This window comes from Callorhinus ursinus, unplaced genomic scaffold (genome assembly GCF_003265705.2).
Source record: "Callorhinus ursinus isolate GAN/ISIS: 27379988/994484 unplaced genomic scaffold, GSC_fseal_2.0 scaffold77, whole genome shotgun sequence".
NCBI classification, from domain to species: Eukaryota; Metazoa; Chordata; class Mammalia; order Carnivora; family Otariidae; genus Callorhinus; species Callorhinus ursinus.
Genome location: NW_027397139.1, coordinates 4427707 through 4495028, shown reverse-complemented (window position 1 = coordinate 4495028; position 67322 = coordinate 4427707). Strand labels below are relative to the sequence as shown.

The 67322-nt window shown below is 63.1% G+C and overlaps 4 protein-coding genes across 11 annotated transcripts in view; 2 read left to right on the top strand and 2 right to left on the bottom strand.

Moving 5' to 3' along the window:
• ARHGAP45 (Rho GTPase activating protein 45) overlaps window positions 1-5046 on the top strand; it is an 11389-nt gene extending 6343 nt beyond the window's left edge. For 2 of the 6 annotated variants that reach the window (XM_025861134.2, XM_025861132.2), the window contains exons 11-23: window positions 132-314; window positions 490-627; window positions 717-907; window positions 1002-1123; window positions 1212-1295; window positions 1462-1566; window positions 1673-1845; window positions 2140-2328; window positions 2406-2543; window positions 2640-2866; window positions 3017-3227; window positions 3864-3972; window positions 4327-5046. In XM_025861134.2, coding sequence (XP_025716919.1) covers window positions 132-314; window positions 490-627; window positions 717-907; window positions 1002-1123; window positions 1212-1295; window positions 1462-1566; window positions 1673-1845; window positions 2140-2328; window positions 2406-2543; window positions 2640-2866; window positions 3017-3227; window positions 3864-3972; window positions 4327-4664 — 2208 coding nt within the window. In that variant the 3' untranslated portion in view covers window positions 4665-5046. Of the gene's footprint in view, window positions 1-131; window positions 315-489; window positions 628-716; window positions 908-1001; window positions 1124-1211; window positions 1296-1446; window positions 1567-1672; window positions 1846-2139; window positions 2329-2405; window positions 2544-2639; window positions 2867-3016; window positions 3228-3863; window positions 3973-4326 lie in introns of all 6 variants that reach the window. The other 4 variants (XM_025861131.2, XM_025861130.2, XM_025861135.2 and 1 more) reach the window with 3 other exon arrangements.
• A 1329-nt stretch (window positions 5047-6375) lies between these two features.
• Window positions 6376-15193, bottom strand: POLR2E (RNA polymerase II, I and III subunit E). Its single transcript, XM_025861263.2, is given in 10 exon segments — window positions 6376-8531; window positions 8648-8727; window positions 8847-8925; window positions 9034-9092; window positions 9574-9654; window positions 10287-10402; window positions 12157-12331; window positions 13268-13460; window positions 13462-13693; window positions 13696-15193. Coding segments are annotated over 9 exon segments (1035 nt in total). The 5' UTR covers window positions 13730-15193; the 3' UTR covers window positions 6376-8531; window positions 8648-8661.
• Window positions 15194-17363: 2170 nt separating this feature from the next.
• On the top strand, window positions 17364-19732 carry GPX4 (glutathione peroxidase 4). 2 transcript variants are annotated; one of them, XM_025861250.2, is made up of 7 exons: window positions 17364-17521; window positions 18380-18474; window positions 18558-18702; window positions 18805-18956; window positions 19087-19111; window positions 19347-19406; window positions 19485-19732. In XM_025861250.2, exons 1-7 carry the CDS (start codon window positions 17438-17440, stop codon window positions 19515-19517), a joined length of 594 nt encoding a protein of 197 aa, XP_025717035.1. In that variant the 5' UTR covers window positions 17364-17437; the 3' UTR covers window positions 19518-19732. The 2 variants fall into 2 exon arrangements, with proteins under 2 accessions (XP_025717035.1, XP_025717033.1); XM_025861248.1 differs by lacking the exon at window positions 17364-17521 and adding an exon at window positions 17894-18124.
• Window positions 19733-21137: 1405 nt separating this feature from the next.
• Window positions 21138-57665, bottom strand: SBNO2 (strawberry notch homolog 2). 2 transcript variants are annotated; one of them, XM_025861120.2, is made up of 31 exons: window positions 57474-57665; window positions 51354-51427; window positions 50683-50794; window positions 37675-37836; window positions 35543-35626; window positions 35192-35288; window positions 34633-34787; window positions 34396-34529; window positions 34225-34315; window positions 34000-34143; window positions 31932-32049; window positions 31715-31820; window positions 31204-31357; window positions 30127-30303; window positions 29474-29571; window positions 28700-28782; window positions 27435-27626; window positions 27034-27203; window positions 26299-26430; window positions 25610-25745; window positions 25417-25529; window positions 25247-25318; window positions 25042-25150; window positions 24760-24834; window positions 24516-24659; window positions 23456-23550; window positions 23276-23368; window positions 23017-23148; window positions 22768-22844; window positions 22412-22602; window positions 21138-22331 (listed from the first exon to the last, which is right to left on the bottom strand). In XM_025861120.2, the coding sequence occupies exons 1-31, from the start codon at window positions 57591-57593 to the stop codon at window positions 21850-21852; spliced, it is 4122 nt and encodes a 1373-aa protein (XP_025716905.1). In that variant the 5' UTR covers window positions 57594-57665; the 3' UTR covers window positions 21138-21849. The 2 variants fall into 2 exon arrangements, with proteins under 2 accessions (XP_025716905.1, XP_025716906.1); XM_025861121.2 differs by lacking the exons at window positions 50683-50794; window positions 51354-51427; window positions 57474-57665 and adding an exon at window positions 41559-41719.
• Window positions 57666-67322: the final 9657 nt, after the last annotated feature.

The following is a 67322-nucleotide window of genomic DNA, read 5'->3' as shown; positions in this document are numbered from 1 at the left end:
GCTGTAGGCACGTGTGGGCGGCTGAGGGGCCTGACTCAGCCTCTGGCTGAGGGTCGGGGGGGGGGAAGCCGGGGGACCGGGCCCAGCTGGACGATGGCTCTGGACCGGCGTCCTCACCCCCGTGCCTGCAGCAAGAGGCGGAGTCCAACCTGCGCAAGGCCAAGCAGGGCTACTCGCAGCGCTGTGAGGACCACAGCAAGGCTCGCTTCCTGGCGGCCAAGGCCGAGGAGGAGCAGGCGGTCACTGGGCCCGGGGCCGCCGCCTCCAAGACCCTGGACAAGCGGCGGCGCCTGGAGGAGGAGGCTAAGAACAAGGTGAGCATGGCCGGGGAGGGGCCGTGGAGGGCAGACCCCCACACCCGGCAGAGGCGCGTCCTGCAGGTGGGCCTCCCTCCCCCCCCTCTGCGGCCCGGGCTCCCGCGGCGGGCCTGGCGGCGCCCGAGGCCTGTACCCGGCTGAGGGTTCTGTGTGCCCCCCGGCCCCCGTCTAGGCAGAGGAAGCCATGGCCACCTACCGGACGTGTGTGGCCGACGCCAAGACGCAGAAGCAGGAACTGGAGGACACCAAGGTGACGGTGCTGCGGCAGATCCAGGAGGTCATCCGGCAGAGTGACCAGACCATCAAGTCGGTGCGTGCCCGGAGTCCCTGCGCTCCGGCGGGGCGGGGTCAGCTGCGCGTCTGGTGTGGCTCACGCGCGCACGCCCGCCCCGCCTGTAGGCCACCATCTCCTACTACCAGATGTTGCACATGCAGACGGCCTCGCTGCCTGTGCACTTCCAGATGCTTTGCGAAAGCAGCAAACTGTATGACCCGGGGCAGCAGTACGCGTCGTACGTAAGCCAGCTGCAGAGGGACGAGGAGCCCGACGTACGCTACGACTTTGAGCCCCATGTCTCCACCAACGCCTGGTACGGCCCCCTGCGCGTGCCCGGGGCGCGGGGCCTCCCCCGCCGTGGGGCTGGCCATGCCGATGCTTCCGTGACCCCCGCCCTGTCCCTCCAGGTCCCCGGTCATGCGCCCCCGGAAGGGAAGCCTCGTCAGTGACGCCACGGGGGTAGAGGCCACCGGCAGCCCTGAGGAGGAAGGTGGGCCCAGCGATGGCGCACTTGCCAAGGAGCGCAGGGGTGAGTGCGGGGCGGGGGTGCAGGGGTGCAGGGTGGGCGTGGCCTCCCCTGGCCCCTCCGCCCCCATGGGACATGCCTCCTTCTGCAGGTGGGCGTGGACACCAGGTGCACAAGTCGTGGCCAACAACCATGTCAGACTCGGACGGCAGCCTGGACCCCAGCCCTGGCTCAGGTGAAGGCACCTGTCAGCCCGGTGGCTGGCGGCTGGGTGGGGGGGGACTCATCGTGCGGCCAGGGCCATGGAGGGTGTACCCGCTGTGAGCCAGCTCTGGGGAGGGTCCGGCTGACCCGTGGTCTGGGCCTGTGGGCTTGGTGCCTGACAGCCGCCTCCTGCTCAGGGGACTTTAAGAAGTTGGAGCGGATGTCGTCCAGCGGCACCATGTCGTCCAGCGAGGAGCTGGTGGACCAGGAGGGCAGCGCAGGGGTGTCAGCCTTCGAGCAGGGTGAGGGGCCCCTGAGCGGGACATCCAGGGGAGGGGTTCTGGACTCGGCCAGTGGGCCTGGCCCTGACCTGCCTTGCTGAGGCTGACCGCCTGCCCCACCCCCCAGCTGACCTCAATGGCATGGCCCCCGAGCTGCCAGTGCCCATGCCCAGTGGGCCCTTCCGCAACGTGGGGCTGTCCAAGGCCGCCCGCACACACCGGCTGAGGAAACTGCGCACACCGGCCAAGTGCAGGGAGTGTAACAGCTATGTCTACTTCCAGGGTGCCGAGTGTGAGGAGGTGAGTGGGGCTCCGACGGCCGGGCACGCGTGCTCAGCAAGCTCCCTTCAGCTGGGAGCCGGGGGGAGCATGTGGAGACCCCAAGGGCCCTGGAGGGAGAGACAGCGGGCAGAGGTCAGCACTGGTGCCAAGGCCTGGAGCGGGGGCCGGCCGGGCGGTCAGAGGACCCAGGCCCGGGTGGCAGGCAGGGGTGCGGCACCCATGGAGAGGGGAGGGTCAGGAGGGCTTCAGAGAGGAGGCGGCGGGGGCTGGGGGCTGGGGGCTGACTCGCTCGGCACCTGCCCGCCCACACAGTGCTGCCTGGCCTGCCACAAGAAGTGTCTGGAGACGCTGGCCATCCAGTGCGGCCACAAGAAACTCCAGGGCCGCCTGCAGCTCTTTGGCCAGGACTTCTCCCAGGCGGCCCAGAGCACGACCGACGGCGTGCCCTTCATCATCAAGAAGTGCGTCTGCGAGATCGAGCAGCGGGCGCTGCACACCAAGGTGACTGCCCCGGGGGCGGCAGTGGGGGCTCCGTCCTGGGGGTGGGCGTGGGCCCGGGCTGACGGCGGCCCCCACAGGGCATCTACCGCGTCAACGGGGTGAAGACGCGCGTGGAGAAGTTGTGCCAGGCGTTTGAGAACGGCAAGGAGCTGGTGGAACTGTCACAGGCCTCACCCCACGACATCAGCAACGTCCTCAAACTCTACCTGCGGCAGGTGGGGCGGGGGGCCGGGGCTGAATGCACACCAGCCAGGGCAGGGGTGGGGATGCCGGGCCGGGGCCACGGACCCCACCGACCTGTCCCCCCGCAGCTGCCCGAACCTATCCTCTCCTTCCGCCTCTACCACGAGCTCGTGGGTCTGGCCAAGGACAACCTGAAGGCGGAGGCAGAGGCCAAGGCGGCGTCGCGGGGTCGGGCAGATGCGGTCGAGAGCGAGGCCGCGGCCACCGCCATGGCGGGCCGGCTGCGGGAGCTCCTGCAGGCCCTGCCTCCCGAGAACCGGGCCACACTGCAGTACTTGCTACGGCACCTGCGCAGGTGAGGGCCCAGGTGGGCAGGGGCCCGGGGGGGGGGCCAGCCGGGTAGGGGCCCAGGTGGGCAGGGGCCTGCGCAGGTGAGGGCCCAGGTGGGCAGGGGCCCGGGGGGGGGGTCTGCTCATGCCTGCTCCTGAGTCCACGTGACCCCCAGGATCGTGGAGGTCGAGCAGGACAACAAGATGACTCCGGGGAACCTGGGCATTGTGTTTGGACCCACGCTGCTGCGGCCAAAGCCCACCGAGGCCACCGTGTCCCTGTCCTCCCTGGTCGACTACCCCCACCAGGCCCGCGTCGTGGAGACCCTCATTGCCCACTACGGCCTGATCTTCAAGGAGGAGCCCGAGGAGGTGCCTGGGGGCCAGGTGAGGGTGGTGGCGGGGCCCAGGGCTGCCCACTCTGAGCAGGGGGGCCGGGACCAAGAGCCCTGGTTTCAGCAGGGTGGTCAGGAGGGGCCTCGGAGGCATTTTTAAGCAAAGAACCGATGCGGGGGGCTCAACTCTGGGAGAGATTCACTGCTGGTGCAAAGGCCCCGTGGCCGCACCTCCTCCACCTGCCTCTGGAGCCCAGCCCTGTCTGGCTCCATCTCTGCGCCGCCTCCAGCACGTCCTCAGGCTTGGGCTTGCGTGCTGCCCCGCCGGGTCCACCTGCCACTTACCTGGCTGCTGGGCCACCGGTTCTCACTTCCACAAGCTCTGCGTGCTTGGTTTCCCAGCACCTCACTCTCGTGCTCCGGTCCCCGTGGAGGGTCTGTCATCCCTCTCCAGGGGCCTGTGGGTGTGCAGGGGCGACAGGACACGCTGGTGTCCACGCGGGACCTCAGCCTGCTGCCCCAGTGCGACAAGTGCAGCCCATGTGCGACACGGGATTCAGTGTCATCACATGTACAGTTGCACAGGGTGCTAACAAGTTTTAGGCTTTTTTAATTTTTAGTCAATTTACAACACAGAACAGAGCTGGGGATGGGCCGGAATCCCTGAGCCCTGTTCTGCCATCTGTAGGACAGCACGTATGTGCAGAGGGCTGAGGCCATGGTGCAGGTGCCGTACCCAGAGGCGAGTGCGGGGGCCGCCTTCCTCCTGCAGGAGGAGGCTGCAGACGGGGGCCCAGGTAAGCGGTGGGGACAGCCAGGCAGGCTGCTGGGCGATGTGCCTGGGCGCTGCGCGGCTCTGGGTTTGTCTCCCACGGAGAGCTTTTCTGACCTGTCGCAAATACCAGCCAAGAGATGCCTTTCTGAGGTGTTGTGTAGACACCGGAGGGGGTACCCTGTGCATGGCCCCGTGCGCCCTGTGCGCAGAGCCTGCCCCTTTGGCTGTGGGTGGGCGGTCCCGGGGTAGGGAGTCGGGCCTGGTGAGGGTGACAGCATGTCAGGCAGTGGGCCCCAGAGCCCCTCCTGGTCACGACGTCTGTCTGTCCTGTCTCCCCTGCCCCTGCCCGCGCCCCCCGCCTTTCCTGACCTCCCAGAATCCCAGGTGGCCTCCAATGACTCTGACTCTGAGGTGGAGGAGGCCTCAGACCTGCTGTCCCCAGCGGACAGGGGTGCTGTGCACCGCCTCAGTTTCCTGGAGAAGCCGGGCAGCGAGGCCAGCGCCGAAGAGGGCCAGGGCAGCCGCAGCGGCAGTGAGGAGCAGCTGGGAGCCGCGGCTGCAGCCGGGGACGGGGAGGGCCTGGCCCAGCAGCTTTCCGAGTACAACGCCAACCAGTGCAACAACGTAGCCGAGGTCCAGCTGCCCGCCATGAGGCTCCGCAGTGGGCGGGTCGAAGCAGGCTCAGGCCAGGAGAGGCAGCCGGAGTTTGTCTAGCTGGGGCACTGCATGTCCAGTCCCTGTGGATGTCCAGGCCCTGCAAGGCCCGCTCCAAGCCCAATGCACCAAGGACATTGCTGCCCTTTCCAGAAGCTTCTGGGAGCAGGGCTGGGTGAGGCCTGCCCTGTGTTCGCCTGCGTGCTGGGGCTCGTGTGGATGGAGAGGCCACGTACACCCCTGCTGAGTGGCCCTGCCCTTGGGGCCAGCCACCCCACGGGCCACTGGGCCACCACGGAGGCTACACTGGAAGCCAGATGGCAGGGGCCAGGAGGCAGCGTCGGGCCCCGGGGGTGTAGGCACGCGGTGAGGTCGGTCCTGGGTCACGACGTAGATCTTCAAATGCACATTTATTTTGCTTAAAATAAAGTTTTAGATCTGAGCCCATCTTGTCTGGCGGTGTGGGAGGGGGCCACAGTCGACTTAGCATCTCCTTGGTGCCTTGCTGGCGACGACTCGCAGGAAGAGAAATTCCAGTAAAATAGCCCAGTTAGGGACCTTCAAGGCTGGCCGTGCACACACAGCGTCAAATAAGCACTTCCTAGAAGCTTCTGGCCCAGCACTGCTTGGTGGAACCTTCCAGAAATGCTGTCCATTCAGGCTGTCGGGCTGGCCGCCACCGGCCTCATGTGGCTACTAAGCCCTGGAATGCGGCCGGGCCGAGCACCTGCAGTGCAAATCTCCTTTACACTGAGCAGCCTCAGAGCTGTGGCCACCTTGTGGGGAAGCACAGCGAACCCTCAGCCGGCAGCAGCCGTGGACCCTCCCCAATTCCTCTTACTGACCCCTCACCCCGGCTGTGCTGATCTTGGGAGGGTCAAGGTCAGCTCAGTAGCGGGAAGACCCAACCTTTCATTTGCTGCAAAAAACCAGATGGAATTCACACCCATCAGGACATAAACGGCTGGGGGGAGGGGCTGGCCCCCAGAAACCTGCAGCCCACCCCGCAGCTCAGGTGAGCAGCATCAGTGCCAGACAGAACGCTCTGCAGCAGCTCATAAAGATCTGGAAAAGGAGGTCACCGAGCCAGCAAACAGTGGCCCAACGCTGGCTAACAGCACACGGCCATGCCCACACGTTTATGCCCTGCCTGTGGCTACTGCTGCCCAAAGTACAACAGGGACCATCTGGCCCAGAACTGGAAATACCGATTTCTGGCCCTTCAAAGAAAAAAAGTGGCCGACCCAATACACATCTCAAAAAGGGTCACAAGAATTAACAGATAAAACTCTTTTAACTGTATCCAGTGTTCAGGCTGACAGCAGCTTTCCATTTACGGCGGTTAATCAAATAGCACACGTCACGGAAAGCACCCCCCGAAGCCTGGCCAGGCTTGTCACTAAGGGCTCTGGGGCCATGTGAATAGGCCGAGAAGAGTCGAGTCACTGTGTCGTGCACTGGAGACTCCTTGCACGGCTCGACTTCCGTAGTCAGACACGTTCTCTCATGGCTTTGCACGTTTATTTAAAAAAACACAAAGAACAGGGGCGCCTGGGTGGCTCAGTTGGTTAAGCAACTGCCTTCGGCTCAGGTCATGATCCTGGAGTCCCGGGATCGAGTCTCACATCGGGCTCCCTGCTCAGCGGGGAGTCTGCTTCTCCCTCTGACCCTCCCCGCCTCATGCTCTCTATCTCATTCTCTCTCTCAAATAAAAAAAACAAAAAAACAAAAAAACACAAAGAACAATTAAAACCCCACCGTGAGGTGTAAAGACCAATAACCAAGTTTTTTTTTTTTTTTACTGTGGTTAGAATACACAGAATATTTGTCATTTCTAAGCACAAAGCTCCGCAGCGTGAAGCCCACTCACTCGGCCCTGCAGCCACCCCCACCCTCCGTCTCCAGAACGTTCCGTCTCCCCACACGGAGACTCTGTCCCCACCCCCTGCCCCCGCCCCGGCTCCCACCCTCTCCTCTCTGTCTGTGTGGACGGGACTCCTCTGGGGACCTCCTGGGAGTGGGGTCCTGCGGGATGTGTCCTTCTGGGTCTGGCTTACTTTGGACAAGCTGACCTTGGAAAACAGTGCATGTGTATTCGGAGCGGGAGGGGACAAGCTCTACCCTTTAACAGGCGGATGGATCCATGGGAGAGGACCTGTACGCATGCACAGGAGGACCCACTGGCCATTCTACAAAGTATCGAGACCCCAGGCTGTCCAAGGGGAAAGCGCATCCCTGTGTCACACTGGGCCCAGGAGTCAATCGCAGAATTTAAGGCCACGTGTAAACACACCAAACTTATGAACAGATATCTGAGAAATCTAAATCACAGAACACACCTCCGCCAAGTGTGTATGTGCTAAGAGACCCACATGCAATACCCATGGCTGCGTGCCGGGAGCGACAGGGACACGCGCGGCCCAACTCCACGGCACGCAAGGGGCCGCGCAGACCTTCCTCCACAGATGACATGCACGTGACCTCTAAGCCAAGAGAACAGCTCACATGGTTAGTCATCAGGGAGAAGGAACCACATGCACAGCCACACCCCACCCCACAGGGCGGCCAGCAGCCAGCACCGACAAGGCCTTGCGGGTCTGACACGGGCCACCAAACAGCCTGGCGGTTTCTCCACCGGGTAACCCGCTCCCGCGCGACCCAGCAATTCTACGGCTAGATGCGCACCCAGAAAAAATGAAACCACACGTCGAGACAAATGTGTACACGAACACCCACGGCAACATTATTCACAAATCACTGCCAAAAATGGATGAACCCAGTGTCTGTGGAGGGTAAATGGGTAAGTAGAATGTGTGTCCCTGCAGCTGGACAGGTAACACACAGCGTGTCCCCCACGTACGGGAGCGTCCCTCAGCCGTGAGCCGGAGCGAGGCGCCCACACGCGCGGCCCCGGGGACGGACCCCGAGCCCACGACGCTCAGGGAGGGAGCCAGACACAGAAGGCCACACGGGGTGTGAGTCCACGTGAGTGACACGTCCGGAACAGGCTCATCCGCGGACGGGAAGGGGGCTCGTGGGGGTCCGGGGGCCGGGGAGGGGGTGACGGCTGATGGGGACGGGGTTTCTTTTGGGGTGATGACAAGGTCTAAAATTCATGGTACTTAACCGAGCGGTGTGCTGCAAATGCATACGCTGTGGCATGTGAACGAGGTCCCAATAAAGCCGCTATTAAAACAAAAAGAAAAGCAAACCTTTTAACCCAAACCAGGAAGGCCTTCTGAAACTAGACACTATGGGGAAACTGGATAACCTGACCACAAACTTTGACGCAAGAAAAACACCAGGAATAGAGCCAAGAGCGAGCCCAGCAGCACTGCCGTGCCCCACACTGCCCACCCCCACCACAGACTCTGGACAGGGACGTGCCTGGACGTGGCCACCCTGGGGGGAGGGGAGCAGACCCAGCGTCCAGAGCCTCGAGCAAGGCCACTCGCTGCAGACCTGTCATTCTGCTTTGCTTCTCCAGATACGCCACTTTATTTACACAAATACTTTTAATTTTTAAAAACACCCAGCGTCAAATAGCAGCTTGCTCCCTGCTGCCCCGGGTGTGCTCGGGTGGCCCAGTGACAGCACAGTGGTGGGGGCTGGCCAGAGACTTGAGCCAGGGCTGCCGTGGGTCACCAGCTGCTGCAGGCCTCCCTGAGGCGTCCTGTCTCCTGTCCCCTCCGGAGGCACACACTCACGCAGGGTCCAGGGTGGGGCTCAGCATCCAGGTGAGGTCGCCCCGGGGTCCAGAGCAGCAGTGGTGAGGCTCCTGGGGGGCGGTGGCCACAGCCTCATCCAGGCCGCAGCATGGGAGAGAGAAGGACGGACGACCACGTGTTACGTCTGCTGTGTGAGGTGAGACCAGCCGAGCAGGAGGTGGGGCCGCCTCCGAGGACCTCCAGGAGGTGACACAGAGGGCTGGGGGCGGGGGGGAATGGGAAGACAGGGCTCACTCCTGGATGGGCCCTTCCTGCACCCCAAAAGGGAGAGGCCCACCCCCCGCAGTCCCGTCGGACCCCGTGGCCACACCTCACCTGGGAGCCGGGCGCTACTGCACCAGCCGGTAGGTGATGTACCTCCCTGCGGTCTCACTTGGCCGGATGATCTTTACCACCTGGGGACGCATGAAAGCAGGGGCTGGGGCGGGGCTTCACCGAGGACCCTGGGCCTGGGTGAGGAGCCGGCACGCCCGAGGGCCCTGGCTCTAAAGGGGGCTGGGGTGGAACGTCTCACCTGCCCTCGCTTTATCCCGAAGTAGCGGGCCACCGGGTCTCCGGCCTGGATCCTGGGCAGCTGGTTCTCTCGGAGTTTACTGAGAAGCTCAGTCAGGGAAAAACCCAGGCTCCACTGGCTGGGGTGGGAGTGGGGCGTGCGGGTGGGAGGGGAGGAGAGGGGCCCAGGGCAGAGGCCGAAAGGATACTACCGGGCCAGGAGCTCGGTCACCTCCTCCTTGGTCATCACGACGTGCTCTGGGACCAGCTGCCAAGAGAAGCAGCTGAGTCTCCAGGGGTGCGAGAGCCCCCACTGTGCCCCCACACAGAAAAGGGCAGCAGGGCGGGCCGCAGGCTGTTTCCTTGGTGTGAACCACCCTCCCAAGGCGCTCAGGGACGTCACAGAGGCCCTGGCTGCAATCCCACCCTGCTCCTGATTCCACACGTGGATGGGGGGCTAGAGCCTGCAGCTCACGCAGACGGGCCGTGGGGCACAATCTGGGGACCCCTGGGGCAGAAGATTCCACCCCCCCCGTCCCCCAGCTTCCTGACTCGTGGCAGGTTCGCAGGTGATGCTGCTGCTTCCCACCCAGGGCCACACTTGAAGACCCCTGCTCTACTTCCTTTGGCAGATCTTCACCCCCAAACAGGGAGCGCTGCTGCCCGGACACATCCCCATCCGCCTCCTATGATCTGGCGGGGGCCACATCTCTGCCGTCCCCCAGCAGCTCCCGTGCTCAGGCCCCTACCTCGTGCTCTGTGATGTTGATGAGCAGCTCCTGCTGCAGAAACTGCTCCAGGATGTACTTGGGGGCCATGTCTACCAGGGACTGGAAGAGAGGCCGACCCTCATGCACAGCCAAGGGCCAACACGACGCCACCCCATTTCTTCCCCAGAGGCTGATGGCGGGCTGGCAGCCAAAGGGGGCTTACTTCCACGCGTCATAAATGAGGAAATCCCACCGCTGGTCAGCGAGACTCCTCGAGGAGGAAGAGCCCGCCCCCCCCCCGACATGTTTCCAAGGCCTCAGCCTGGTGTCACAAACAGTGACATCTGACAAAACGCTCCCACGGTTGTCCCTGTGCTGGTGGGACTGCGAGAACTCTGCACAGGGACGAGACCACTTGCTCGCCCACCATCCCAAACACCAGCCTCCCCTCGGGCCTGTCCAGCCCACACTCAGGGATGCGGGCACCCACACGGGCCACCTCACCGCTCTGGCTTCTCCCAGCAGGCATCGGCTGCCACAGCACTGGGCCTGCTTTGGGAGGCCTATGTGGGAGAGCCGCTCCTTCTCGGATGCCAAGCTACCGAGGCCCCATCAGGACATGGGGCCGACACCCCCAGGGACCAGCAGGCAGCATGCCAACCCTGGGGGAAGACTGTACGCAGGGCCCGGGGAGGGGGAACGTGAGGCGCACGGGCTCCCACCTGGGGGGGGGGGACCACATGCACGCCCACCTGCTTGGCGGAGGGGGTCATGCCCTGCTGCACCACGATGAGGGCCCGGGTGATGTTCTCCTCCTGCATCCGCTGGCAATACACCTTGATGGTCTTGATTCCCACTTTAGGCTCCTCTGGGGACAGGACACATGGTGGACTGACTCTTCCCTGGGGGGCCCTGATCCTAGCTCTGCCTCTCACCAAGGCGTCCCAGCGCCACTCGGGAAGAGGCTCTTCTCTCTGGGGCCTCAGTTTCCCCACGAGCCCAATGGGAACCAGGGTGCTGGTTCTCCTCCACATCTCCTGGGGAGCTGAAAGGTACCCTGCCTCTCCCCACCTAATGGATCCTCTCTGGAACTAGGATCTGTGAACCTGTTTGGTCTGGTGCCTCAATGGTTCCAAGGTCTGCAAACCCCCAGATGAAGCAGTTCGCTTGGTCTAGGTGCCGCCGAGGCGGCTGCATGTTCGGAAGGGACGTGAAGTCAGCTGACCTGAGGGACCACGGTCCCATCCCTGCACGGCCAGACCCACTGGACCCTGAGCCTAGCAGAAGGTCAGCAACTGGCTGCCAGCTCCAGGATGTGTGCGGGGCTCCCAGCCAGGCCTTCATGTGCGTGCAGCACATCTCCTCAGACCCTCACTCGCCTGACGGGCAGTGTCAGGGGCTGAGCTGTCCCCCAAAATCCTATTGTTAAGAGTCTTAGCCCCCAGTACCTCGAATATGACTGTACTTGGGAACAAAGTCTTTAAAGAGACGGTTAAATCTAGACAAGGTCGTCAGAGTAGGCCTTACTCAGACAAGACTGGCGGCCTTCTAAGATGTGAGAACAGAGACCCAGGGGGACGATCCCGTGAGGGCCAGGGACAGAGGCCTCAGGAGGACCCAGCCCTGCCGACACCCTGGTCTCAGCGTCATGCCTCCAGCGCCGGGAGGGGACCAGTGTGACGTCAAAGCCGCCGCTCCGTGGGGCTCTGTTACAGCAGTCCAGGCTGCAACCTCAGTCCTGTCCTGGGGCCCATCTGAGAACACGACGTGCCCCTGTCCAACTCGAGGGAGGACCCTGCCACCAGGCAGATTCTGAGGAGGCCGAGACAGCTCCACGGGGAGGCACGTGATTAGGCACCAAGGCTTCCAATAAATACGCCTGACACAGGCCAGGTCCGTCCTGCAGATGTTTTCTACCCCCTTGATTCTAGGCAGAGGGCTGGGCCCCCGGAGTGCTCACTACACACCCGGCCTCCGAGCCTCTATGGGCTTTACAATCAGGCCGCCTCAGTGCAGGAGGGGCCAAGACAGAGGAACACAGGGGTCCCGGGACAGCCTGTGGTGGGCTCTCTGCTTGACCTGCAGCTTAAAGGAGTTCCCTGAGGAGGAGGCACCGGAACTCGGGTCTCCGAGGACGACAGATGGACACTGAGCAGGCAGAGCAAGGAGGAAAGGGTGTGGTGAGGGGGCGGACCGGGCCCAGGACAGGGTGAAAACCCTGCAGCAGCACAGGAAGGAGCTTCGGGGGATGAGAAGCACGGAGTGGAAGACGTGCTGACGGGTGGGGTCAGAGGGGACACAGGTGAGTCTGACATCAGGAGGGGGCCGGGGGCCCACCGGGGAGGCCTGTGATAATCCTGCTGGACAGAGAAAACGGTCAAGGAAGAAACAGCGGAGACCTGGACAAAGCGCTCAGAGAAGTTCAGAGGTCAAGCACATCATCCCCAGTGGGGAGGAGGAGCTCCCTTCCCAGAACGGGCAGAATAAAAGGGTCGGTGTAGACACTGGGTCACTCAGCAGGCAGCTGCCAGGAGCTGACCCCTGAGTAGACCCTTGGATGGCTCTACTAGAACTGTGACCCCTAGGAGACACACAGCCACCCAGGACCAGCAAGGCCCTCACCTGGGAAGAAGACGAACATCTGGTCAGTGGGGTCGTCATTGTGGGCTACCAGCACCGTGAGGTCTGTGCGCCGTGGCCGCCCCTCACTCGGCTTGTCGCCAAACTGGGCCTTGAACTCTTCCAGTGTCTGGTCCAGCTCATCCTGGGTCACCAGGTAGCCACGGTCATGGCACAGCTGCAGAGAGCACCAGCCACGTGAGCTCGGGGCAGAGGAGGGGTGGCGGGAAGAGCCGGGGCCGGACGAGGCCCCCCTGCAGAGAACGCCAGGGGCTTTGGGGGCCTGGTGCGACAGGTGCACGTAGAGCTCGCAGAGGAAGGGGAAGGTGGGGACAAAGACCAGGACACACCCCGAGAGAGCGCCTGCACAGAGCCAGCTGCCACACAGCTGGTCATCCTATCCCGAGCCTCGGGGACAGGCTGTGACCGGGAAGCAGGGCAGCGCTATGGCCAGGGGCCTGCGGCACACGGAGGCAGAGGGTGGGAGGCGCGCCGCAGGGCAGACTGGTTGGGAAAGGGCACAGAGGCTGAGGGCCAGTCCTCAGAAGTCAGGGCCCTCTGAGCGCGCGGCCTGAAGAGGACCCAGACGGAGAAAGGGAAGCTCAGAGCTGCCGCTCAGCCCCGCGCCCACCGCCCCCTTCCCCCAGGAGACCCCCGGCCCGATTCTCGGCGCAGAGCCCCCGGGACCCCCGGCGCTGTCCGCCGCTCTTGGTGCCCCTTTTAGAGCAGCTCTGCCAAGGGCACGCTGCAGGCGGCTGCCCGGGTTTAGTCCCGGGGCGGCTGAGCCGCGGGCACGCACGGACGCTCGGCCAGCTTGCTGCGGCCATCAGTCGTCCTGATCAGCCCGGGAAACTCGAAGCCGGCGGCCGAGACCGAGGCGCAGCCGCCGGGCGGAAACAGCCCTGGGCGGCAGGTCAGGCCGGCCGACCCGCAGGGCTCCTCCCACGCCCCCCGGCTCTGGGGCTCCGCGTCAGGCCCCCCGGGAGCACGCGCGAGCGGAGGAGCGCGGGTCGGCCGCAGCCCCGCGGGGTCCCCTCCCCGGCCCTCCGCTCCCGCCGCCCTCCCGGGGCGCCGCGTGGCCGGCCCCCCCCCCGCGTTAGCCGCGCAGGCGCACCTGCATGATAGTCTTGCGGATCTTCCACAGCCGGTACGTCTCCTCCTCGTCGTCCATGGCCGCCGCCGCTCGCCCTCAACGCGCCTGAGCCCGCGGAAGAACCCGCGCTGACTGCGCCTGCGCCGAGCCGCGGCCAAGCCCCCGCACCGCGCCGTGCAGGGCTGTCGACAGCGAACGCCTGACTCCAGAGGCCTTCGGGAGCGGCAGCGCCGAGGGCAGCCCGGGCCTTGCGAGGGCGCCGGTGGGCGGTGCGAGAGCCGAGCAAACGGAACCGCCCACTCTCGCCTCGGCAGTTCTCGCGTGGCCTTGGCCGCGGGGCCTCTCGGGAGTTGTGGTTTCGGCTCAGCGCCCGTCTGGGTAGGGAGTTTGGAATCGGGAGAGGCCCAAGCGAGGTGCGGGCGGGGTCTGCGGTCGGCTCGCCTGCCTCCCAGAGGCGGCCGGGCAACGTCGCAGGTCCTCCATAAATATGCATCCGTCTGCTGTGGGCCGCGTCCAACTTCATGCCCATGAGCTTCAGTTTTCCCTTCTGTGTAATGGAAATAAAGTGTCCCCGTTTCAGAGAGTTAGCTGAGAATCTAAAGGGACGGAGCTTGGCACAGCCCCTGGGCTTAGGAAGTGCTCCCCGCTCTGTCTGCGCCCTGTCCTTCCCCTGCGCCCCAGCGGGCCTCTGCCTGCATATCCACAGCCCCAGCCCCCGACTGCGCGTCCGCCCTTCTCCCGGCTCAGTGCTCGCCCCATTGGAGGCCACCAGGAACTTCTCTTCCAGCGATACGTTCCCAGGGACGGTGAGCAAAACAGGCCAAGGCCCCCTTACATCCCAGGGAGACAAAATAGAAACCTCGACCACAACAAGAGCATTAGAAGGTGACAGTGCAATGGAATACGGGAGCTAAGGCAGATGGGAGATTTTCAGTTTCCAGCGGGGAGGTCAGGGAAGGCACGGAGCAAGAGAGAGTCTGGCAAAAGGCCGAAGGAGAGGGAGGAAGCTGTGTGAATGTCTGAAGAAAGGTGTTTGGGTCAGAGGGTGCAGTGTGCAAAGGCTCTGAGGCTTCACTTGGCAGCAAGGAGGCCTGTGGGGGGAGGCGGAGGAGAGGTTAGAGGGTGTAGTGGCGGTGACCCTGGGAGGCCTTGTTGGTTGGGTTGAAGAGCTTGGGTTTTCTTTTTCAGCCACTGTCAGCATTTCAGCAGAGAGACCAGGGAGAGGACAGGGGAGGGCCACCTGGCCACAGATGGGGGCTCCAACCGGGGTAGGGGTGAGCCGTGGGCGGGCTCCTGGTGTTCTGAAGGTGGACCCCACAGGATCTGCCGATGGACAGGATTCGGAGAAGAGACAGAGAGGGAGGAGGAAGAGAGCCGGGACCAGGGCGGACAGACCAGGGGGAAACAGGTGTAGGCGGCAGATAAGAAGGGGGCTCGGCGGGCAGAGGGTGCGGCGGGGCGGGGGTGGGGTGGGGGGTGGAGCCTGGTTGGTTAGGCTTCTGATTTGATTTCAGCTCGAGTCATGGTCTCAGGGTCATGGGATTGAGCCCCGAGTTGGGCTCCCGGCTCAGTGGAGAGTCGGCTTGGGGTTCTCTCTCCCCCTCCCTCTGCGCCTCCCCCACTCGTTCATGTACTCTCTCTCTCTAATAAGGAATTGAAAAAAAAATAAAAGAATGGGGCTCCAGGAACACCTGGCTGGCTCAGCGATGGAGCATGAGTTCCAGCCCCACACTGGCATAGATTAAAAATAAATTAAAATTAAAATTGAAAGAAAGAGGGCGCCTGGGTGGCTCAGATGGTTAAGCGTCTGCCTTTTCGGCTCAGGTCACGATCCCAGGGGCCTGGGATGGAGCCCTGCATCCGGTTCCCTGCTCAGTGGGGAGCCTGCTTCTTCCTCTCCCGCTGCCATTCCCTCCACTTGTGCTCTCTGGCTCTAACTCTCTGCCAAATAAGTAAAAAAAAAAAAAAAAAAAATTGAAAGAAAGAGAGAAAGAAGGAGGTTCCTGTTGACCCAAGGAGAGATGTCAAGGAGACAATGGGGTATGAGTCTGGAATCCAGGGCAAGGTCCAAGTGGAGACAGGCATGTGGGAGTCATTGGAGACTGGAGCCTGGGTGAGGTCACCAAACAGATCCGACACATTGCCAGCATTCAGAGGCCAAGAGGAGGGGAGGGCAGAGACCCTGAAGCAGCGGCCAGTCCTGGCTCCGTGAACCGAGGCACATTACTCAACCCTTTTCTGCCTAAGTGCCTCCCTTCCCCCTGCCTTGTGGGACAGGAATGAGAACAACACCCACTTCACAGGGGACCTGGCTACTGGTTGCCAGCAGTGTTACGTGAACCCTCTGAAGCGGAATAAAGAGGTTGCCAGGTGCCCTCCAACGCGGTGAAGAAGGTGTGTCTGGAGGAGGGAAAGTAATCCACAAGGCCACCCAACAGCGAGTCTGAGCACACCTGAAGGTTAGGCGGGGGGTTAGCCAAGCAGACATTATTGGTGACCCTGACGGGGGCAGATGAGGCGGCGGCCCGGCCGGGGTGGGATTTGTGGGAGTAAAGGAGTTGGGAGATGTGGACGTAGGTGCCGAGGGGAGAGGGGGCCAAAGGTGGACAGGAAGAGGGCTAGGAGCGGACTTAAGATGGGAGAAATGGTGTCTGTCTAGGTTGCTGGAGTGATGGGCAAATCTGAGTAAAGGGGTTGGGCAGGATTGTTGGAACCTGGGGCTGGGGGCGGCTGGGCCCAAGGAGGGCTGGCCTCGATGGTCCCCTGGGAGGGCCCAGGTATGGGTGGCAGGTGGAGACAGCAACAGGACTGTGGACGTTCGGGAGAGGGAGGAGAAAGGGCTCATGGGAGCAGGTGGGCCTCGGGGGACCGCAGAGACGCTGGCAAGGCCTGAGCATAGTTCCAATGAGTCAGACCAATGTGGCCATACCGCCGTCGTTCCAAGGAGGCAGAAGTAGAGGGGGACTAGGTGCTTTTTGAGAAACGAGGCTGCCCAGCAGAGACAATGGGGGCTCCCCTCCAAGAGGTGCCGCTGACGATTGGGCCCCTGGTAGCCAGGCAGAAGGTAGGAAGCCTGAGACGGTTGTGCAAGACAAGGAATGGGGAGGCGGTCCCTGGAATGGATTTCCCCATTCCGCTGCCTTTACCACCAAACTTGGCCAGCACTTGGGCAGGCCTGGGTGGGAGGCCGACAAGGGGGGTCTCACTGGCTCCCCCAAGTGAACCAAGCCCAGAGAGTCCTGCCCCTGTAGCCTCTGCAGCCATGCTCCCCAGAGGGTCGGAGAGGGGGCAAGATGCTGATTGCAGCACAGGTCAAAGTCCAGTCACGGCTGGGCGCGGGGGCGGCCGGGCCCGCTGAGGAATTCCTTGTCTCAGGTCCCAAGAGTGGGCGGGTCTGTTTTCTGTACCCTGGCCAAATGCCAGAACCTGGAGTGAAAACAACTCATAAGCCCAGAGGTCAAGCACGGCGGCCCCGTGTGCAGACGGCCGTGCACCGTGGGGCGCGCAGACGGCTCTCTCCGGTGTGTGCCGCTCCTGTCCGGCACACACCCGCCAGGCACACACCCGCGCGTCCTCGTGGCCGCCGGGGCCCGCTAACGGTCACCTGCTTAGTGCCCCCCCGCTCACGTGCCCATTCTAACGGCGGGCGCTCGCCGCTGGGTGGCCTCGGGCCTCCTCTGGGCCCACGGGCGAGACGCCCTCGCAGCGACCCCGCAGTCGCGAGTGAGCCGGAGTCCGACCCCGTGTGACTTTATTACCTTTTAAAAGAAAACCTCCAGTGTTCAAAGAACTGGGGCGGTTTTCCTGCGAGTTCGAGCCCCCCACCACGGGTTTCCAATAATATCTCAAGTTGTCAGGCATCCCGCGGTGCTGAGGTCAACCACCCGGATAATTGTCCTCAACCTATCAACGCGCGCCGCCTGCGTGGACCCGGCAGGCCACCCGCCGGCGAGCATGCGCCGTCGCCCACGGCAGCGAGGCCGCAGCCTGGCCCCGACCCCGACCCCGCCCGCCCATCGCCCCGGCCTCCCATTGGCTGGCGTCACCATGGGTCCGCCCCGCCCGCGAGTCCGACCAATGAGGGCGCCGGTGGGCGTGGTCTAGGGCGCGGAGGAGAGGCCCGCCGGCGCGCGTCCATTGGTCGGCTCGGCGAGGGGAGGAGCCGCTGCCTCCGGCGCCCCCGCCGCCGCGATGAACCTCAGCCGCCTGTGCCGCTTGCTGAAGCCTGCGCTGCTGTGCGGGGCCTTGGCAGCGCCCGGTCTGGCCAGCACCATGGTGAGCGCGGCGCCGGCGGCGGGCCGACGGGCCGTTGGGCGGGCGCGCGGGGCCGCGGTGGGCTCGGCGGGGGCCGTTCGGGAGCAGGGCGTGGGCGGCCGGCACCCCCGTTGGGCGCCTGCGGGCCGCGCGAGGCCGGCGGCGTCGAGGCCGCGGGGGGCTGGGCGCCCTCGGTCGCTGGCGTCCCCGGCCGGGCCCGGCGAGCGGAGGGCGCCCGGTGGGCTGGAAACCCCGGGTCACGCACCGCGGGGCGTCCCCGCCCTGCGCGGCCCTGGGGCCCTGCTTGGTGGCGTCACAGACGGGCGGACGGGCGCCCTGGTTACCGGCCCTTTTTGTCCCCCGGGCGCGGCCCTCGGTGGGCACAGGCGCGGCCGGAGGCGGTCGGGCATGGGCCGCGCGGCCGCCGGCTCCCCGGGTCGCCGCGGGCAGCGGCGCCGGTTGCGGGGCAGGAGGCGGCGGCGCCGAGTCCCCCGGCGGCGGAAGGCGGGGACTTGCGGGCGCAAGAGGGCGCTCCCTCGGCGGGAGGAGCCCTGTCTCGAGAGGCCAGGGCAGGCGGAGCTCGCGACCCGGGATAGCGGCTGTAGCGCCGAGTGCCCAGACCCGGTGCGCGCGGGGCCCCGGCCCTCCCTGGGCGTCGGTGTCTTCTCTCAAATGTGCACTGTTGCGCAAAGGGGTGCGCCCTTGAGGAGGAGGAGTCCTCAGTTTTTCCTTGCCCCGGGGAGTTGGTTTTCTCGGCGCGGATCCGCCTGGGAGCCCTTCCTCCGGGGACCCCGGGCCGGGCGAGTGGGCCAGGTGGCAGTGGGCTCCGGGCTCGGCGCCCCGAAGTCCCCACGCCGCTCATGCGCCCTTGCCTTGCAGTGCGCGTCCCGAGACGACTGGCGCTGTGCTCAGTCTATGCACGAGTTCTCCGCCAAGGACATCGATGGACGCATGGTTAACCTGGACAAGTACCGGTGGGTACCTAAGTGCCCGGTGGGAGAGGCAGGGGAAAGGCTGGTGGCGCCGACCTGGCCTGACTGGGCCATCTCACCTCCAGGGGCTTCGTGTGCATCGTCACCAACGTGGCCTCGCAGTGAGGCAAAACAGACGTAAACTATACTCAGCTTGTCGACCTGCACGCCCGATACGCTGAGGGCGGTTTACGGATCCTGGCCTTCCCTTGCAACCAGTTCGGGAGGCAGGTGCGTGGCTGGCTGTGTCCCCGGGTGTCCCGGTGTGGGGAGAGGGGACCAGCGGGAGCGCAGGCTCCTCCTCACTCACCCCCACACCCCTGCTTGCCACAGGAGCCAGGGAGTAACGCGGAGATCAAAGAGTTCGCTGCTGGCTATAACGTCAAATTCGATATGTACAGCAAGATCTGTGTGAACGGGGACGACGCTCACCCGCTGTGGAAGTGGATGAAAGTCCAGCCCAAGGGGAGGGGCATCCTGGGAAAGTGAGTGGGAGGATGGGGGAGGGGAGGGGAGAGGGAAGGGCAGTTTCCCCTGCTGGGGCTGGAGGTGGGGGCGTGTGTGGGAGGGTCGCCTTTGCCACCGGTTCCTCATGACTTCACATTGCTTTTGTAGTGCCATCAAATGGAATTTCACCAAGGTAAGAGGAGACTGGGAGTTGGGGGGGACGGGACTGTGTCCAGGGCTGGCTCCTGCCCCCCGGGGCCCCTGTCTGCTCAGCCATAGCTCAGTGCCCGGCTCCAAAGTGCTCCAGCCCTGGGCCCAAATGGGGCAGCAGGTGGGGGGCTGCTTGCTTGCCCCCCGCCCCCCCGGGACCCCCCCCCCCCCCCCCCGACTGCTGGCTTCCCCCATTTTGACGTGGCCTCTCTCGGCAGTTCCTCATTGACAAGAACGGCTGTGTGGTGAAGCGGTATGGTCCCATGGAAGAGCCCCTGGTAGGTGTCTTTCCACTGAGCCTTCTGGGGTGGGGGCCAAGGGGAGAGGCCACCCCTGACCCCCCCTTTTCCCCACAGGTAATAGAGAAGGACTTGCCCTGCTACCTCTAGCTCCACAAGTATGCGCCCCCCCCCCCACGGCCCCTGCCCCTCGGAGCCTTCTACCCGGCACCTATGACGGTCTGCCTGAAAACCAGCCCGCTGGTGGGGCAGACCCGAGAACTCGGCGTGCACCCCCCGCCGGAGGAAGGTTCCTCGGCCCGGCTCGAGGCTTGGCGCCCCCCCCCATCCCTGGTTATCTTGTGGGAATAAAACATACAAATTGACCTGCTGCGTGCTCCTACCTCCCTGGGGTGGGGTTGGGGGGCAGGTGGGGGAGGCTTTTGTCCCGGGCCCCTTTTGGTTCAGGGGCAGGTCCTGGCAACTCCCCGGGCTTCCCCGAGTTCTGAGCGCTCTGGGCTCCTAGGGCTGTGTCTGTCCTGAGGCCCCACTGCTGATCTCAGCAGCCCCACCCATTGAGGGCAGGCAGAGCAGATCCTGGAGGAGGTAATAGGATTTACTGGCTTTTACTCCTGGCCCAGGGTGTTAACCTGCGAGGAGACAGCTGTTCAGGGCCTGCTTGGGGCTAGTCTTCCCCAGTGCCTAGAGGGGAAGGTCAGGGGGCCTGGGCCTTGTGGCTCTGCCTACTGGGGGAGCCAGGCACCTGGGGCTGAGCATCAGGCCAAGCTGGTCTGGGCATAGAGCCGTGCCGGGCACACTGGCCTCATTGTTGGACATTGAGTCAGGGCACTCAGGCCCGCCCACGGGGCCTCATCTGGCAGAAGGAGGGGAGTGTTGTCTACACCCCCTCGCCCCAGGAGGGGTGGGGAATGGCCTGAGGCCAGGAGGGTCCTTCGGATGGGCCCCTGTCCCTGTTCTGGGGGGCCTGGGAGGCTGTGGGCCTCCTGGCGAGGGGGTGGGGAAATGGCATGGCTGGAGACTGACTGAGCCTGCCCTGCCTACGCACCCACCCCCCAATTTCCAGTACCTCCAGTAAAGGTCAGTAGCACAGGGGCGGGGCTGGAAAATTGGAATAACCAGGTTGAGAGCAACCCCAGCCACCCTAAGCTGCTTCCCCTAGGGTCTCCTGGCTCCTCACTTGTCCACGTTCTGGCGGGTGACAGACCCTTCTAACTTCAGGGCCAGACCCAAGTATGCTCCCTGTGGCTTCCAGGAAGGGTCCAGCTCCCGGGCCCTCCTGCACCTGGGCTACCCCACCTGCCTGAGGCAACCTTGGGAAAAAAACCAAAACGGGGACCACAGCTGGGCACACCAGCGATGGGAGGAACTGGTCTCAGCGCACCACCAGGAGCGTCCCAGGGTGGGGTCTGTGTCTCTAGCAGGCAGGAGGCGACCAGCGTCCGGTCCAAGCCACCGTAGCCTGGCATGGCTAGTCTGGAAGCAGCCAGCCTGCCACGCTGGTGACAGGATGACAGCAGACAGTGGCCCCTGGGGGACCTGCCTCCTCCAGCCTGGCCCTCGTCCTTAGCACAGGCCTTGGCCTCACATGGGTCTGGGAGAGGAGTGGGCTGGTCTCACCCACCCTGGCTGCCCTCCACAGGCGACAGCCACCTCATCCGCCCCTGACCGGGGTCGCTGCGGGCATCGGCTATGCTCCTGGAGGAGGCATGCCGCGGCCCCCCTCCCCTCCCCGCTGTCTCTGCAGGCTGGAAAAGCAGACAATCTGGGAAGTAGTGAAAAGGCACATATATTTTAAAAAAAGATCTCTTTACATATGTACACTTGAATTCATTATAAATACACATAGAAACCAGGGGGCCCGTCCACACCGCCAGCTCCACGGCAGATTCTGGGGCCTGGGAGAGGTGGCCGGGCAATAATTTAGGGAGCAAACAGAGTGGGAAAGAATTGCATATATTAATGGGGGGAGGGGTCTGTCCCATGGAGCCCCCCAGAGAAGGCAGGGCCCTGAGCACCTGGGGTTTCCTGAGTTTCCAGCTCTTGGGGCCACCCAGTTTTGTGGATTTCAGGGGTTCCGGTCAGACCAGGCCCTGTAAGGTGGGTGGGGTGAGGTGGGCTGGGGAGCCCCTGCCTAGGCCTGGGGGGGCAGGAGAGGACAGAGGCACAGGGAGGGTGGGCCCCCCATCCCCAGGCCCTGCCCAAGCCTAGACCCCGAGTCATCCTGAGTGGGACCTGCACTGCCTCGGAGAGCCCGGAAGGGCGGGCAGCATCTTGAGGGGTCTGCCCAGCCGCCGGCAGGGAAGGCACTGCAGAGGAGGCCTCCGGAACTGGAGGAGGGGCACCGCAGCCCCCCTCTCTGGTAGTCAGCGGGGAGCCTGGCCCCGCTACCACCCACGTGGGTAGGAGAGTCCCTGTGGACGTGGTGCGTATTGCAGATAACTAAGCTTCCTCTTGGACACCGGCTGCCGGTCGCTTGCCGGCCCTAGGAGTTTGGAAAGGGGGGGCCGAACTGGATGACGCTCTGCCGCTCAGGGCCCCCGCCCCCACTGGGCGCCCCTGCTGCCCCTGCGCCCGGCCCAGGGGGAACGGTGGGCGGCCCAGCGTTGAGGGAGCGCAGCATGTCCTCCAACACCTCCTTGAAGTTGATGTCGCGGCCCTGGTGCGCCAGGGCCGCGGGGTCCGCTGCAGTGTCCGGGGCGCCCAGCGGCAGGCCACTCGGGGCAGGCGCGGGGTCCGGGGGCGGGGGCGGGAAGGCAAAGGGCGAGGGCGGCGGGAAGGCCTGGGCCGGCGGGCTGTAAGTGAGGTCCAGGACCTCGCCGGGGCCGCAGGGCAGCGCGAGCGGGCGCAGGGCGGGCAGGGGCGCGGGGAAGACCTGGCACCGCGCGTTCTTGCGCTTGACGTCCGCATCCATGAGCTGCAGCTCCTGCAGCACACGGCGCACGCAGCCCTCGGGGATCTTGATGCCTGGGGGCCGGGACGGACGGTCAGGGGCCCCGCGGCGGTGCCCACCGCCCCCACCCCCGTCGGCGTGCCCGCGCGCTCACCGACTTGCTTCTTCTTGTCCTTGGTCTTGAGGCGCACGATCTGCAGGTAGCTGCTGCTGGTGACGTCGGCCATGACGGCGGCGATGCGGCCCCACACGCGCAGCAGGGCCCCGCACAGCATGTAGTGGTGGCGCAGCCGTAGGCCCTGCGCGCAGTCCTTGCCCTCCTGCACCAGCCGGCAGTGGCGGTTCCTGCGCCGCGCGCGGGGAGGCCAGGCTCAGACCGGAAGCGCCGCCGCGCCCCGCCGCGCTCCTCGCGGGAGTCCCGGACACGCCCCCTCCTGCGCCCCCCCCCGCCCCCCGCGTACAGCTGCTCTGTGGGGAGGGCACCCCGCCCGGTCCCACCCTGGCCCTCACCACGCAGTGTGGCTGCAGTGCGTCAGCGACAAGGCGTAGCTGTTTTCCCAGTGCTCCCTGGCCTCCTCCGCCGTCACCTGGGGACACGCAGCCACGTGACCACCTGCCCCCGCCGGCCGCCACGCCCCCCAGTGCTCGGCGCCCCCGGCTGCCAGGGGACCCGCACACGGAGGGCCCGCCAGGGGCACCCGGAGAGCAAGAGGCGCCCTGCGCCACGGCCGCACCCAGACCCCTCAGCCCCACGCGTACCCGGCGGAACTTCCGGCACAGGCTGTCGAAAGTCTCCAGCTGGCTCTGCCGACCCACGTTAGGCTTGTACACGGTGAAGTGCTTGCCGCGGTTCTGCTCGGCCAGGAGGCAGCTCAGCTTGTTGCCCCGAACCTGGGAAGGCATTCGCATGAGGCGGGGAGGTGGGGGCTGCTGCCCTCCTCCCCCTGCCCCTCCCCTGCCCGCTCCCCTCCGCCGGGGTCTTGCCCCTGGGGCCCCGGGCGGCCACGCAGCCGCCCACCTTTAAGGAGAGGTAGAAGCCATCGTTGGTGCCCGTCAGCTCCAGCGACCTGGCATAAGCCTCGTCCCACTTCAGGCCGCGGTCCACACTGATCTGCAAGAGCAGGAGGGCTTAGAGCAGCCGAGGGGCCCGGCGGTGGGGCCCGGCCTGCATGCGCTGGGCGGGCCTGTGTCTCCTCACCTTGTAGAAGACCACCTGCCCATCCTGTGGATGCCCGGGGGCCAGGAAAACCCGCTGGCTCTCCTCATAGATCTCGTCGATGCCTGGAGCCAGGTCTGTGGAGGACATGGGAAGGACATGCAGGGGTGAGACCCTCCCGCCTGCCCCCCGCCCCGCCCCCCGGGGCCTGGCTCGGTGGGTCTCAGCAGGCCCTGAGGCCCTGTGTGGCTCAGCAGGCTCCAGGCTCTGGGCTTTGGGGGCTGGCAATCCCAAGTTCTCGGGTACACCCGGAGATGCCCACCGGGGAGCACAGTGGAGGGTTCCCCCAGCAGAGAGGCCTGGACCCAACCCTACCCGGCATCCTGGATGGCAAGCGGCCCCTCCAGTGGTAGCCTGGGGTCCAACACCCCCTTCCCCCAGCACCTGCTGGATACTCACACTCGGTGTAACTACAGACAACATACAGTCTGCTCTGCATGGCTGTTGTGGGGTGGTTACGTGAGAGCCAGCAAACTCTACCCGCCACTGATTTTATGAATAAAGTTTTATTGGCACATGGCCCCAGCCATTCATTTTCCAATAGTGTGTGCTTTCACACAAGTTGAACACTCAAGAGACTGGGCCCCAAAGCTGAAAATACTGACTCTGGCCTCTCAGGAGAGTTTGAAGCCTCTGGGCCCCTGCTGTTCTTGGCGAGGACGTGGCTTGTGGGGCAATGAGAGCAAACGTGTCAGGCTTACCACCATCACACGAAGCATGCCAATACATGCCTCCCATCTAAATAACACTCTCCAGTCCTTGGGGGACACCCAAGAAGGGGGCCCTGTGGTCCCCCAGCACAGGACAGCACTCGGCTGCAGTAGCACCCCCTATCCCTGGAATATTCATGACACCCCAAGTCCTGTACCTCCAAGGCCCTCTGGGTGGTGTATGGAGCTGGGACTGCCCTGCACGGCCTCAGTCTCTCCATCTGGTAGGAGGGTGGCGCTGGGACAGGCGCAATACTACCAGGGCCACTCCCTGCTCTGCCTGGGGCGGGGGCGGGGGGTGGGGTAGATGCGGCCCCCACTGTGGCCCTCACCCAGGATGCCCATGTCGTATTTGCCCTCCTTCTTGTCCATCTCGATGAGGTGGTCAAAGGTGTCCGAGAAGTACTGGAACAGCGCGTTCTGCTTGTGCACCTCTAGCCCCAGAATGCGGTTCAGGAACTTGGTGATGGAGCAATCTGGTGGGCAGGTGGGGAGGGGGCTCAGGCTGTGTCAGGAGGGGGCCTTGCCTGGGAGGTGTGGGGGCCTTCCCGCTGGGGGGCTGCCTACAGGACTCACCCTTCTCCACATCCAGACAGCCAGACCTGGACTCGCGCCCACCAATGCCAACGGACAGCAGGCCCTGCTTCATGTCTGTGGAAGGGAGGGCCTCAAATGTGTGCTACTCGCCCACCTCCCTCCCCAGCCAGCCCGGGGTCCTCCTTGCCACGGAGGCCCCCTTGGTAAATGTGTGCGGGAGGAGTCTTTGGACACAAATCCAGTCTGCCAATTCCAGTGCTCCAAAGAGCTCAGGGCCAAGCTGCCCCACACCCCAGAGACCCTCACTTGCCCCCAGCTCACCCCGGAAGAAGGCGGCATCTCCTCCGGGGTAGCCCTGGGGCAGTGGCACCTTGTTCTCAGTCTGGCTCAGGATGGTGGTGAGGACACTGCTGAGGGCCCGGGCGCCGTACTGAGTGGAGGGGTGAGGGGGGTCAGGAGGGCCCGAGTCAGAGGCTGGCCTGGGCGTGGGACATGTCCCCTGCTGCCCCCGGCCCTCCCCAGGTACCTTGTTCTCAAAGTTGTACTTGCTCAGGTCACGGGACTCAGTAGCGCGGCGGTCCCCATGGGTCAGAGCCCCCTGCTCGGGGTGGGGGTGGGGAAGGCTGTCACGAGCTGCCCCTGCCCCTCCCGCTGTCCCGCCGCAGCCCTCCCTCTGGGAGTCGCCCACCCACTCACCAGGCTCTCCAGCCGTTTCGCAACAATGGAGGCAAACCTGCGCTCCCCAGCCAGCTCGGAGATGAGGAAGACGTATTCGGGGGCAGAGACCTGGTTGGACCTGTGGGTCCGGCCTAAAGGCAGAGAGGGCTCTCAGGGACCAGCGGCACAGGGCGGGGAGGCCCGGGGCAGGGCGGCCTGGGCTGGGGCTCACCAAACTGCTGGATGGCACGGTCAGCGCTCCAGGGCAGCTCGAGCGTCATATGGACCCGGCGCCGCTGGTTCTGGACGCGGCGGTCAGCTTGGAGGGAGATGCCGGAGCTGGAGGCCTCGGAGATGATCGCCACGAGCTGGGGGGATGCGGACGGGACAGTCTGTGCCCTGCAGACCTCGCCTGGACCACCGGGGCTCGTTCAGGGCAACCCACACAGAGGCTGACGTGTGTGCCCATGGGGGAGCCCATGTGGGCTGAGAATGGAGTCTGGGCCACTCCCGGCCGCCCCTGGACGGAGCAGAGCAGCCTGCCCTGCCCACTGCAGCTTTCCCAGGAGTTTCAAGTGGGGGTCTCAGAGAAGCCACCGGGCAGTGACGGCACGGGTGACAGTGCCTGAAGGCTGGGACGGCCAGGGCGACCTGTGGGGGCCCTGGTCAGGCGCACATGCACATGCACACCCACACATACCCACAGTCACCACCACACACGCACAGGTGGAGGCCACGATATACATGGACCCAGCAGGGGCTGCAGTACTCTGGTCCTGGGGCCAGCCCCTCAGGAACCCCGCACCTCCCGGGCCCCCCAGCGTCCTCACAGGCTCCCCCCGACACCGGGGGGACACCTGTTGACAGAGCCCATTCCCCGGGCCCCCCAGGCCCTCCAGGCCCCACCTCCATGGCCCCCACCTTCTCCCCACTCATGAAGCGCTCCTTCTCCCTGAGGTTCACATGGTCGATGGAGAGGCCTTGCTCTGCCCGAGACTCGAAGGCCACTGTCCCGTCGGGCCTGGACACCACGCGGCCCTTCCTGCCGGTCATCTGGGGTTGGGGGAGAGGGAATGGAAGCCAGCTGGAGAGGCCATGCAGGGACTGGTCCCTGCAGGCCTGTTTCCCTGCCTCCCCACCTGTGCCCCTGCGGCTCCTGAGTGTGTGTGTCAGGGGGGCTTCGGACCCTGGGCCAGGACACAGCCTCCGCCCTGGGCCCCGGGCCTCGGCTGCCCATGGGGCAGACAGCAGGATTTTCACTCCACCCTAAGTCTTCTATTGTAAAACGGCTGCCTGGGGCAAAAACAAACCTGGGTTGTCACCACAGGACATCCCAGGAAAGGGTCCAGTCGTGCAGCTGGAGAGGACAGGGAGGGGACACAGGGGGACAGGCCTGGGACCCAAGAGCGCCCCCAGAGGCCCAGGGGCACATGAGGGTGTGTGGGGAAGGTGGGTGCAGAGCTGGGCTGGGGAGCAGGGGGTTGGGTGTCCATGGCTGAGGGAGGACAATCGTCCGGCTTCGCAGGCTGGACAATGGATGCTGGACCCTGGGTCCTCCCCGCCCCAAGCCTACCGCACTGTGCAGGGTGGGGACTTGGGGTGGCCACCAGGGAGGCTCAGAGCCTGCATCTGGGTGGGGGCCCCCAAGGAGCTCACCTCGGCCACTCGCTCCGGACCCCCAAGCTGGTCGATGAGCTCATCCAGAGTGTTAACGGGCAGCTCCCGGCCCAGCACTCGCACCTTGGCCAGCAGGTCCTGCTTTAGCCGCTCAACACGCTCCAGGATGCCGGGGCCGTGTGGGTCCCGCTGCAGGGGGCACAGGGGCCCTGCAGGGCCAGAGGGTCAGGGGGCACCAGCCAGCCCACCTGCCCACAGCCCCGCTCGTAGCAGTGGACAAGGGGGTCCCTGGGGGGGTGGGGCACAGCTGGTGCACGGGAGGGGTAGGGGTCCGGAATGTTCTCCCTCACCCCAGACCGCTGGCGTGAACCCGCTCTGCCTCTGACCAGCAGCATGGCCCTGATGGCTCTCTGAGCCCGTCTCCCCCACGTGACCCTTACCGCGGTCATCGGCCGGCAGCCCGACAGCATCCAAGATGACCACATCGTCGTCTAGCACGGACTCGGGGGAGGAGTGGAAGTCACTATCCAGGCCGGCGTCTGACTCCGTGCTGCTGTCGTCACTGATGCGGATCACGCCTGCCGCCTCGCATGCCAGCCTGGGCGCCTTGACCCCGCGGCCCCGTGGCCGCCCTGCGCACAGACAACCAGGCTCACTGAGGCCCGGCCCGCTCCTCCCTGCCAAGGGGCCCAGCTCATGGTGACTCCCCACGTGGGGAAGGGGGCCATCCGGGGCCAGGCACCATGTGCTGGGACGCTAGCAGCCTGAGCGTCTGGTCTGTCCAGCTTTGGGCTGCCCTCCTGGGCCCTGCTGTGCACCAGGGCATGGTGGAAAAGGGCAGTTTTTAACATCCCCCTCCGATTTCCTAACACTTCAGTTTATTCTTGGCTGGTGCCTGGGAAGGCCACACGCCTGCCCTTGTTCACAAGGCTAGCCTGGGCGGGCTGGCCAGAGGATGTGTCCAGGTCCCAAGAGGATGGTGGTCCAAGTACCTTACGTGCCCTGCCACAGTCTAGGGTGCCCCAGAGGCTGGTCCTGGGAGGCGAGAGGGGGACTGTATCCCCCAGGTCCGGCTGTGTGGCCTCAGGTGAGTTGCTTGCCCTCCCTAAGCCTCACTTCCCATGATGAGCTGATGCTCAGCCTCTGCTGGAAGGAGGATAACCTCCCCATCCTGCGACGCTCTTCACGAGCCCCACCGTGTCCCACGCAGCCGGCATGGTTTAGCCGCAGGGCTGGCTTCCACCGAGGAAGCACGAGGCTGTGTACTAGAATCTTAAGCTCCCCCGACCCTGTCCCCATCTGGGGGTGATGCTGGAGGCCACGGGGTGTTGCTGCCTGAGGACGAGCGAAGCACACCAGCTTGCAGCACTGGCTTCTTGCCTCTTGGCTAACTTGGCCCTGCAGGGATCTGTGTCTCCTAGACACGCAGTGCAGCCTAGAGGCTGCTGCCCGCCCGGGTCTCTCTCTCGGGAAGCTGCGCTGAGCTGCCTCTGTGCCTGTCCTCCCCTGGACAGATGGGCTGGGTGTCACGAGTCAGGCCTGCAGGGAGACAGAAGCCCCCAGCCCGGCAGGCTGCGCAGCAAGCAGCAGAGAGGGGTGGCTGCTCAGACAGGAGCCAGGCCGGAGAGAAACCTGGCAGGGCCATAAGCCAGGCTGTGCATGGGGCAGGGGTCAGAGGCCGGCGGGGGGGGGCGGGGGGGCTTACGTTTTCTCTTACTGCCTGCTCCTCTCTCGCGCTTTCTTTTGGTTGAAGGAAAGTGCTTCTGAATTAGTGACAGAAAGACACCCCTGAAAGCAAAAAGCAGAATTTATTCCCACCGCAAGGAGGGTCATGCTATCCAGCGGGAGACGCGGAGTAGCGTCGGCCCATGTTGGGGCTAGCTCTGCGGGGGGCACCCAGTGCCCGGGGTCCAGAGAGGGCAGGCAGGGGCAGGGAGGCAGCTGTGCGGACTGTGGAGGAGGGGGATATGGGGGCGAAGGGTCCGAGGCTGCAGGGGCACAGTTTTACTGGGAAGGCCTGAGTGTGGGGCAGGGGCCGGGGTGAGGCTCCCTCCTTCCAGCCATCAAGGGGCTCTGCCTGCACAGGCTCACCACCTCTGAGGGGTGCTGGGCCCAGGAGGCCTTCCCAGACCCAGGAAGGGAGGCCTGCTGCTTCGGGGACCCCAACATCTGTGCAGTCCCTGAAACAGCGCCACACCCACTGTGGGGGGTGGGCACCTGGAAGCCTCGTGCTGAAATCCCGGGTCCCTCTGCCAGCACCCTCTGAGCCCTGGGGTCCACCCGTGGCTAATCTTCCTGGTTTTAAAACTGGAGCGTGGCCCATAGTCTCTGCGGGCTGGGGCTGGTGTCTGAGCAGATGCACACCTAGGTTCCCACGGCTGGGGTCACAAGACACGGGCTGTCACGTGGGGGGAGTGTGGGGGGGGCTGTCCCAGGAGTGGCTGCACCACCCACCCTGGGGGCTGTGAGCATCACTCACTCAGCAGCGGAGACAAAGCAGTCGAGCTGCCCATCCTTCTCGTCCAGCACCTCCCGGGTCCGAGCCTCGCCTGTGGACTGCAGCCCGATGACCACACACTTGGGGGGGGATGGGGGAGCACAGGTGAGCTGCGCTCTGGGACCCCCACCAGCCATCTCTGGAGCGTGGCCCCAGAGGGGCCTATAGGGAAACCCCAGGCTCCCAAGCCCAGCCCCTGGTAGTCAGAAACCCAGAGTTGGCCTCAGTTTCTCTCTTTCCACCCCTTCTGTCCTGCGGGCCACCAGGCCCCCAGCACACCCAGATCCACCCTAGAACTCCATACAGCAGCGGACAGCCGCCCTCAGCCCTCCTGGACCCTCTCCCTTATTCTCTGCCCTGGCTCCTGCCCAGTTCTTTCTGGGGACTCGCCAGGCCGGTCTGGACATGAAGAACCAGGGGCAAGGCCATGCCTGTCACCTGCTTCAGGGGAGCTGGGTCAGGCAGGACCAGAACCTTCTGGGCCTCGGCATCACCGGTGCCACACCCTGTCCTCATAGGCTCAGGCAGACACACGAGGGTGCAGGGGTCCTGGCGTAACCGCAAAGCTCTCGAACGGACCGGGGCAGAGCGTCCAGGCAGCCCTGCAGGTCCAGCCACTGCGTCTCCCAGCTCACCTTGTCCTGGGCCAGCTCCTCTCGGGCCAGCTCCACCAGCCGGTGCACTTTGGCAGCAACGCAGAGATACTTGAAGAAACGCTGGTGAGCTGACCAGAACTGACCCCACAGGGACTTGCGAGACTCGAGGCCAATCCAGTCGGCTGCCTGCTGGAACACGCCCAGGGCCTCGGCCCACTGCAACGACATGCCCGGCTGAGCCTGCTGCTGCCCACGGCCACCCAACTCCCACCCCAGACCGCCAGCCCCCACCGGCTGAAATCCATGGCCAGGGGTGCAGGGATCGGAAGCTGAGCAACACAGAGGCACTGCTGATACCTGACAGTAAGTGTTAACAAGCCGAAATGTGTGATGCTGGCAAGGCCACGGTGAAGGTGGCATGCTCACGCAGCACAGGGGAGTGGACGCTGCTTTCAGAAAGGGGTGCGGACATCCGCAGTGACCGCCATCTGCCAGCAGCCCCTGGGCCCTTGATACTGCAGACCACGGCGGCTCACCTGGGGTACCCCTGCCCCAGGGGCCCAGGGCCGTGTCTGGGGACAACTGTAGCATTCACAACGGGGGTGCTCCCGGCATCAAGGGGGTAGGACCAGCACAGAGAACAACCCCGCGGCGTGCGGAGATGGCCCTCCTTCGGTTTGAACTAAGAAAACCATCTACAGCACTGTCAGGGCTGATGCTCAGGGCCTGTCCCAGGTAGGGGACCTGACGGCGAGAACAAGGGAGCCCATGCACACGCAGGAATAGCAAAGGTGAGGCCAAGCCACAGGCACAGAGACGTGGACGCCGAAACCTGCCCCAAGCTCTGGGAACAATGAGCTCCTAACATGGTGGGAAGGCTTGCTGGGGGCCTGGTTACACGCCAACGTTATTCCGCCACAGAGGAGCTCCCCACACGATCACGACGCTGGTCTCCAACCAGAGACCAGACGGGCGGGCCAGCTGCCTCCTCCTTTCTGTGACCCGACAAATGCCCGTGGCGCCGAGAACAGATGCTGAAGGTGAGGAGCGCGTAATTCCGATGGGAAACGCACGCGTGCGTCCATGCAGTCACGGCCCGCCGGCCGCCCAGCTTACCAGCAGGGCCGCACGGTTGTAGACACGCTCGAAGGCTGGGGCCAGTGGGATCTCCTCGATGCGGAAGGTGACGCCGGAGAAGCTGAGCTGGCGAGCGATGTACATGCCGCTGACCTTCATGTCCATGGCCACGATCTCCATGGCGCCCACACCCCTGTGGACAAGGACAGGGCCACCCGGTCACGTGCTGTGTCCCACTCAGCAACAGAGTGACTTGAGGAGGGGCCGAAAGCAGGAGCTGAGGGTGAGGAAGGGCCAAGTGCAGAGGGAGTGGAGGGAGCATGTGCAAAGGCCCCATGCTCTGATCGCCTGAGGAGGGGGCGGGGCGCAGGAAAAGCGGGGAGGGGCTCCTTCCCCTAGAGTGATGGGAAGCACTAGGCAAAGAAAGATGAGATCCCTCTGGTTGCTGGACGAACGTGGGCCAGGTTGTGGAGCCGGGCCCCAGTGTGTGAGGAGCAGTGCCCTCTGTGGGTCCCTTGCCAGCGCGTCTTGGGCAGGGAAGGGCACCCACCTCTTCTCAATGGCGTGCAGAAACTCCTCGAAGGTTCGGAAGGGTGTACCATCGCCCCAGATGCCCAGGCGGCTCATGTAGATCATGTTCCGGGGCTCAGAGGCACCTGGGGTGGGGAGCTGCTGTCAGCGCCTCTAACCCAGCAAGGCCAGGGCCTGGGACACAGCCCCAGAAGTGACTCAACGGCCACATGCAGAGCCCGCCCCCACGTTCCCACCTGTGGCACTGGCATAGACCACCCTGGCCAGGGGCAGCTTGTTCTGCAGATCCAGGACGGCCTTGCCCATCTTCGTGGAGCTAGCGTTCTTTGCTTTGTGGCACTCATCAAACACGATCTCGTGCAGGCAGGGGTTAAGGACTGTCCCGGAAGGCAGGCAGCCCCACAGGCCCTGGCCCGATACCCCAGGGGGAACTCAGCTTGGTGCCCGGTGGCCATCAGAGCAAGTGGGAAACAGCCTGTGGCCCCCGCCCCCCACTGCTGACGGACACCTGATGGGCGACGGCTTGGGGAAGGCATTAAGAACTGCACACCAGTGAGCACAGAGAAACGGGGTCTCTGAGTGAGAGGCGCTGGGTTCTCTGTGTCACCTCCCGCACATACTGAGGATCCTGAGCAAACAGACTACCGCATGGACAGAGAAGTGGGGGGAAGCGGGGTGCAGGCAAGTGTATGGATCATGAACCTTTTTGAACAGCCAGGGGCGTGGCTACACACACGTGTGCTCACATGCAGATGGTACAGGTAGGTTCACGGGGGGATCTGTGAGCACAAGACTAAGAAGCAGGAATATAGAGGCAAGCACACAGCCCTCCGGCAGAGCGCTGCCGTGGGGGTGTTCTGCAAGCTGTCATTTGCCCCAGGCCGTGCCAGTGGCCTCTGGTCCCTTCTCTGGCATGTGGGAGCTGCTCTGGAAGACAGCAGGATCTGGCCACAGGACACCTGGGAACTTGCCCATGTGAACTGAAAGGACACAGAGAGCCAACGTCCCTCTTCTGATCTGTGACTGGACCAGGAGCGAGAGGGACTTTGGGGGAGTGCCGGGTGGCCTGGGGGCCAGTCACCCCAGTTCTGGGAATGGGCCCAAGGAAAGTGAGAAGGGGTGATGGGGCATACAGGCCGGGCTGGATCACTCAGGGCTGTTTAGAGCAGGGAGGCTGGAAACCACCGGCATGTCCCTGAGACGGGGCAGGCTGGCATGACATGCAGTGATGAGCAAACATTCCCGGCCTCTGGCAGGGTGGAGAAAAGTGACGTGCCAAGGTACACAGGGGACAACCTCTGGGGACAGTACACAGGAAGATGTCCCCAGAACCCTTCAGTGAGGGCCAGGCCCTGCCCCAGAGCACCACCAGCAGTGCAGAGACAGCCATGCACACCAAGGGGTAGGGTCCCCTGCTGTCTGAAGCCCGGAGGACCCTCGATGAACACCAGTGCAGAAAACCCCAGGAAACGCTGTGGACCCCCACCTGATGCCTCACTGGGGCAGACTGATGGAGTCTGCTTGCAGGGTGCTGCTGAGCCTGACATGTGTGATAAACACGCAGTTAACACACGACCCACATTGGACTGTCCTGCTTGTGCTCGGACCTTCTCTAAGCCGCCAGGGAAACTAGAAACCCCTCCAATCCTGGGACTTTCTGTCGGGAAGGGCCTGGAGCCCATACAGATTCCAATACGGACCAACCGGTCAGTAGAGCCCCCCCCAGCCCCAGCAGCGCCAGCAGCCCGGCCTTTGGCCCAGCTGTCCCCTAGCTGCCCCAGCCTGGCCTGCCCACCCCCAATGAGCCCCGACAAGTGGAGGGGGAGCAGGGGAGGGAGAGGAAGGGTTGGAGGCGCTCTTTGCCCCAATCCTACAGCCACAGGCACCTTCCCACCCTTGGGGCCCCTCCCCACGCTGTCACAACAAATACCGCCCCCACGCCTGTGGCCAGGGGTCCAGCTTGCTGGAGCCAGGAAGCCGAGCCCGACCGCAAGAGGACAACAGCGGTCAGTGAGGGCGAGCCTCCTGCCGGGAATTCCTCCAGCTTCCGGGCTGAGGTCCCGGGATATTCCAGGACTGGGCCCCTCCTTTCGACCCCACTCCCCCTTCCAGACCCCACCTTCTCGCTTTCCCGCCCTCCTGTCGGCCCCGCCCCCCTCCTTTAGAACGCCCCTCCAGCCCCCACCCCTCCTCCCTCTCCTCGCTCCCTTCGCCCCCGCCCCGGGCCCCTCCTCCGGCCCCGCCCCCTCCAGCCCCCGCCCCTCCGGCCCCGCCCCCTCCGGCCCCCCAGCGGAGCCAGGATACGACTCCGTCGAAGGCCTCCCCGCACCACTCCAAGATCTGGCGGATGCGCGTGCGGTGCTGCCCGCCGGCCTGGCTCTCCCCGATCAGGGCGGAGTAGGTTGCGAAGAGGACGCCCTCTGAGGTAGTGTTGTCACCGTACTTGATCTGGAGGAGAGGGTCGGGTGTGGGGGCGCGGCCCGGCCGGTGCTCCGGGACCCCACCCGAGGAGGGGGCGACCCCACCCACCTTGCTCAGCGCGTGCACCGCGATGCCCGGGGCGTCGATGTCCCGCAAGTCGCGCTCTGCGTCATACTTGAGATCGTTGGAGACGCTGAACCTGGGGGTGCGGGCTGGTGGGTGCCACGGCGCCCCCTCCCCTCCTTGCCCGCCGGCGTGGGGTGGGGAGAGCACACTCACCACAGGGACTTCTTCCGGCCCCGCAGGTAATTCTCCAGGATGATGCCGGCCACCGTGCGCCCCTTGCCCACGCCGGCGCCATCGCCAATGAGGAAGCCGGCCCGCTGCCCACTGGGGAGCAGGACCTCGTGTTGCTGTGGCCAAGGGAGGGTGGTCAGGACCTGGCAGGCTGCCCCTCCCCGGGGCCTTGGGGGCACCCCACGCAGGATGTGGGCTGGATGGGAGACCCCAGGTCACCTGGCAGGCATAGGTGATGGCCTCTAGCTGCAGGGCGGACAGGGCCCCACTGTCGGAAGCAGGCAGGGCAAGGGTGTAGGTGATGTCTGGCGGTGGGACACTGGACAGCGTGCTGGTCTCCACCACGCGGTCCGGATGCTGCTTCCCGATCTTAGCTGGAGAGGCATGGCCAGGGGCACGTCAGGGGTGTGGCCAGGGTCTCAGGGTGGGCTGCGAGGGTCTAGGATGGGCTGGGAAAAGCTCCCAGAAGGCAGAGGGGCAGAGCAGGGTCCAGGGTAGGGGCCCCTCAGTGCTTTGCACAAAGGAATGAGGGGCAGATCCATAAAATCCTGCTCAGGGAAGAAGGTGGGCTTACTTTTCATGGTACTCCCTGGCTCTGTGGCAAGTGGGGATTACAGAACTGCCCCCAAGGCCAGCCCACAGCTCCCAAGCCAGCTTTGCCGCTCCAGAATCTGGGACCCAGCCTGCAACCCCCACCCCTGCCCCTGCTATGGCTGGAGCCCGCTGGGGTTATGCAGGCCTGGCAGCGGCTTGTTAGGGGCTCGGGCAGTGCACTCACATTTGGACGGCACGTAGTCGGCGTAGGTCTCTGTGTGGCCCAGCTCCTCCCCCTCATCCTCCTCTGCCTCATCTTCCTCCTCAGGCTGACTCTGAGACTGAAGGTCAGTGCCGGAGGTGTAGTCAGGGCTGGATGGCCCTGTCCTGCCCCACACGGCCAGCCTTCCCCCAAGGGGCAGCCGGCCCGGTGAACAGGAGTGGGGAGTGGCCCACCTGACCCCCAATGCGGTGCCTCCCCAGGGCCTGCTTCCCCATCTATAAAACGGGCAGACCCTGCTTCTATAAACAGGTGCCTCTGAGTGTCCCAGTCCCTACAAGAGGCAGGCAGGACTGAGGAGGGGGCCCAGCTTACCTGGTAGCTGACAAGAAGTGGGGTGCTGGAAAGGGAGGACACAGGGTCCTCAAGGCCTGTCCATGGCCCACTGGGCAGGAGCAGCTAGAGAGGAGAGTGGACATGAGCCTGCAGGCAAGATGTGGGGAGGAAGCGCCCCTGTGGGCCTCCCTAGCCTGGCCTCCAATGGGGTTCTCACACTATCCTCATGCCCCCCAGCCCACGGCCAGCTGCCTGCCTCCTTCCTGCTGCCTGGCGCCTGGCTCTTTTGAGCAACAAGCTGCAACCCCCATCACGCAGATAAATGTAGTAAGGACATGTCCCGGATCACAGTCATGCCCTGGGGAGATTGATCACCTGCGTCTGGTCCCAGGGGACCAAGAACCTGGGGGACAAAGCCGATGCCTGGGGGGTGTCCATTGGCCATGGGGGCATGAGGCCCACCTGGCGTCAGAACTCATGTGGCATCCAGAGTCCACAGATGGTCCAGGACAGGAGACCCAAACCCTCGAGGACCATGTCACACCTGGCCCTCCACCTACCCTCCCTCAGGGGGTGATCACACTGAGACCGGGTGGGGTGACTGCTCTGCCCCCGGACACACAGGAAGGACACACAGGGACCCGACCAGATGTGTACAATTCCAATTAAAACAAAATAAAAATCTTAAAATAAAGATCACAAAAGTAGTGTGGCCACCCTAAAAACCACGAATGTGAAAAACAAAATAGAAATGAAGAAATCCCTTGTAGACCCCGTCTCCTCTCGGACCCCACCATCCCAAGGCCTGTGACTGTGAGCGCCAGGTGCCCATCCCTGAGCACACACGGAGCTCGGGTGCCCTCTACTGTCATGGGGGATAACAAGGGTCCCCAAGGCACCCACTTGATTTTTATGACTCCCGCTGTTTTCAAAGGTTAAGAACATGCCAAAGTTTTTTTTTGAAAAGGGAAATGAGATGACAGTGAGATACCAGAAACCCATACTCAAGTCCCTGTCTTCTTTTCTTTTAATTAACAAAAACAGACAGCCTCGGGCCTGGGTTCCTGGAAGGCTGAGTCAGGGCTCCTGGTGGGCTGGCGAGCAGCAGGCTGTGGGCGTTGGGTTTCGGCCGCCCTCCTGCTGTCCACTTCATGCGGCCTCTGCCTCACATTCTCCACCAAGGAGCCAGGGGCTGGTCAGAGGCCCTTCAGCCCAGACACAGGAAGGGGGCCTGCGCTGCCCACCATGGCTATAAAAGACAGGGGCCGCACCAGGCTGCCCTGGGCACTTCCTGTCCTTCTGCCAGCCCCATGCCGGGCCCCAGGCCTTCCAGACCCGTCTATTCTACCCCGCCTCAGAGGGGCCAAAAGGTGCCGAGGAACCGCAAGGTAGCTGGGCAGGCATCGTGTCCACTAGCGTGTGCCACCAAGCAGGACTCCGTGGGTCCACCCAGCTCTGGATGGAAGAGGCTGCTTTCCCTTAGACGCATATCTCCAATGCCGCCTTTCAGATCCTTGAACCAGGATTCTGGCTCTCAAAAGCTAGGGGCTTCTCTTCTGGCAGAGAGCCCTGGATGGGGCCTGGGTGGGGCAGGGGCTCCCCAAGCCTGGCATTGGGCCCCCTCTCCCTCACCAATGTGCCTGCTGCCCGGTCCTGGGAATGAGCTAGAGTCTGGGCCTGGCACACCTGGGGACCCCTCCCATCTGGCCTCATGTCACCCACACTCCCCCATCAGGGTCCTGCACAAGGAGCTTCACAGATGCCAGTGCAGCACTCTGGGCTCCCGGGCTCCCACCTACTCAAAGCCAGGAGCACCCCACCCCCTCCCCCCGGCAATGCCTTCAGACATTGCCCAGGATCACCAGAGTGAGAACCAGTGCTGGAAGCTGCTTTTTGCTCGTCTCCTGGTGAAGCCCGTATGCCCAGCAGAGCAGGGCACGGAGACTGAGCCACCAAGCCTGTGAGGGCAGTGCCTGGTTGTGACAGGGCCTTTGGCAGGAGTGGTGAGGAGCTCAGTACCGGAGCTTTCCTCCCCCACCCCCGCCCTGCATGTTCTGGGCCGAGCAGAGAACAGGAGGACCCCTGACCGACGAGCTCACTGGTGTCTCTGAACAGCCTGGGGCTGGGGCCCTGGGACAGCTGCCCAAGCAGAAGCCTCAGGGTGAGCTGACCTTGTCGTGGGCAGAGGGGCCGGTGCTCACATCCCAGATGGTGGGCACCTGGCTGAGGCTGTCGGCCGGCAGGAAGTCAGGTGTGTCCGCGATGTCTGAGAGGGAGTCCACAGACGAGGAGAAGATGGAGGTGTTGGAGAGGTCGTCGAGGTACACAGAATCCTGGAAGACAGGCAGGATGAGAGGCAGCCGGTGTGTCTGGGGGGCCTAGGCACACGATGGACACTCCTGCCACCAGCAGGAGAGGTGCCCATACCCACACGCGCGGCCCCGGGGACAGACCCCGAGCCCACGATGCTCAGGGAGGGAGCCAGACACGGAAGGCCACATGGGGTGTGAGCCCACGTGGGTGACACGTCCGGAACGGGCTCATCCACGGACGGGAAGGGGGCTCGGGGGTCCGGGAGGGCTGGGGAGTGACGGCTGATGGGGACGGGGCTGCCTTTGGGGAGACAGAATGTTCGGGAATTACGTGACACTGGGACATGTGACCCCAGTGCACGGATGTCAGGACATGAAGAGCCCCACACCTGCAAGGGGGGGAGTGTGCTGTGTAGGTTACACACAGTTTAGAAACGTAAATTTAAAAAATTTAAATGCCAGGGATGGTCCCATGCTGCCCTCCCCCCACCCCTGGGTCACAGACACTGAGCACCTGTGTGTACCCGGCTTGCACCGGACACCGGGGACACTCGTAGACCAGCCCTGAGGGCTCCTGGACCAGCAGGGAGTGTGCCCCCAGCCCAAGACCCCCACATACTGCCAGGCTGGGTGGTGGTGTCCATGCCACCGACCACCAGGAGAGGGCAGTAGGTGTCCACTTTACAGACAGGGACCCTGAGTGCCTGAAGCTGGAGAGGGGGCAGCCCCTTCGAATTCCCTGAGCCCCTGCAGGCCCAGATCAGGGGGTGAGGGGCACAGCCCTCAGCCAACTCCTCATGGGGAGGGAGCCCCCACAGACCCTCCCAGATGAGGCCCTTCCAGGCCAGCCTCCACAGCAGAGGGCCTGGAGCCTGCCCTGATGCACCTGGCTCAGGCCCCAAGACCACAGGTAAGCTGGCTTCTGGGGGTGAGGGTGGCATCCCTGCAGCCCCCAGCCCACTAAGAACAGGCCCCCGGCCTTAGCCAGTGCTGGGGCTGCCCCACTCCACCTGTGCGGGCTCCCCTCCCATTAATCGTGTTGGAATCAGATCCCTATTCCTTGGTGGTGGTGATAGTGGTGGGGGTCCCCAGGTGATACCACCCAGCTTCCTGAGGGTCTGCTAGGACACCAGAGCGCACACAGTCCCAGGATGAGGCAGGTTCGGGCCTGTTGTGCAGTGCCCCTCGGAAGGTGTGGGCAGGGATGGGGCCAGGCTTCCCTGAGGGTGACTGGATGCAGGAGTCTCTCTACTGGATGGGGTTGGTCCCACAGCCAGGCTAGGGCTCAGGGTCTGTGCAGGAAAGACCACCCTTGGCCAAATCAGCTGGTGTGAGGCTGGGTGCCTGGACTGGATTCTTCCTGCCACCCAGAGGTACCCCGGTGGCTGATGGCATACGGGAAGCCATAGGGGCACCACTCACTCCTGGCCCCAGGCCGCGCCCAGCCTGGACCCATGGGAGCAGACCCTGGCAGGATCTGACAGCCTGGGCAAGTCTGGGCGAGGAGGCAGATTCTGGCTGGCAGGACCAGCTCAGGCAGGCAGTGGCCTGGGGAGGTTTATAAAAGTCCACAGCACGGGGACAGAGGCAGGAGGGAAACACCAACCCCAGGGTGGGGAAAGGTGCACCTCGACACTCCTTGGGATGCCCAGCACCCTCGTGTAAGAGCCCAGCAGTTCCACAGGTCAGAGCAGCGATCTACGGGATGGGGGAGGCGCTCAGGGGGCAGAGGGGGCCCGTGATGGGACGAACGCAGCCTCTGGCCCTGCTGACCATGAGGCCCGCTCACCATTCCGGGGCAGCTGGGGTCAGAGGTGGGAAGGCTGGGTCATGGAAGCTGGCCACTCGGTCCCTGTGAGGCAACATGGAGCATGGACCCCTGCGGGCTGCCTGGGGTGGGGTCTGGGTACGGGTGGCCGGCTGACTTTGCTAAAATCCCTCTGGAACCACATCTGAGCGTGGCCTTCCCAGAGGGCACCACGCAAGCCTGGTCAGAATGACAAGAGCCGGGTGCCTGGGTGGCTCAGTCGGTTGAGCGACTGCCTTCGGCTCAGGTCATGATCCTGGAGTTCCGGGATCGAGTCCCGCATCGGGCTCCCTGCTCAGCGGGGAGTCTGCTTCTCCCTCTGACCTTCCTCCCTCTCATGCTCTCTCTACCATTCTCTCTCTCTCTCAATAAATAAATAAAAATCTTTAAAAAAAAAAAAGAATGACAAGAGCCCCTGAGCCCATCAAGCTGGCAGCCCCAAGAGGCCCTGAGGGGTGGGTCTGCTTCCTGAAGGTGAAGCAGTCACAAGCAGCAGGGTAGGCAGGTGGGGAGGAGCCCTGACCAGGGCCAAAGAAGAGGAATGGCACCTAGCAAAAGGTGGGTGCTCGGGGGCCCCACCCCCCCGTGTGGGCCGCACACAGCGACCCCTTCCCCCGAGGACGGACGGTGTGGCCCCGGCCAGGACACAGGGCCAGCGTCCGCAGGGAGGAGCTGCGTGGGCAGTGGGGGGCCCTGATGGGACGAACGCAGCCTGGGGACATCCTGCGGGACGCCAGCCAGCCCTCCTCCGACAATAATGGGGGACCCGGGGACCAGCCTGGAGGGGCTGAAGCAGAGTGACAACCGAAATCCCGCGGTGTCAGGATGGGGTCCTGGCACAGAGCGAGGATCTCTGGTGATTAACGAGGTATCAGTGTCTGCTCGTCAGCTCTGACGAAAGCACCACGCTGATGTGACGGGTGAACAGAGGGCCTGGGCGTGGGGCCCGTGGGAACTCCGTGCTGCGCGGTAACTCGGCACACAGACCTGCTCCAAAATCAAGGGTATTTAAAAAGTGGGAGGGTTCTACCCACGCTGGGGATGCTGCCTCCACCAGATTCTTGGGTCAAAGGGAGGCAGGGCCTCACGCGATCACCAGGGGTCCCTCCCAGCCCCACTCCCGATACGGCATGGGTGTCAGGATGAGGCGAGAGCTGACCCCTCCCACGTGGGCTGCTCACCATCCACCGGGTCAGGACCTGATGCCCAGCAGCCACCAGCAGATCTCCAAGGTGACCCAAACTCAAAATCACCCTCCATGGACACCCCTCCTCAGACCCCAGGCCCCAACCCTACTCCGTCGGCTGCAGCCCCTCAGTGGGGAGAGAATGGGGTGGTCACCCTGACAGTTGTGGGAGACCAGGGAAGTCACAGGGTCGCCTGCTGTGGATACTGTCTCTCAGCATTTTGGGGTTCCCTGGGCCAGGTGAAGACCTGGCGGGATCAGGTAGAGCTGCCAAACAGTGCCCTCGATTCCAGCCACAGACCAGACCAGGGAGATGGGACAGCATGGCCCCCACCCCAGACTGCACTCTGGGCCTCCCTTGGGGGAGCTGCAGCTGCTCAGCAGCGCTCGAACCCCAGAAACACCCTCCAGAGACAGGTTCTGTCCCACTAGCCCTGGCTAGGGGCGGGACGCCTTCCTGGAGCCCTGGGGAGCCCGAGGAAGGACGGAGGGATGGGGGCCGTTCCTACCTGGCCATCCGCACTCCAGCTCTACCCCGGCCGCCCCGGAGACTGTCAGGGTCCAACCGCTGAGCCGCGGGGGGCCGGCCGTTCTCGGGGCAGCTGGGCACAGAGGGGAAGGCGCTGCCGCCGTGAGAGCCGCTCCGGGGCCGTGCTGCGCGCCCCGGTCCCCGCGGCCCTGGCTGGCTGGGAGCTCCTGCAGCGGGGGCTGGCCGCCAGGCGGGCGGGAGCGAGCAGCGCGGAGGGTTACCTTGTTGAGGGCTGCAAAGTGCAGCCAGAACTGCAGCTGGGACATGGCGCGGCCGCGGCGGGTCCCCTGGACGGCGGCAGCGGCGGCGGGCGGCTCCCTCATGACCGCGGCCGTGCGGGCCGCTCTCAGCCCGGCTGCATTTGCATGTTGGTTTAGTCACCGCCAGCGCCTACTTCCCCTAAGGCGGCTGACTTTCAGGAAATGATGGCTGCCTGGGAAGTCAGGGCGATTACTGGCAGAGCGAGAATTCCTGTACTGGGCGTCATCTAGCCACAGACCTCTCCACGGCGCTGGGCCCCCACCCGCCGGCGCGCACTGGCCCTCGCCTCGGTTTCCCCAGACCGGAGTTCTGGCCAGCTGGGCCTGGTGGGGACCTGCCAGTGCTGCTCCTGGGGAGCCCAGAGAATGAGGGCCACAAGCCCCAGTGCCGCTGGGGGAGAGGAAGGCCCGGCCCGCCCCTCAGGCCCCTCCACGCAGCCCCCTGGCATGCACTGGGGGCCTTCACCCGCTGCCCCCAACCGCCCTAGAGCCTGTCTCCGGGGCCTTTCTGAGATCCCCCAGGGCCTCTGTCATGCTGTGGCCCCAGCTGGGGTGCCGCCCTGTGGGAACCCGAGCCCCCACCCTGCTCCTTCTCCTGGAACCTTGCCAAGGGGTGTGTCTGTCCCTGAAACCCCCCTTCTTTCCTCTCCCTGCACCTCAGCCCCACACAGAAAGCAGCAGGGCTGGTGAGCAGGGGAGTGCAAAGCCCTCCAGCACCCTGTGGGGTCAGAGACCTTGCACGAGTATCCCATGGTGCCCTGTCCCATGGGAAACAACAGCTGCATGGCTAGGCCAGGCTCCCTGTATGTGCTTGGGGTCTGGGACACCTGCGGGGCTCTGGCTGGGTAGGGACCCCGGGGCTGTGTGCCTCGTCAGGGACAGTGAGGGATCACGGGGTCCAATGCAACAAGGCCACTGTGGCGTTCCCGTCCCATCTGCACCTCAGAGCCTGCAGGCAGCACAGCCCCCCTGCCTGGCCCCAGCACTGCATGGAAAAGGGAAAGTACCAGCAGCAGTGAGCCGGAGAAGGACGCTCAGCACCGTCGGGCAGCAGGGAAAGGCAAACCAGGGCCTGGAGACACCACCTCAGGGCGGCCAGGACGGCCCGACTCCAACACACAATGACAAGTGCCGGCGAGGACATGGAGACCTCAGAACCATCCGCCACGCCGGCGGGGACAGTCACGCGGTTCCTCGAAAAGTTGCACACGGAGTCACCGGACGACCCTGCAATTCCACGGCTGGGTACACGGCCGAGGCACGAAAACGCACGTTCACACCAAACCCACAAATGCACGTCCACAGCGGCCCCACTCACGGCAGCCAAAAGGTGGCAACAGCCCCAGTGTCTGCAGGCAGGTGGATATGGCCCACCCACGCAGGGGAGCGTCCCGCGACCATGAGCAAGAGCCAGGCGCCCTCACGCACGGTGCCGGGGACGGACCCCGAGCCCACGACGCTCAGGGAGGGAACCAGACACAGAAGGCCACACGGGGTGTGCGTCCACGTGGGTGACACGTCCAGAACAGGCTCATCCGCGGACGGGAAGGGGGCTTGTGGGGGTGGGGGTTGGGGAGGGGGAGATGGGGAGCGACAGCTGATAGGATGCGGTTTCCTTTCAGGGCAATGGAATGTTCTGGAACTGGACAGAGGTGGTGGTTGCACAGCCTGTGAATTTACCTTAAAAAGGTGGACTTTATTTTATTTTTTATAACAGTTTTTATTCACTCATTTTGTTTTGTAAATAGTCTCTACACCCAACATGGGGCTCGAACTCAAGACCCGGATATCAATAGTCACATGCTCTCCTGACTGAGCCAGCCAGGTGCCCCCAAAGCATGGATTTCAAGACATGTGGATTTTGACTCAGTTTAAAACAATCACTAGGAACCAAACTAGAAAGATGCACAAAGTACACACCCGAGTTCTCATGATTAGATTAAACTGCCATAAAGTCTGTCAGGTTTGCAGCACAGTTCCTGACCTTTGACAATCTGTCCCCCAAATCTCAGCGCCAGACAGCTGGCTGATGGGCAAGGGTGGGCTTGAGGATACAGGGAAGCCAGCACCCAGTGGGCACCTGGGCACCTGGCCACCCTGCCCCCCCTGCTGGCCACAGGCGGTGGGTCGGCTGCGTGCCTGGATGGAGGTGGACGGGCTGAGTGGGACCTGGGCAGAGGTCCCGGTGGAAGTCAAACTTAGGGACCCAGGCACGAGCGTGAGCAGGGCTGCCACCAAGGACATGACTGGCCCCAGCCCCATCGGGCTGCCTTGTGGCTGTAGGGCTGTGTGGCCCAGGGCTGACCCTCTGTCCTGTGGCCAGGCAGGGTGCAGAGGGGTGGGCATGGCCCAGCTGTCCTGTGTTTCCCAAGAACCCCCAGTCTGTTATGGGGCTCTCCCCTCCTTGCATCCCCCCCTCGCGGGCCCTCACAGCAAGCCTGTGCACAGGTGGTCTTTGGGTCACCCACTTATGGTGAGGTGGGGGTAGACACGGGGCAGAGGGTGGCTGGGCACTGCAGGTTCCCCTCAGGCACACCCCACTGCTGGGATGTTCCTGTTGGGTGAATTATGTCCCCCAAAGAGACACGCTCAAGTCCTGCCCCCCGGGACCTGTGAATGGGACCTTATTTGGATACAGGACCTTCGCAAGTACAGTCAGTTCAGGTGAGGCCGTACAGGAGGGGGGAGGCCGTGCTGCAGCGATTGGTGTCCTTGGAAGAGGGAAATCTGGACGCAGAAGCACGGGGACGCAGCCACGTGCCACCGAGGCAGGCACTGGGGCGATGTGACCGCACGCCGAGGGACGCCTGGGGCCTCGGGAGCTGGGAGAGGCAGGAGGGGCCGTGCCCTGGAGCCTGCGGAGGGTGCGCGGCTCCGCCACACTTGGATCTGGGACGCCTGGCCCCGGCACCGTGAGGGCATGTTCTCTGTGGCTCTATGTCACCCTGTTTGTGGTGCCTTGTGGGCTCCCCAGCTCACACGGCCCCCTAAGAAACGGCTGTTAGCCTCCTGCTGTGGGGACAACTGGTCCTGAGCGCCTGTGGTGTTGCAGTTGGGAGGGGCTGGACCCCGACCCAGGGCTTTCTGCAGGGGCCACTCTCCAAGCATCTGGCTTCCCAGCTCCCCCCACCGACTTCCTCATCCCCTGGCTCCTGGGTGTCTCAGCTTCTGTGCAGCGACCCTCTGGAGACACCCATGCTCCTTCTCCCACTGGTCTGTGGCCCTCAGGACAGACCACAGAGCGGGGGTTGCTTGGGCGTGGTGCTCAGCATAGACCACGGAGTGGCGGTGGGTTCTCGGCTGCAGCTCAGTGTGAACCAGGGGGCTTCCTTAGAGAAGAAACGTCTCGCTCGCTCTTCCTGCCAGTGCCAGTAACTACTGGGGGCCTGGTGGGGGTGCGCCAGGACCTCTGATCCTGCTGAAATCCATTTGCAGAGCAGTTGATGCTGCCCGCCCCTCAGTGGAGAGCTGCTGAGAGTTTGCAAAGCACTTTTCTGAGCTGTGACCTCATCCTGGCTTCCCAGAAGCCCCAGGCCGGCAGACGGAAAGTGTCCTCACTGGGTGGATGCAGGACCCACCCGAGATGCCTGGAGAGACTCTCAGGGCGGATGCCTGCCCCACTGACTGCATGAGGTGGCCCTCTCCCAGAGTCTGGCCAGGATGTTCGGGATCCAGGTGGATTTGGGGGGAGGGGTCAGGGCAGCTCCCAGGGAACATACATGCCAGGCAGCAGCGAGGGAGGGCAGAGTGGCCACGCCCACAACCAGGACCCCAGAGATACCAGGGTGGCGAGAATGCAGGGGAGGGCCTGGAGGCACGAGGCATTGGGAGGGGCAGTCTGTAATGCTGAGTCCTTCACCCCCAGCCTTGACCTCAACATGTCCCCAAATATCCCCCCCAATCAGATTCAGCCAACCCAGAACACAGGTCCACACAAAAGCCTGTTGATGGATGTTCACAGCAGCACGATTCACAATCACCAAAATCCCATTGTGGGAACCACCCAGATGCCCATCAGCTGAAGAGAAGATACACACAGTGTGTCCCCCACACACAGGAGCGTCCTTCAGCCGCGAGCAGGAGCCAGGCGCCCACATGTGCTGCCCCGGGGACGGACCCCGAGCCCACGACGCTCAGGGAGGGAACCAGTCACAGAAGGCCACACGGGGTGTGAGTCCACGTGGGTGACACGTCCAGAACAGGCTCATCCACGGATGGGAAGGGGGCTCACGGGGGCCGGGGGGGTGACAGCTGATGGGGATGGGGTTTCCTTTTGGGGTTGATGGAATGTCCTGGGGTTACACAGAGGTGATAGTTGCACAGCCCTCTGAATTTGCTAAAAGTCACTGAATTGTGTGATATGCAAATCACATCTTAAATCAAAAGCAAGGAATGAAAGAAAAGCCATGCCCTCACACCCAGGGGTGGGAGACCCCATGGGGGGCCCCTCAAGTGTTAAGGGCACCAAGGAGAGCCATAGGACTTGAGTGGCTCCATGCCAAGCACAGTCAGAAGAGGCTTCCTTGGGGCGCCTGGGTGGCTCAGTTGGTTAAGCAACTGCCTTCGGCTCAGGTCATGATCCTGGAGTCCCGGGATCGAGTCCCACATTGGGATCCCTGCTCAGCGGGGAGTCTGCTTCTCCCTCTGACCCTCTTCCCTCTCGTGCTCTCTATCTCTCATTCTCTCTCTCTCAAATAAATAAATAAAATTTAAAAAAAAAAAAAGAAGAGGCTTCCTTGGGGAAGCAGGTGGGGTGAAGGCTGAGGCGGGGTCTTCATGGACTGAGCCTGGGCCATCCCTGATGGTCATGAGGGGGATATGGAGAGACAGGCACTCCCAGCGGCCTACGCAGAAGTAGTGATTAGCGCAGCACCTGACTGTGACCCATTGTGTCACAGACAAATGACCGAGTAAGGGGAAGGCCGGCTCTCCCTGTGGAAGACCTCCAGTTGATTAACAGAGGGGCCGGGCAGGACAGCAATGTCTGCTAAACAGACACCGTGGTGATGGTCACTGCAGGCCACATCCCCCAGTGCATGAGGAAATCCATTCCCGTCCCCACCACAAGGGACCAGGGTCCTGGACAGCCTCGACGCACCCCTCCCCCGGGGAGAGGGGAATGTAGCAGCAACCTGACCGTGGACGGGGGAGGGACCCGGCACTGCCACCCTGACCAGGGCTCAAGGTCAGCACCGTCCACAGGAAGACACATTGACGCGGGAGGGAGGGGCAGGCATGCAGGGGACGCCCGATGAGGACGCAGCGTCCCACCTGTGGGACTCCTGCCAAGAACACAGAACCCCTTGGAAGCGCAACGGCCCCAGGCCAGTCTGCACCAGGGGCCAGCTCCCTACAGGGGCCTCCGTGCTCCAGCCCAGGCACTCTGGTCTGCTCATGAGTGCTATGCCAGGCTACCGGCTGCATCATGATGATGGACCACAGTTCTATCAGACAATAACGTGCCAGGAAACCAGGTCAATGAGTGACAGCGTTTGAGGAGAGCAACCTCCCTATAGACCTGAAGCACCGTAAAATTCATTTTGTCACAAATTCACACATACAGAAAAGAGTATCAGACCTGAAGTTTTAGATAACCCCTTGGTGCCTGTGCCCTTGCATCCTGGAACTGGGTCCCTGGGTTCTGGGCCACTGTAGTGGGTCCAGGTGTGACCACCAGGACCACCCGGGGGGGGGGGGCAGAGCGGCCTCAGAGTGAGGATTAGCCTTGACCTTCTGCATTCCTGAGAGCAGGGTCCCGCAGGATGTAGGCCCCACCCAGGTAGCTATAAAACAGGAACCCCAGGGCGCCTGGCTGGCTCATCGGTAGAGCATGTGACTTGATCTCAGGGTCATGAGTTCAAGCCCCACTTTGGGCGTAGAGTTTACTTAAAAATAAAATTAAAATTAAAACATAAACAAAAAACAAAAAAACCTGGGGACCCCATACGGAGGCATGGTCAACCTGCCGCCAGTGGTCCTGGGTCTGGGTTGGCTCTTGTGGGGGAACCAAGGGAGGAACCCAGTCCCCCTAGTGTTCAGTGACTCAGCCCTAGTCACAACCTGAGGAACAAAGGCCCTCAGACAGCAAAGCTGGAGCCAAGACCAGGCACAGGCCTGGGAACCAAGTCCAGATGTCCTCCCAGGAGAGATGGGGGAGGGATGCTGACCCCAAGGAACTGCTCCGTGCCCCAAAGGAGACTGGAGAGAAGCCTTCTTTTACAGGCAAAAAGAGTCACACCACTCATCTCCTTTCTCTTTTTGCTTTGGCTGCCAGGAAACCCAGGGCACAGGTTTAGTCAGCAAGAGGTATATTAAGGCCTGTAGGTTTATGTCCACTCCTGGCTACGGCCCAGCCCCAGTGCCTTCTGATTTATAGCACAGTGGGGAACATTTCTAGAATGTGCCACGGGCCACATGGGGGCTTCACATGGTATATCAGTCTCCTCTTGCCACCATAATAAGCTACCACAAACCTCACAGCTTAAGAGAGCACACATTTATTACCTTATGGTCCTGGAAAGCAGAAGTCCAAAACGGAGAGCTATGTTCCTCCAGGGCCCCCGGGAGACCCGGCTCCGGCCTTTCCCCGGCCCGCGGCCCCCCTCCATCCTCACCGCCAGCCGCGCGGGGTCTGCCCATCTTTGGGACTCCCACCCTCTGCCTCCCCCTCGGGAGGGCCTTGTGAGGATGCCGGCCCCCCCCCCGGGGAACCCAGGGTCACCCCCTCCTCGGGGGCCCTGACAAGGTCGCCTCTGCCACGTGAGGGGACACGTCCCAGGTCCCGGGACCAGGACGGGGATGTATTCGAGGCTGTCACTGTGCTGGTCATTGTGGTGACGTCATTTGGTCAATCAGGAGCAGAGGGGGTGTGTGTGTGGCGGGTCCACTGGCTGGGGCCCAGCTTGGTCTGGCCCCCTTCCTGGCGAGGGCCGCAGGCCCAGGGGTCACGAGGGAGGTGGAGGAGGCTAACGGGGCCTCAGGACCCTTCACCTGGAACTGAACTCTGGTCTCACATCTGTCTAACCCCACACTTAGCACCGGGGTGAGATTTTGTTTGAAGAAGGTTCTGCTGCTTTAGAAGAAAGATCTGGGTCCAAGTTGCCCCCCAGCAGGGTAGGCCACTGCCGTGTTCAGCAGGAGCTCAGTAAACGTCTGTGGGCTGGACGCGGCCGAGCTCGACCATGGATCGATGACCGGCAGTCCCCCCCCACGCGGTGAGACACAGACGCCGTGGCCCCAAGAGTGGGTTGAAGGAACCGTGCTGGTTCTGGGCAGAGCCGAGAGAAACAGCACAAGCCGAACGCAGGAAAGAGAGCCAGGGGAGTGGAGACGGCTGGGCGGCCCCCGGGGGCTGGGGCTTCTGCGCCCACGAGCCTCAGCTTCCTCGCCTGGAGAGCAGGTGACACCCCAGCGGGGGAGATGGCATCATGAGATGCCAAGTCTGGACGTGGAGCTGTGTCTAGGACCCGTGTGGAGGAACTCGATCAGAGCGCAGAGCAGGCACGGCAGGCTCAGGGAGGCTCTCGGGCCGTGGACCATCGGCCGCACACCCTGTCGTGGAGACCAGGTGCTCCCCAGGCCGGGCAACAGTAGGTGCCAAACCAGAGCGAGCAGCGTGTCCTTGTGGGTCGGCAGCCGATGGGGGAACCCCAGCACGCCCGGAAAGGCTGGAGGGACCTCCTATCCCTCTCCAACTGACACCTCCCCCTGGGAGAAGTGGGGGCCAGCTGAGCCCGCTGAGCTCCCATGTCCTCCAGGCCCAGCCAAGCCGCTTCCTGGGGGGCCCCACAGGGTCCAAGATGGAGCGGGAGGGCTTGAACCACAGACACGCACGCTCCCGTGGTCCTGCAGGGCAGACATGCCAGGTGAAGGCATCCCGGGCCGCGCTCCCCAGCAGGCTGCAGAGGAAGGCCCTTCCTGCCCCTTGCGGCTCCCGACATCCCTCTCTGCCACCGCTGTCCTGGGCTTTCCCCTCTGTGTCCTCCATCTCTTACAAGGACCCACTGGGTTTAGGGCCAGCCTGCTCCACAATCACTTCATCCTCAGCTTTAATTAAGTGACATCTGCAAAGACCCTGTTTCCAAAGAAGGTCCTGTTCTCGGTGGACTTGGTTCCAGGCCCCTGCCTGGCGCTGCGTGGACACTGGCCAGGCTCCCTGAGGAGGGAGCCAATCTGAACTGACCTTGCCTGGGTCCAGCGGATTCTGGCTGTTGGGTCTGAGCCTCTTCCTCCCGGACCGCCACCCGGCAGGCCCCACAAGCCCCCACTACACGGGGGGAAACTGAGGTTCTGGGGAGCCGAGGCCCTGGGGCTGTCCAAGCTGGATAGTTCCCAAACTGTGTGCTGGGGTAGCCCCAGCCGCGGCGGAACCACTGGCACAAAGGACTGCACCTTTCTCAGAGAAACTCAACACTGCTAGGCTGCTGCCAGCCCCCGCCTCAGACCCCACCTGGGCTCCTTCCCACAAAACATGTCTTTGCGGCGCCTGGTTTTCGGGGCCTGCTGTGAGGAGATGTGTGCCATCAGACACTTGCCAGAGAGGGTCCACTCGATTCCTCCCCAAAAGGAAACACACGTATTTCTTTCTTTGGTTTGGGTGGGTTACACTCTTCAAACGGCCGCTGTTTGGGGACATAAACGCCAATGACGGGGTTTGCACCGGACAGAACATGGCTCTGGCCAGGGGCACAGGGAACACGGCGGACCCTGGCTGAGATGCTAAGGTGCCCAGATGGAGCAAGCACAGGGGCCTGTGCCCAGGAGAGGAAGGCGCTACAGTTTGGGTAAAGTGGACCTGGTGCTCCAAGATGCTGCCCCGCAACCCGGGCCGGGGGCGAGAGCGGCAAGTTGACGGGGATGCGGCCTCCCGCCCAGCTTGCGCACTGTGGGGGAAGCCACCGTGACAGACCCGCGCAGGCACGGCTGTGATCTGGGAGCTCTCAGGCCGGGTGGGGGCCGAGGGGGCATCAGCTCTTCCCAGGTACAGGCCAGGCTCCCCAGGAGTCTGGCCAAGGCTGCCAGTGCAAGGCAGGGGCCCCCTGGCTCACGTGGGGATGGAAGGGTGACTGTGGCTTGAGGTCCTCACCTGAGGAAAGTCGCCCGTCTTTGGCAGGAAGCTAGGGGTGGTGGTGGAGGGTCCGTAGCTGGTGTCTGCGCAGGGCTGGCTGGCAATGAAGGAGGTGGAGCTCATGAACTGGCTGCAGGGAGACCGGGGAGAGGGCAGCCGTCAGGACAGGAGTGCGAGCCACCCGCCCGAGGATGAGCTCTGGCATCCAGGAAGCCCAGCTCAGTGGAGAGGCCCGCATGCCTGCCTCCCATGACAGTGCCCTGCAGACACCACGCGCTGCCGTGCCCCCTCTGCAGGCCGTTCCTTGGCCTGGCTCTTGGCCTGCTCCCCCCCCCTACCCCCTCAGCAGGCTCCTACTTACTCTTTAAAACCTTGCTTGCTGTTGCCCTCTGCAGGAAAGTGCCCTCAGAGTTCTCACCCCCCACCCGGAGGGCACCCACGGAGCCCTTTGCCCTTTTCCCTGGCAGGCTCTCTCTCAGATGGGCCACAGCTGGTCAGTCTCAGCTGTCTCCATGTGGCCAGGGCCCGCCCACAACCCCCCGAGCAGGATGCTGAAGCCCTCTGCGGGCCACAAGCTCTACTTTTGTTCCAGCAATGGCCGCAGAACCTTGAAAGCCCTGGAGGGCACCATGGCCACCGGGCAGGGCGTGGCAGGGCGAGCTCAGACCCCGGAGGCCAGAGGGACTTACTGGCTTTCACTGGAGAAGACTGGGTACGGCGTGGGCGAGAAGGTGCTCCACCACGGGTAGTGCAGCATGGCATTCTGAAACAGAGCGAGAGTGTCAGGGAGCACACACCGGGGTGGGGCTCGGGCAGCGAGGAGGAGTGAGGCCTCTGCTGCCGCTGCCGGGGTAGAAACTGCACCCTGTGGTCTCCCAGCTGGGTGGTCTGGGAGCGATTTCACAGCTCCGTGCCTCAGTCTGCCCATCGGCACAGGAGAGCCCACCGAGGGGACCGCAGTGAAGGCGGAAGAACCCATCCATACATATGAAGGGCTCGGGCCAGGGCCAGGCTTGCCGAGAGGCTCAGGAACCACCATACACCCATCTGCGGGCAGGCGGGATGGGGCGGGGGCATGACCCACCTCCAGACCGGGAGCACCCCCAGCATCTATGGAGGGCCTGGGGAGCCCAGACTGCTGGCCCACCCAAGGGTCTGACCTGGGAACCCGCATTCCACACAGGACCCAGGTGTGTTGGAGGGCCGGGGACCCTGCCTGGAGCTCCCCCCTGACCCCCCCCCCCCGCTTCCAGAAAGTAGATGGTGGGACTGGGGCACCTCCTGGTCCAGGCCCAAAGGAGGTCCATGTTGCCAAGAGGACTTCTCAGAGGGGCTCCCACCAGCACCATGGGCCAGCCCCTCCCAGGGGGATGACAGCCTGGCCTGCTCAGAACTCCCTCAGGCCAAGCCAGCTTGGCCCAAGAGTACAGCACAGGCAGGGGTTCTGGGGAGCCCACTTTGAGAAACATCAACGGGGGCTGGAGGGGTGAGCCTGAGGCCAGCGGGGGCTTGGGGGGCCCTGACTGGGTTTTGACAGCACCAGCTTGGGGATGTGGGATGGTGGACACTCGCACCCCCTGCATGGCAGGCTTGTCCCACCCTGATGCACAGGCCTGCCGAGTGGGGTCCCTTCCCCTAACCCACACCGTGGCCTGTGTGGGAGCACGTCAGGGAGGCCACCGCTGGGGAAGGGCCTGATGGCCGCAGTCACCGCCCCCACCCGTCCTAGCTGGCTCTGGCAGGGGGAAGAGCAGCCCTCCCGCTGGTCCACCAAAGTCCCGCTCCTCTGTAAGGCCTCCAGAAACACGGCCCCAGCCACAGCCCCCTCCCTCCCCGCAGGACTCACCAACGGAGGGCTGGAACCAGCCCAGGTGGCAGGGGGAGACCAGGTGCCCTTCTCTGGCCCTGTGTCTGGGGTCTCCGGCCCTGACTTCCCATCACTGCACGCCCCCCACCCTGACCCTGCAGGGCTGTCAGGCCCCAGAGCACCAGAACAGAGAGAGGAGAGGGAGAGACGCGCAGTGAAGGGGTCCCACCTGCTCTCCCAGTGTTGGCACAGGCTGCAAAATAATGATGTGAGAACAGTGGGGAGAGCAACACAGGGCCCTCCCAGCATGAAGGCTGGTGGCATGTCACTTATGGGCAGTAACTGTGGAAGCCTCCAGAAGGCCCCTGCTCCAGGGCAGCAGGGTGAGGCCAGCCCAGGGCCTCCTCTCCAGCCCCATGCAAGAAGAGGAACCCAGGGGTGCCCGGCCGGCTCAGTCCGTGGAGCGTGAGACTCTTGGTCTCAGGGTGTAGCTTCAAGCCCCACGTCGGGTATGCAGATGACTTAAAAATAAAATCTTTAAAAAAGAAAGGACGGGGCGCCTGGGTGGCTCAGTTGGTTAAGCGACTGCCTTCGGCTCAGGTCATGATCCTGGAGTCCCGGGATCGAGTCCCGCATCGGGCTCCCTGCTCGGCGGGGAGTCTGCTTCTCCCTCTGACCCTCTTCCCTCTCGTGCTCTCTCTCTCTCATTCTCTCTCTCTCAAATAAATAAATAAAATCTTTAAAAAAAAACAAAAGAGAAAGGAGAGAACTCCAACCCAAGAGAGGAACGTAAGCTTCCCAGGGCCACAGGCACTCCCAGGATATCTCATGAACTAGTATAAACCAGGCACCGTGGGCCACTCTGGGCACACAGCAGGCAGAACCAGCCTTGAGGGGGCTTCCAGGCTGGGGAGGCCATTGTGCGGGGGCCTCACTCACCCCACCTTTCCTGCTCTGCCCAGAGCCCCAGGTCTGCCAGGACCGCAGACCTCACCCGGGAAGCCGGACGGCGGGAGGTCACTGTGCTCTGTCTACCCAGCGCCCGCACCCCCACCTCCTCCCCCAGCGTGCGGCCCGGCCAGGCTGCCAATCAAGGCCGCCCCAGCCCTACTCTAAGGGGTGCCACCACCCAGCCAATCAGAGCCTTCCTCGGGATTTTCCACATACAGTCAGAGGCGCGTCTCTCTGCCTTTTGAGGGCAGGCCCCTGGGACATGATTGATCTAGAGATGGGCGCCTGACCCCTACCAGCCAATGCAAGCCTGTCTGGGGACTTCCCAGGTGGAGACAGAGAAGCTGGCTTCTCCTGGGGAGACACACGCCCTGGGACCTATAAGCCGACGTAGAAAAATAACACTTTTGCTAGGGCAGCAGATAAAACAGGGCGTACAGATAAAATACAGGGTTTCTAATGAAACTGGAATTTCTGATAAACAGCAAACAATCTTTAGGGGCGCCTGGCTGGCTCAGTGGGTTAAGCAGCCGACTTGATTTTGGCTCGGGTCATGATTTCGGGGTCCTGGGATCGAGCCCTGTGTCAGGCTCCATGCTCAGTGGGGCGTCTGCTGGAGATTCTGTCTCTCCCTCTCCCTCTGCCCCTCACACTCTCTCTCTCAATAAATAAATAAGATCTTAAAAGAAAATACAGCAAACAATTTTTGTGTATGTATCACATGGGACATACACACTAAAATATCATTTGTGGGGTTTTTAAATTTTTTTTATTTTCTTAAAAAGATTTCATTTATTTATTTCAGAGAGAGAGACACAGCAGAGGGAGCACAAGCAGGGGGAGTGGCAGAGGGAGAAGCAGGCCTCCTGCGGAGCAGGGAGCCCAACGCAGGGCTCAATCCCAGGACCCTGGGATCACGACCTGAGCGGAAGGCAGACACTTTACCAATGGAACCACCCAGGCGCCCCTAAAATATCATCTGTGTTTATGTGAAACTTAAGTTTCATTAAATGCCTGCATTTTTATTTGCTAAATCAGGCCACCCTTCGTGACAGTGGGAGTCCTGAGGGCAGGTCTCCTCCTCCGGAGCCTGGTTCAGCCCAGCCAGCTCAGCCCAGCCAGGACGGAGGGGAGGGGAGCAGTATGGGGCGTCCCAGCCACACAGGCCGTGCACACTCCAGCGTCAGCATGGGCAGGACCCAGTTGGCCTGGCGGGGGGTGCCCGCGCGGCTGGAGGCCTGCGGGATGGGCTCAGCACACACCCGGAGGGGTGGCCCAGCCTCAGGGAGCACCATGGAGAGCGCTCCGCCGAGTTCTGACGGCCCGAGGAGGCTCTGGGCCAAAGTCCTCCAGGCTCCGAGAGGCACCTCCCTCGCCTCAGGTCCACATCGCGGCCCCAGCGGGCCCCTCCACACCCGCTTCCGAGCATGCCTGGTCCCACGGGCCCTCCAGGGAGCGTTGGCATCCGGGTCATCGGCACGGGCCACCCTGAAGGGGGCGTGGCAGGAGCACGGCCCCTGTGGGACAGCCCTGTCCTCTGCGGCCCTACCCTGGACTCCTTCAGACCCAGGAACTCTGATTCAGAAGGACACCCCCAGCCTAATCCGAGAAGGGGGGAAACACAGTGATGCTATTTATAGCGGCAGAAAACTGGAATCACCCCAAAAGCCTGACAGCAGGGAAACAATTAAGCGAATTATGGGATGCTGACAAGAAGGAATCCTGCAGCATTACTGGGAATGACAGGCACATGCTCTGAGACTACAGAACAGGGTGAAATCGAGCCCTTGGAACACACACCTAGCGCCACGGGCCAGACGGCAGGAGGGGAGCGGCAAGGCATTGGCCATGATGGCGCGGACGGAAGTTCGGAGGGAGGCGGGGGACATGGAGCGTCAGAGGACATGTGGACACAGCTCCAACAGGAAGGGGAGAGAGGGCAGGCGCACAGTGGCGTCTGGGGCCCTGGCCAGAGGCGCTGGACACCAGCCAAGGCTTGGACATGGACTCTTCAGGGGTAACTCGCGTAACTTTGTATTCCGTGCCTGTTACATTGGGTTACCAGGGGGCACACCTGGACAAAGACTGAATTCTGGGTCCACACACACCCAACTGCTTTCCAACACTCCAGTTATGGACCTGCGACGCCTCCCGATGGTTCTGGGCATTGGACCCAGAGCGGCGCCTGACCCCAGTGGCCCACTTCCCGGCCCCTCTGAAACCGAAGCTTGATTCTCGGCTCTCTCCTGCTGCCTGGCCTCCTCCCAGTCCCAAGCCAGCGGGATCGAGGGGAAGGAAAAAGCTGACGCTTCCCTGAAGGAGGGCCCCATGGCAGCCCCAGCCACGTGTACCCCCACGACTGTGCCCTGACACCTCTCCTTCCCCCTCCTGGCAGTTCAAGTCTCCCTACTGATAAACAGTTTGCTCTTCTCCAGCAGGAAGAACCCCGGCTCTGCCCCAGGAAAGGCAGGCTCCAGGCCTGACTTGCTGCAAAATTCTGGACCCTCCATACACTCTGCCATATGAGCAGGCTGGACTGGAACCTATGTGGCTTTATTACTTATGATACTTTATCACAGCCGTCAAAACTCAGCAGCAACTGGGATGCCCTTCATAGGCGAGTGGATAAATGCGCCGGGCTCCACCCAGACAAGGGAATATTATCCAGCCCTGAAAAGAAATGAGCCATCGAGCCAGGCAGAGACATGGAGGCACCTCAGCGGCACGTCTCTGGGTGAGAGCAGCCGGGCTGAGAAGGCCGCACACCGGGCGGTTCCGGGTCTAGGACGTTCTGGAAACCGCAGAACCGCGGAGGGGGAATGAGGATCAGCAGTGACCGGGGTGGGGGAGGGTGACGGGAGGAGCACGGAGGGTCGGCAGGGCCAGGAACTGCTCTGTGCCACGCTACGATGGTGGATCACTGTCCGTGACATTCATCCAAACCCACAGGGTGTGTGGCACCGACAGTGAGCCCTGGCGTTACCTGCGGCCTGTGGTTCATAATGTCCTAATATTGACCCATCAGCTGTAACAACTTAGCATGATCATTAATGCAAAATGTTGGGGCGCCTGGGTGGCTCAGCCGTTAAGCGTCTGCCTTCGGCTCAGGTCATGATCCCAGGGTCCTGGGATCAAGCCCCACATCGGGCTCCCTGCTCCGCAGGAAGCCTGCTTCTCCCTCTCCCGCTCCCCCTGCTTGTGTTCCCTTTCTCACTCTCTCTGTCAAATAAATAAATAAAATCTTTGAAAAAATAAAAATTAAAAAAAAACGCAAAATGTTAACAATGGGGAAAGGGGGGTATGTGGAAACTTTGCGTTCCATTTTCCTATAAATCTAAAACTGCGTAAGACATAAACTTTGGGGGGCACCTGGATGGCTCAGTCATCAGGCGTCTGCCTTCGGCTCAGGTCATGGTCCCGGGGCCCTGGGATCGAGCCCCACGTCGGGCTCCCTGCTCCGCAGGAAGCCTGCTCCTCCCTCTCCCGCTCCCCCTGCTTGTGTTCCCTCTCTCGCTGTGTCTCTCACTATCAAATAAATAAAATCTTAAAAAGCAAAACAAAACATAAACTTTGGGGGATGCCTGGGTGGCTTGGTCGGTTAAGCGTCCAACTCTTGATTTTGGCTCAGGTCGTGACCTCAGGGTCATGGGATTGAGCCCCACGCTCAGCAGGGAGTCTGCCTGAGATTCTCTTTTCCTCTCCCTCTGTCCCTTCCCCCCCAAAAAAATAAATCTTTTAAAAGACGTAAAGTCCGTTAAATTTAAAATAAAAAACCTTGAAATAAAATAAATGTCATGGAAATCCCAGCCCTTGTCCTACAGGTGAAGACAGCAGCGAGGCCTGAGCGTCTCCCTGAGGGCCAGTCATGACCTAGGCAAAACCAACCTGGTGGCTCACGTTTGCGAAACTTGGTGGCAGCTGGGCACCCCCTGAGGGCCTGCAAAGCTGGGGGCTGGGACATCCGCTCGAGGCCCTGGAAGGGGAGGCTGCAGCCGCAGCCGCAAGGGCAGCACCCCATCCCAAGGCCAACCCTGGGGCGGCCAGCACTCACCTGGACACTGGACCCGCACAGCGGGGTCTGCAGGGGAGGTGGGCTGTATAGGATGCTGCCCGCTGGTGGGGGCTCATGCTGAGGAAACTCCCCGTCCATGGTGGGCCCCACTGCCAGCATCGGGTGGCTCCACGACCCAGGCCACGGGGGCGTCTATCTGGGCTTCTTGCTCCTCGGTGGTGGCATCATGACCTAGGGAGAGACGTGGCACATCCCGAGGTCACCCTGTGAGCCCCAACAGAAGAGGGCACACCCCCAGGGACAAGGGACAAGGGCGAGTGGGCTGAGGCCAGACCTGCACAGAGGGGGTAGGGTCAGGGCAGCGGGCTGCACAATCAGGAGGGAGGGTGGGAGCTGAGACCCCCCTAACATTGCAGTGTTACAGGGCGCCCCTCTCAGTCCCCAGCCTCTTCCCAGGGGCTGTGCTAGGGTGGAAGGGGGCCTCTGTCTCAAGTGCGGCCTGAGCATGCTTGAGCAGCCTCTCGGCCTGGGCTCAGCCCACATGCGCCAAGCACTAGGAGGCCCCAACCCTTGCCTGACAGCCCCTCCTGGGGACTGGACTTCTGACCACAGGTCCCCCCCAGGCAGCAAGGGCCACACAGTGGGGCTCCTGGCCACAAGGAGCAGTGCCCGGGGCAGAACGAAGATGAGCTTCGGGGACAGACCTCCAGGATGGCGGCAGCCCTTCCAGTGCGGCTGAGCCGCTCCACCACGTTCCCCCCTGCCGTCCACATGACCATCTCAGGCTGCCTGGCCCACCAAATAACAAATAACTCAGGCCCTGGGGGGCTGCTCCTGCCACACACGAAGAGAGCCATGGGCCCTGGTGCGAGCAGCAGAGGCTCAGCCGATCCCAAGGCCTGGCTTTGTGAGGCTGGGAGGCCAAGTCCAACCCAGCAAGCACCTCCAAGCTGAGGGCCGACCCTGTCCCTCTGTAGCCAAACTAGGCTCGCAGGAGGGTCTCTGGGGGAGTCGGGGCCAAGCTGAGCCAGGAAGGGGTAAAGACACACAGCATACCCGCCGAGAATGTCCCTGTTCTCAAAGGCAGGCAGAGCAGGCCCGGAAAATGCCAGAGGGGCTGAGAACAGATGCACAGGATTTCCCACACGATTTCCATCTGCCCCGTGGCCTGTGCCCTAGGCTCCCCTGGGCCCCGCCCACAGCCGCCAGGAGCCCAGACCCCAGGCTGGCCCACAGGCTCCTCAGGCAGGCTGTGGCTGAGGACGTTAATCACCAAGGGAGGCAGGAAGGGGAGGCAGCTGCCGCTCCCGGCCAAGCCCTGGATGAAGAAATCCTCGGGACTTCCAGTAACCACTGTCCGCACGCCGGCAGCTTATGCAATCCCTCAGGGGGTGGGGAGGGGCTGCCTTTACCCAGAGCTCCTGGCCAGAAAAGGGGCCACAGGCCTGAGCTCCAGCAGAGGGATGTGTCTGGGCCCTGAAGCCTTGCTGCTGCCCTGCTCGGCTGTGCGGGCTCACAGGCTCACACCTGCTGCTGGGACAGCACCTCCCCTGGCCTCGGTGGCCCCGGCCTGCCCCTGCCCATGCCCTCCAGGCTCCTGCAGGCCGGGGCCAGTGGCACACAGCCTTAGAAGCCAAGAGTGGAAAATCCTGAGGTCTTCCTCGATAAACACACGGCTAATGGGTGATTCAGGGTCTCGGCCATTCCTTTGAAAGATTCTGGGGTCATGCAGATGGGGTCAAAACCCAGCTCAGCCTAACAACTGATCATTGACCAACAACTCAGGGGCACCTTAGCTTCTCTGAGCCCCAGTTTTGCTCATCAGGAGAAATGGGATATTTGGAGGTCCATGGGCAAGGCTGGTCAGGCACTCAGCAGAGCCAAAGGCCTCTAAAACCCAGCGACCACTTAAGTGACCACTGCCTTCACGGAGGCCCCAGAAATTTCCTGGATTTGGGGGCTCCCTGCAAGGGGGCTCCGCTCCCAGCACCTGGAGAGATGAAAACACGTGTCCACACAAAACCTGTCCACACATGTCCACACCGGCAGGAGTCGTAATAGCCAGAGAACAGCCCGCGTCCATGCGTGGGTGAAAGGATGACCACAACGCGGTCTGTCTACACACGGGCACGTGATCGGCCGCGAGCAGGAGCCAGTGGTCTGTCTACACACGGGCACGTGATCGGCCGCGAGCAGGAGCCAGGCGCCCCACGCGCCGCCCCGGGGACGGACCCCGAGCCCACGACGCGCAGGGAGGGAGCCAGACACTGGAGGCCACGCGGGGTGAGTCCACGTGGGTGGCACGTCCGGAACGGGCTCATCCGCGGACGGGAAGGGGGCCCGCGGGGGCCAACAGCCAGGTGACGGCCGATGGGGATAGGACTGCTTTTGGGCTGACGGAATGTTCTGGAATTACGTTGTGGTGATGTTTGTATAACACTAGGAATACAGTGAAAGGCACTGAACTGTACACTTCAAAAGAGCAAAGTCTACGTTGCCTTAATCTCACTCCATGCCCACCACCACCCCATGCCCCCAGAGGCCACCCTACAGAGCCCCCCTCCTCCAACAGCCAGGTCCAATGTCACCTCGTCGTCCCCCCCGCCAGAGCCTCCACAGGCTCAGGCTTCCTGTTCCCCATTCCCCCAAGGCACTGGGGCAGCCCCCCTTCTGTGTACCCTCAGGACGCCACCTGCCCGGCCCCTCGCTTTGCGGCCTCTGCTGACCTCCCCCACTCCACAGTGCTGCCCGTTGAGCCCTGCCCGAGCCCCCGAGCCCCCAAGCCTGAATGTGTCGTCCCTGGGAGCTTCCAGCTGCCTCAGGACCAACCCCAGTGGGTACCAGACGGGGTCTCAGGACACGGAGGGACGTAACTCAGACCGTGCCTTGCTGGGACAGAGCTCAGTGCCCGTGCAGAGGGACCAGGGTGTATTTTTAGAACATCCCACAACAGGTGAAGCGTGGGTGCTCACACAGGCCTGCGCTTCACAATCGTGGTTTACGTTCACACAATTTCCTTTTGCGATCAGGCTTTGAATGAGTCATTGTAAAAGAAAAAGAGCAAGGAATTAGTGGTCCAGATAAGACAACTGGGCAGTGCAGCATGGGAGAGGCCAAGGCCTGGGAGAGCCTGAGCCTGGACATACCCCTGGCCGGCAGGCACCTGCAGGAACCTGGCCTCTCTGCTGACCCCCACAGCCGTCAGCCCAGCTCTGCTGGCCCAGCCCCCCAAACACGGAGCAGGCTGTCCTGACCCCGCTGACCGCCCGGCCCGCCACTGCTCGGTCCCTCATCTGTACCCCGCCAGGCCAGGATGGGGCCGCCCCCGGAACTGCATCTCTGGGCAGCAGGGACTTGCTGGCCTCCCACTGGGCAGAGGATGGCAGCCTCTCTGGCCACCCTTCCACCTGGCTCTGAGGGAGGGTCCTGGGATCCAGGATGGGGCGGGGGGTGGGGGAGGCAGACACAGAGGGGATGGCCGTGTGACCGCGGAGGCAGGCACGGGAGCGACGCGGCCGCACACCGAGGGATGCCTGGAGCCCCCAGGAGCTGGGAGAGCCAGGAAGGACCGTCCCCCGGAGCCCCCAGAGGGAGCGTGGCCCTGCCCCACCTCGACCTCCGACTTCTGGGCTCTGGGACGGGGAGAATGAAATCCTGTGGTTTAAGCAGCCCAGTGTGTGGACAGTTGTTAAGGCCACCCCAGGCCTTGGACTAGGACTGGAGAGGAGGCAAACCCCAGCTGGAGCCACCCCAACCCTCAGCCCACATCCCTGTGACCCCTGGGGGCCGGGAGCACTGCTGACCAGGAGCTGCGGGCGAGGCTGGCACCAAGCACATGACCTCGGATTTCCACAGAGTTCCCAGGAGGCATGTGGAATGCAGCAGCTCTGGGATGCCAAAGACAGGCAGGGGCCCTAGCCCCCTGTGCACAGGTCAGGCAGGGCGGGAAGGGGGAGCCCCTCCATCTCGGACAAGAACAAGGTGGGCGCACCCAGAATCCCCATTTGAGAGCACAGCCGCCCAAGGGTTGGATTTCCAGCTCTGTTCTCAATGTAGTGAAAAGTGGCCTGCAGGACCCCAGAGGGCCCCCACAGACCCGCCCCCAGGAGCGGTGTCTCAACTGATGGGGCTCTTGCAAAACCCCCCATCCAGCTGGGACATAAAGGAAGTACCATTCTGGGGACAGGCATGGGGGCAGGGGGACACTGTAGGCCACGGCACAGGTGGTCGCCACGCTGGGCTGGGCAGGGAGACCCCATGTTTCTTCCACACCAGAGACCTCAGCTGTGGCCTGGCACAGTCAACACATGGCTGAATGCAAGACCAGTAAGCTGACGGTGAGCAGAGGTGGCCCTGGTAGGAGGACCACCACACAGCCCATTACCCCAGCCCGACCCCCGAGAGCTTCTAGAAGTGGCAGAACTGGACCACGTGGGGGACACCCAGAGGGCCCTGCACACCACCCCAGGAGCCGAGTGCAGGGACAGGCACGTGCCTAAGACAGACCCAGACCCCCCGCAAACACAACAGGTGCTAGTGCTCTCCTCATACACGGCGGAACAGGGAAGCAGAACCAATCCCAGATGGATTCGACCGAGGGAGTGGTAGCAACCCCCGGGGAAAACACGGGGAGCCTGCAGCTGGGCTCTGGAGACAGATCTGGGGTCGCCTGTGGCTCGCTGTCTGCCTCTGGCAGCCGTGGGCCCACAGACCCATCCGCTTGTCCAGGAGAGACCAGCCGCCGTGACGGCCCCATGACGGGCAGGGCAGAATGACACTCCAGTAGCCCTATGGTGAGGCGGGTGCTTGAGCAGGCCACCCTGGAGTTGATGAGGGCATGCCAGAGGCGTGCAGCCCCAGGGGGCCAGTCACTGCATCCTGCCACCAGCCCCAAGGGCACAGCTTCGGGGGCACGTGGCCCAGAGGAGATGGGGACCAGAACATGGAGCTTCCTCAGTCGCAGCTGGGGGCATTCGAGCCTGGGTCTCGGGGGTCCCACGGGCCCTCCCACTTCCAGATTTAGTTCAGCCTTAGCAGGGAGAGCCGAATGGTTTCCCAAGGGGGCGGTGCCGACCCGCCTGCCCACTGGCAGGGACAGGGTCCCAGCTGCTGCACCTGCTAACCCACCCTCAGTGGTGGCAGACCTTAAACTTCTGCCCACACCAACACTTCCTACAGGCGCTGAGCACCTTCCATGTGGCTTCTTCTGGGAAGTGTCTACTCGGGTCTTGTGTTTACTCACGGTTTTTAAAAGGCATTATATACACTGAGCTTGTGGTCTCCGCTGACACCCACGTCTTCTTCCCCTGAGCAGGTTTGGGCCAAATCCCACTGGCCCCAGACATCCTGGTCCTTTGACACCAATGTGCCCTACTCTGTCTATGCAGAGGGTGGTCTGTCCCCGCGGGGGCTTGCTGCCATTCCCTGCTTGCTGTTGGGCTTGCTTCAGGCTGGCTGGCATGCCACGTCTCTGCCTAGCCCCTCAGAGAGCCCTGAGCAGGAGAGGGGCTACCGCCACCCATGGCTGGGCACACCAGTCCTAGGTGAGCAGCCTGACCAATCAGCATCCCTCTCAGCCTCCTTTGGTCCAGCCTGGTAGCAAGAACATCACAAGGGACCTTTGCCCAAACCCAAAGAGCAGCTCGTATCCTGCAGGAGGAGGAAGACTCCTCCCTGCTCCGGGCTGGTCTTGGGCACAGCAACTGTGCTAGACAGTCTCACATGCTCCATCCCTAGAGAACACCAGCACTGGGCTGGACCCTGTGCCCACTGCTGGGAAGAAGCCAGAGGCCCCCACACTGCAGTAGTGGGTACCCCAAGACCTGCTAACAGAGCCTGGATCCGTTTCTGTTTCTCCCGTGGCAGACGACCACAACTCAGCAGCTCACAGCGGCACCCCTGAACTGTCTCACATCCCACAGAACAGGGGTCCAGGCTGGCTTGCCGCCCCTGCTCTGGGCCTCACAAGGCCTGGGCTTCATGCCGGGTGCTCTGTGGAGAGTCTACCTCCAGCTCATGCAGCTGTCAGCAGGACAGAAGGTCCGTGTCCTTGTCACCGGCCACAGACACAGAGGCCCACTCAGGCTTTAAGTCTCTCACTCCCCTTCGGCCTCCAGTGGAGAAAGTTCTCTGCTTTTGAGGACCTTGTGAGGATGCTGGGCCCCTGGGGAGTCCGGGGTCACCCCCATCTCAGGGGTCTTGAAGGACCTGGTCTCAGGGACCATCACTGAGCCGCCCGCAGAACTCAGGTAGTGCGTAGTGCATAAGTGGACCAGCAGGCAGCAAGCCTGGCCCTGCCTCCCCCACACTAACAGGTTCTGGGAAACAGAAGCCCCCAGCAAGCCCTTCTCAGGGGAGCTTCCCCAAGGCCTCAGAGGAGTCAGGTGGGGGTGGGCCCAGCTGGGGCAGCACGGCCTCCACTATGCAGGAATGTGGCCCAGGGCGTCCAGATGGGCTGGTTCTTCAAGAGAAGTGGCAGATCTAGATTTGGGGGTGGCAGCCCCTGATTTCTCCAAGTTGGCAATCCAGCCATCACGTCCACACCCTCCCTGCATGCGGCGCCTTCCTCCAGGTTCCCACGATGCTGGCAGTGGGGCCACCTCGCCCCCCACCCCCACCTCGTGACAACCTAGAACCCTTTCCAAGGCTGTTCCTGAAAGCCTCTCGACAGCGACCTGGGGGCCCATTCCGTCTGAGCCCCAACCTCAGAACAGTGAGCCGAGCTCCTGGAGGGCCAGAATCTGATGAAAACCCCCTGAAAATGCCCCTGGCCAGCTCGTGTTTGCCTGAACGACACCAGGAGAGGCGCCAATGCCCTGCGCTGCGGCAAGCGCCAAGCTCAGAACCACGCTGGGACCAGGCGGGGGAAGGAGGGGGTCCTATACGCCCACTTTACAGCTTCCAGGGCAAGTGGCCAAGGAGGACAATCCAGACACCCTGAAGCTGTCCCAATAAGCACCTGGTGCCTGTGCAGACCCTGCACAAACCTGGCCACAGACAGATCCGGATGCCTGTGGTGCCCCAGCAGGGGAGACAGGGGTCTGAACAGGCCAACGACCCCACCTTCCCAGCTCCACACCCGACTCTGGCAAGTGCATCGGGGGCGGGGGGGGGGGAGCTTTTCCTCAGTCTACCTCACGTACGGAGGAAGACACCTTCTCGCTCTGGCTAGACTCTGGGCTGCAGGTTGGGGGTGGGACACCGGCCACTCCTAGCACCCCTGGGCCACCCCGGGGGCAGGGATGTTTGCCCCACCTTGTGAGTCAGTGCCATAAAAGTTTACCGCCCGTTGCAGCCCTGCAGCCGGACCCGCCCCTTCCTCCTGCCATCCCAGTACCCTGTGTCAGTGGCCTCTGACCCTCTGGGCGGTGACTACAAGGAAACAGGGGTGACCTGCTTCCCAGAACATGGCATACATGGATCTTGAAACACAGCAGGACTTGGAATGAGGGCGAGGAAGGCCTCTTTCAGTTTCACTCGGGGATTTGTTCCTAAGGTGACAGAGGCTGATCCTGACGGGGAATCTGGGCGCCGACTCTCAGCGCCACCCAACAAGGAAGGACACAGCATCCGCAGCAGTTAGCAGCCCAGGGGGCATGTTCTGGAAGGCATGGGAACCTTGGGAACTGTGTGCCCAGAGTGCCGGCGGGTCAGGAGACCCTTCCTATAAATGGTGGTGGCGCCCCTGCTGTGGGGCTCCAGGGGCAGGAAACTTGGGAGGGGTCTGCAGGCACCCAGCTCTGAGGGGGTACCTGAGATGCACAGACAGACCACAAGCCCCCAGGGAGGTAATGAGGCCAAACACTTCCCCCATCACACAGCAGGGGCCAAATAAATGCCCTTCCCCGGCAAGCGCCTTGTTGGCTTCCCTAGGCCACCGCCCTGTCCAGCACGCTGTGGACAGCATGGGAGGGGGCCACCGCTGCAGCTGACCGAGGAGGTGGGACCATCTGGCATGAAGTCACTGGGGTCACCTGGCCTCATGGGGGGGTCCCCAGGCAATCAGGGCCCACCCAAGGCACCCCAACCCCAGAATTCCAAACGCCCCCAGGACTACTGCTTACAGAACATCCTCCACATCCACCCATGGCAGTGGTTTGGGGCAGAGCTGGAGCTTGGTGAGGGGCTCCCAGCCCCCACACAATGGGAGGATGGCACTTCCTCTGTCCTTCTCCCGGGGCCAGAAGATGCCTGACAACCGAGCAGTGCCTGGATGAGCCGGCAGCAGAGGGCCATGCTCGGGACCCACTCCCAGACATCTGCTCACCCCCAAGCCACAGCACATGGGCATCAGAGCGGCAAGGACAGGCCCTGCCTTTTTTTAAACGCTTTCTTATTTTGTGAAGGCACAATCCACAAACCATACACTTCACATATTTAGAGTACACAACTCAGTGGTTTTCAGTACATTCAGAGTTGTGCAACCATCATCTCTACCTAGCGCCAGAACATTCCATCAGCTCAAAAGAAACCCTGTCCCCATCAGCTGTCACTCCCCAGCCCCGGCCCCCATGAGCACCCTTCCCGTCCGCGGATGAGCCTGTTCTGGACGTGTCACACACGTGGACTCACACCTTGTGTGGCCTTCTGTGTCTGGTTCCCTCCCTGAGCGTCGAGTTTGGAGGTCCATCCATGTGGTAGTACATAAGCAAATGACAAGTCTTATCTCTGCCTCCCCTGGGGGACTGGCAAGCCAGAACAGCAGGCAATGGGGCCTGAGCATCAGAAATCACAGTCTTTGCCCTCACCCAAGTCACCCGCCTGGCAGCAAGGGAAGCAGGGGACCTGCGGGCTAGCTGTCCCCAAGGGCAGGAAGATGAAGGAAGTTTGCACGGCAGGAGCGGGGGAGGGCTGTTCCAAGGGACGGGGAGTGGGGTCCACTCAGGGGAGAGGCACGCCACAGACACCAGGACTCGAGGTTGCACTCAGGTCCGGGCAGAACAGGAGGCAGGCCAGGCCTGGAACGGTCTGGGTGACCACGCTCTCTGGCTCCCTGGGGCTCTGCTGTACCCAGCTGCCCCCGCCCCCCGCCCCGCCGATTGACCACATGGCCCCTGGCTGCGGAAATATGGCTGAGACACTCCAAACCTGTGTGTGACAAATCCCGCACACGTGATGCACATGTACACACAAAGGCACATGCAGCACGGGAGAGCTCACTCACACGTACGTGCATATGAACACAGCGCATGGAGGCAAGAGCAGACAGACACGCACATGCATGTTCACGTGACACACACATTCACGTGGACACCCTCCCATGTGGGTGCACACACTGCATATGTGTATGCACAAAACAGGTGCTTTTGCACACACACGTCCACATGTGGACACCCTGAGACCGCCTCCCCACTCTGCATGTCAGCCCCGCAGTGTGTTTACACTTTTAGATGACGGTACCCCCCACCACCGCATTCAGCACTGGAGAACAAGCAGACCCCCACCCCCGCCCTGCAGCCCTAAGGCCTCTTACCCAGAGGAGGCCATCCTGGGAGGGAGGCGGCCTCTGGGGACTAGACACAGCTGCCTCTTTATTCCCGGCCGAGCTCGCTCGGTCAGCGTTTCCGGCCTGGCCCTTGCTGGAGGGGCCTCTGACACTTTGCTAGAACTAAGCTGGGCCAGCCTGAGCTGGTCTTGCCCCAGCAGGGGCCAGGCCCGCAGAGTATGGGGAGCCAGCCTCGGTGTCCCTCCGGGTCTGGGCAGTGACTGAACCAAGGTCACACAGCCGGAGGGCTCTGGCTCTGGGCTGCCTTGCTCTTTGGGCTTGCTCCACCCCACCCTGGACTTCAAAGGAACTACCTCCTCTGCACTCCCACAGGCTCTCCTGGAAATCCGGTCCCCTACCCCTCTGCCAAAACACAGATGTCCCCACACAACACACACACACAC

What these genes read in the sequence shown, in the direction of transcription:
- SBNO2 (XM_025861120.2), bottom strand. Translation starts at nt 57,593, where the DNA reads ATGCTGGCAGTGGGGCCCACCATGGACGGGGAGTTTCCTCAGCATGAG. An exon ending in CGAAACGGCTGGAGAGCCTG is followed by an intron (nt 25,319 to 25,416) that starts GTGAGTGGGTGG and finishes CACCCCGAGCAG; the next exon opens with GGGGCTCTGACCCATGGGGA. An exon ending in GCTTCTACCTCTCCTTAAAG is followed by an intron (nt 23,149 to 23,275) that starts GTGGGCGGCTGC and finishes ATGCCTTCCCAG; the next exon opens with GTTCGGGGCAACAAGCTGAG.